Raw genomic sequence first — 62,213 nt, 5'->3', positions numbered from 1 at the left:
GGGGGACACACTTGTTCTGTAGCCCAGTCTGAATCTTGGTACAGTCCACATAAGCATGTGATCGGTGATGCCCTGATCTTCCTTCCAACAGAACATTTCCATCCGGAGTGTGGAAGGAGAGGTGTACTGTGCCAAGTCAGGCAGGAAATTCGCCGGCCAAATCCAGGAGAAGTTCATCATCTCAGACTGGAGGTTCGTCCTAGCTGGATCCTACAGGTGAGCACTGGGTCCATCCCCTGAGGCTGAGGCCTCCTGGAGGCCAAGGGCTGGGAGGTGTCAAGCAGCCCCCAGCTGCTCACACGCACCGCAGCAGCTCCCGGGCGCCCCTCCTCTGCCCGGAGCTGGCGCTCACCACATAGACGGGGCAGGTAGAAAATCAGGCCCTTTCAGGGTACAAAGCTATTTCCAAGTGCCTGTATTTCCCCAGATATTGCAATAGTATATAGAATATTTTCCCCTTTTCAGATCTTTCTGCATTATTATAAAATGATATTTATTTTGTTATATTTGTGCATGCTACAGTTTTTCTCTTTTTTTGTACTGGGGGTTGAACCCAGAGGCATTCTACCTCCAAGCTACACCTCCAGCTTGATTTTTTTTCTTGTTTCGAAACAGGGTCTCACTAGGTTGCTGAGAGCCTTGCTAAGTTGCCGAGGCTGGCTTTGAAACCTGTGATCCTCCTGTCTCAACCTTTCAAGTATTGGGACTACAAGTCTCAGTTTTCCACTTCATTTTCTATATTTATTATTATTATTAATTATTATTTTGGTACTGGAATTGAACTCAGGGACATTCTTTCCCTAAGCTACAGCCCCAGCCCTTTTTATTTTTATTTATTTGTTTATTTATTTAGTACTGGGGGTAGAACCCAGGGGCATTTTATCTCCAAGCTAAATCTCCAGCCCCCCCCCCCCACCTTTTTTTAAAAATGGGTCTCACTAAGTTGCTGAGGCTTGCTTCAAAGCTGCGATCTTCCTGTCTCTACCTTCCAAGTACTGGGTTTAAAGGTGTGCGCCACTACATCCGGGTTGTTTTTTATTTATTTATTATTTATTTATTTATTTATTTTTATTGCAGTACTGGGCATGGAACCCGGGGCATTCTACTTCTGAGCTACACCCTCAGCCCTATTTTTTATTCTTTATTTTGAAACAGGTTCTCACTGAGTTGCAAAGGGCCTCATTAAGTAGAAGCTGAGGCTGTCCTCGAACTGTGATCCTCCTGTCTCAGCCTCTCAAATGCTGGGATTACAAGCGTGAGTCACCATGCCTGGCTTTTTTTTTTTTTTTAAGCAGAGTCTCTAGGTTGCTGAGAGTCTTACTACATTGCTGAGGCTGTCCTTGAACCTGAAATTCTCCTGTCTCAGCCTCCCAAGTACTGGGGTTACAGGCATGTACCACCATGCTTGGCCATTTCTTATTTTTTTTTTTCTTATTTTCTTTTGTGGTACTTGGGGGTGGAACCCAGAGGCTTTCAACCTCTAGGCTATACTCTAAGACCTATTTAATACTTTATTTGAAAACAAGGTCTCACTAAGTTGCTGAGAGCCTCACTGAGTAGCTGAGGCTGGCTTCGAACCTGTGCGATCCTCTTGTCTCAGCCTCCCAAGTGCGGGGATTACAAGCGTGCGCCACCACGCCCGGCTACTGCAATCAATTTTAAAACATTATCATCACCCCAGTAAGAAAGCCCATGTCCATTAGCAGTCGCTGCCCATTTCTCTCCCAGCACAATCAGTGATTCACTAGGCAAACACGAATCTACCTGCTGCCTAGATGGGTTTTCCTCCCCTGTACATGACAGTGGCCTTCTCGACTGACTTCTTCACGTAGCATAATGTTTTCTAGATTTCTGTGGTTGTGTGGACATACCACATTTTATGTGTTCATTATCAGTTGATGGACATTTGCATAGATTATACTTTTTGGCATCTATTAACAATACTGCTAGCCTGGCGTGGTGGCGCACGCTTGTAATCCCAGCATTCGGGAGGCTGAGACCTGGAGGATCGTGGTTTGTGGACAGCCTCAGCTACTTAGTGAGGCCCTCTGCAACTCAGTGAGACCCGGTTTCAAAATAAAGAATAAAAAATAGGGCAGGGGGTGTAGCTCGGAGGTTGAATGCCCCTGGGTTCCACCCCCAGACCCGCAAAAAAAACAAAAAACAAAAAAAAAAAAATAATACTGCTAAGAATATTGGTGCACAACTTTTTGTGTGGCCTTAAGTTTTTAATTCTCTCTAGTGTATACTCCTCCAAGGAATCTCTAGGTAATACAGTAATTCTAGATTTAGCTTTTGAGGAACAGAAAGACTTGTATTCCGATGTGGCTGCACCATTTACTTTCCTACCAGCAATGTGTGAGGGTTTCGCTGTCTCTGATCCTAGACAATGCTTGTTACAGGTTGTCTTTTTTGTCGGAGCTATTCTGGAGCTGCTTCTGTGAAATGATATTTCTTTATGGGTTTGATTTACATCTTGCATATCTTCTCCGGAGAAGTGTCTGTTCAGAGTCTATGTATTTTGTTTTGTTTTGCAGTATTACCTTCGATCTACACCCCCAGTCCTATTTTAAATTCTTTATTTTGAAACAGGGTTTCACTAAGCTGCAGAGGGCCTCACTAAGTAACTGAGGCTGTTCACAACCCATGATCTTCCTGTCTCAGCCTCCCAAATGTATGCACCACCACGCCCGGCTTGTCTAGGTGTTTTAAAACACTCACCTGAAGACTTGCATCCCAAAGTCTGGCTATCCACTTGTTGATGCTGCCTTGCTTGAGGCCCTCCTTGAGACTTCCTTCAGATCCTAGGCGATGTTCTGTTACATGTCCCCAGTGGCGGTCTTGGGGAGGTGAATTTGGCAGTGATGGGGAAAGGGGAGAGGGAGGAAAAGTCTAAGCTCATTCCAGAGCACTCGGTAGGGAGAGTAAGGAGCCTGCAGAGGTGATGACAAATCAGGGCAGAAAGACAACACGGGGAATGGCCCGGTGGGCTGGAGGGGCAGGGCCTGGTGTGACGTCCCGGCCCTCTGTCCTCAGGGGCAAGAGCCTGAGATGTCATTGTACAGCCAGGGGAGGCAGCTGCACACTCTGAAGCCAGCAATGGAGGAGCATAAACAGGACAAGGAGAAGAAAGAAAAACCCCTTACATCTGCGTTATTGTCCTTTAGCTTATTAATGACTGTAGGCTTAAATCCTATTTTTTTTTTTATGGTACTGGGGTTCCTGGAAGCCCTTCTACCTCTGGGCTACACTCCCAGACCTATTTTTACACTTTTATTTGGAAACAGGGTCTCCTAAGCCAGCGCATGGCCGGCTTCCAACCTGCGCGATCCTCCTGTCTCTGCCTCCCAAGCGCGGGGATTACAAGCGTGCGCCACCACGCCCGGCTGTTTACTTGTATTTTTTTATTTTTTTTATTGGTGCATTATATTCATACATCATATTGGGGTAAAGAACTTGTGTATACATACATGTACACATCACCGATTTCTGTTTACTTATATTTGTACAATGTCTTAGTCCACTTGGGCAACTGTAACAAAATACCATAAATTGGTTAGCTTATAAACAACAAAAAAAATTTTTTTGTGGTACTCAGGAATGAACCCAGGGGCATTCTACCTCTAAGCAACACCCTCAGCCCTATTTTTATTTTATTTATTTTATCTTATTTTATTTTTTGGTGGTAACGGGATGGAACCCAGGGACTTTCTACCACTAGGATATACTCCCAGACCTATTTTATATTTTATTTGGAAAGAGGGTCTCACTAAGTTGCTGAGAACCTCACTCAGTAGCTGAGGCTGGCTTCAAACCTGTGCAATCCTCCTGTCTCAGCCTCCCAAGCACGGGGATTATAAACCTGCGCCACCATGCCTGGCTTATTTTTATTTTATTTTGAAACATTGTCTCACTAAATTGCAGAGGGCTTGCTAAGTAGCTGAGGCTGGCTAGGAACCTCAATCCTGGTCTCAGCCTCCTGAGTATTGGGATTACAAGCTTGTTCCACCACACCCAGCAGGCATTTTTCTTTTCTTTTTTTTTTTTTCAAAAAAGAACAAAGCTAGAAGATATATATTTTCTAATTTCAAACCATATAAAGCTACAATAATTGAAACTGTGTAGTACTGTTCTAAAGGCAGATATATAAACCATTAGAGTTAAATGAAAGCCTAGAGATGCATTCTTCCATATATTGTCAAGTTATTTTTGACAAGGTTTCCATGAACATTTGGTGGAGGAAATAATAATCTTTTAACTAAATATTGTTGAAAAATAATAATTACATGAAAAAGAATAAAATTGGACCCTTACCTAATCCCATATACAAATATTAACTCAAAATAGATAAAAGACCTAAATATAAATCTTAATACTATAAACTTTTAGAAGAAAATCTGGGTCATAACACCTCACAACATTGAAATTGGCAGTGATTTCTTGGATATAATTTCAATGGCACAGGCAACAAAAGGGTATACAAACTCCCTAAAAAATAAAATATTGTATATCCAAAGACAATGTAAACAGAGTTAAAAGTTACTGGTAGAATGGGATAAAATATTTCCAAATGCTATATCTGAAGGTATATTGATATTCCAACTAGAAATCCTAAAAATTAACAACAATAAAAGCAAACAATACAATTTAGAGATAGGTATAAGACTAACATAAATAATGAATCTCCACAGATAACTAATCTTAGTTGTCTAATTGGATGGAAAATCTTGTTTCTCTGGTTCTGGTGTGTGTTACCTATTTCTTCTTTGTAGTTAATCTCTTTGAGTATTTTCTCTAGTGCTGGTTTTGAAGACATAAATTCCTTCAGTTTCTGTTTGTCATGGAAGCTTCTTATTTCTCCATCTAATTTGATAGAAAGTTTTGCTGGGTAGGAAATTTTTGGCTGGAAGTTGTTTTCTTTCAGAGTTTGGAATATGTTACTCCAAGCCCTTCTGGCTCTCATAACTTGGTTTGGGAAGTCTGGAGTGATTCTAATTGGTTTGCCTCTGAATGTCACTTGGCCCTTTGCTTTTGTTGCCTTTAAGATTCTCTGCTTGGCTTCCACATTGGTCATTTTGACAATTATGTGGCGTGGGGATCCTCTTCTCCGATCCTGTCTAAAGGGAGTTCTATAAGTTTCCTGGACCTGTGTATCGACCTCTTGCTCTATGTTTGGAAAATTTTCTGCTATTACTTCCTTGAAGAGATTGTTGATCCCTTTGGTTTCACCTTCTTTTCCCTCCTCTATTCCAATTATTCTTAGGTTAGCTCTCTTAAAATGGGCCCATATTTCTTCAATGTCAGATTCCTGCTGTCAGATATTTTTTTCTAGATTAGAAAGTATGCGTTCATTTTTGGATTGCTCATCTAAGAGCGAGATTCTATTCTCCATGTGGTCTAATCGGTTGTTTGTACTTTGAATTGAGGCCTTTACCTCATTAATTGCATCCTTTATCTCTTTTTGGCTCTCTCTGAATTCTTTTCAAACCACCTCTATTATTTCTACAGTTATTTTCCTGATTTGATCTTCTAGAAATCTCTGAATTTCTGTTTTATCGGGTTCTGATGTTGTGAGATTGTGGGCATTCATTGCTCCATTGTTATTCCTCTTTCCCATGATTTCGGGAGTTTGTGCCTTCTCTGGGTTCTTCCCTTGGGTCACTATGACTTCACTTAAGGTGCTCTGGATCTCAAGTCAGTAGTATCTCAGACCCCACTACTCCTTTACTGGGTTATATCACAGAGTCTCAGACCCAGGGAGTCAATCGAGGCTGCTTTAGACCATGGGGGGTGCCAGGTTGCGCGTTCTCCTATGGTGTGATATCTCTGCCACCGCCACTCCCCCACTGGGTCAAGTCCCTGGGAGTCAGTACTGGGATTTCTCCTCTGGGGCCCACAATTTGACTCACTGTTGTTGAGTACGCAGATGGAGCTTTCGTGGAGTCGGTGAATTTGCTGCTGCTGCCGCTGGTGGCAATATGGCGCTGCTGTCACGCCCTCGGCCGTGAGGCTGGCGTATTTTTCTCTGGTTTTGAGCTGCGCTCTGAGTCCCTGCAGGGTGTGCTGAGCCCAGCCACTGGGAGCTTTAGATGCTCCCTGTGCCGAGAAATCTGCCGAATCCCGCCGGACTGTTCCACAGCGGCTCACCTCGGCTCGCTGTCCGCCGCTCCTCTCTGGAGCCTGGTGGGCTGTTGAGCTCACTGCTGTCGCCGGCAGTAAGGCGCTGCTGCTGCGTCCTCAGCCATGAGGCTGGCGTATCTCCTCTGTGGCTCTGAGCTCTGTTATGAGACCCCCTCCTCTCTGGGGCTGGTGATTTTTTTGTTTCTCTGGTGATGGTGTTTTCTGGCTCTGAAAGGCACTGATTTTGTGGTAATAGAGATTGGTTGTTAGCAGGGCTCTTAAGCCCCGCTTTTCTCGGTCGCCATCTTCCTGGAAGTTGCATTTTACTTTTTTTCACAGTTCTGGAGGTCAGGAAGTCAAAGGTTAAGGTGGTGGCAAATTTGGTGTCTGGCAAGATCCTACTTCTTGACTCATAGACTCCTGTCTTTTTTCTATGTCTTCATGATAGACGTGTCTTCATCCACCCATAGCAGAAGGGGTGAGGAGCTCTCTGGGGTTATCTGTCATAAGGACCCATCCAGGAGGCCTCTCTTTTATAACCTAATCACTATCCAAAGTTCCCACCCACTAATACTATCTCACCGGGGATTATGGCTTTTAACATAGGAACTCTGGGAAGACATAAACATTGAATCTATAATACAAAATATATCTTTTTATCCCATAGCATTTGCATCAGTCAGCGTTGTGTTACTATAACAAAATACTGGAGACAACTAAACTTATAAAAAGAAAGCTTTCATTTGGCTCATAGTTTTGGAGTTTTCATATAAGATCAGGCAGCCCCATGGGTTTTGCCTCTGGTAGGAAGGCACAGCATGGCAGAGAGCATGTAAGGGCATAATGGTGACATGTCAAATCACAGCAGAGAAAAAGAGAAAGGCAGGGTGCCACCATCTCTTTTCAGGGCAAACCTAAGGGCACACCTAAGGACCTCTCCCTAACCCCACCTCCCGAGGTTGGACCACCTTCCAATAGCACCACTCTGGGAATCAAGCCTTTAACATATGGACTTTGGTGTCACTACCCTATTTAAGCCACTGCACTATTATTTTCACACTTTCTCTTGGATTTTGGCAGTTGCCCCTGATCCAAGAAGCCAAGATGGAGTCAGGAGTCCGTAGCTGAGGATTTCTCTTTCTCTTATAGTTGATGATGATGACAGTGAAATTCAAATAACACACATTGAACCATTTTAAAATGTACAATTTCATGGCATCTAGTACACGCATAATGTTGTACAACCATCACCATCATCTAGTTCTGAAATATTTTCATCACCTCCAAAAGAAAACCCAAATCTACCAAATAATCATTTTCTGTCCCCCTCTTTCCCTAATCCTTAGCAAACATCGATCTGCATTTCCTATGGGTTTACTTCTTCTAGGTGTTTCATATAAATGGAACCATAGGATGTGTGGCATTTTGTGGCTGGCTCCTTTCAGTTGATGCAGTGTTTGGGAGGTTTTCCCAGGCTGTCGTGTGTGCATTGGTACCTAAGTCCTTTTATCACTGAACAATCTCCCATCGCATGGATGAACCACAACTTGTTCATTTATTCATCCATCCACAGACATTAGGGTAGTCTCCCCTTTAGGGGGATTGTGACTAGTGCTGAGGAATTCTTGCTGAGTTCGGAGCCCACTCCTCGGCACTTTGTCCTGTGGGCCTCAGGCTCAGGCCGCAGGGAGATCGGGCCAATGGCAGGAGAGCTGAGAATCACTGGTGTTTGGAAAAGAAATCAGAGTGGGTGCCATCTGTGATCTCCATCCCTGCAACAGACCCAGTACAGCCCACTTTAAAATGATCTAAATTAGCCGGACGTGGTGGCACACATTTGTAATCCCAGTACTTGGGAAGCTGAGGCCGGAGGATCTGGGTTCTTGGCCAGCCTCAGCTACTTAGTGAGGCCCTCGACAATTTAGTGAGACCCTGTTTCAAAATAAAGAATAAAAAATGGGGCTGGGGGGTGTAGCTCGTAAGTAGAATGCCCCTGGGTTCAATCCTGAGCGACACACACACACACACACACACACACACACACACACTGATCTGTATTTTAACCAATCAAAATTTGAATGTAGCTGGGCATGGTGGCGCAAGCTAGTAATCCCCGCTCTTGGGAGGCGGAGACAGGAGGATCACGCAGGTTCGAAGCCAGCTGTGCTGGCTTAAGAGGCCCTGTTTCCACAAAAAAAAAAGTATAAAATAGGTCTGGGAGTGTAGCCCGGAGGTAGAAGGGCTTCCAGGAACCCCAGTACCACCAAAAAAAAAAAAAAAAAAAAAAAAAAAATTAATGTATTTTTAAAAAGATCTTGCTGAGGAACTCTTCTGTATAAAGCCTTCCCCTAAATTTAAATACTCAGCTGCTACTTTGGGGCCATTTTGCACCTCCCAGAATGCACCACTGCATTCTGCATGACATTGGGCTGTTTATCTCTATGCCTAGGAGGAGTGAGGGCCTGGGAACACTGTTGTTTGGAAACATGCTAAAGCGATGGATGGGAAGATAAAATGCAGAGAAACAGGTTCCTATTGTCTGTGTACATGATGGAAATGCACGAAGGAGCTTAAGGGACTGCGATTGGAGAAGTAAAGTTGCATTTCAGAGAGCTCAGACCAGGCCTGCCCGGGAGGCAGCTTCCTCCTGGTAAATTTCTTCAGCTACACCCCAGCCCCATTTTTTTTGGTGTGTGTGTGTGTGTGTGTGGTACTGAGGGTAGAACCCAGGGGTTTTTCTACCTCCAGGCTATACTCCCAGACCTATTTTATACTTTATTTGGAAACAGGGTCTCACTAAGTTGCTGAGAGCCTCACTAAGTAGCTGAGGCTGGCTTTGAACCTGCGCGATCCTCCTGTCTCAGCCTCCCAAGCGCTGGGATTACAAGCGCGCGCCACCACGCCTGTCTAAATGACCAGGGCTTCCCTTCCTGCCCTGAGGGGTCTGCAACTTCCAGATGAGTCCTGCCATTCGCCCAGCTTCCCATCCTCTCTCTCCTCCTGCCCTGCAGCTTCTCCTGGCTCTGCGGACACGTCCACCGGAACATCCTCTCCAAGTTCACCGGCCAGGCGGTAGAGCTGTTTGACGAGGAGTTCCGCCATCTCTACGCCTCCTCCAAGCCCCTGATGGGCCTGAAGTCCCCCAGACTGGCCCCGCTCCATCCCAGAGCAGCCCCCAACCCCGACAGCCGCCTCAGCGGCAGCAGCTGCTCAACCAACGACCGTACCTCTTCCAACCCCTTCAGCAGCCCGTCCACCGGCAGCAATCCACACAACCAGAGCGTGTCCATGTCCTCAGGGCCTGGAAGTCCCCAGGCCCCAAACCCACCTCCAGCGCCCAGGTTCCAGGCCCACCACAGCCCCTGGGGAGCCCACGCCCTCTTCTCCCCCAGGCCCCTCAATGGCCTGTCCCCTCCCTACAGCAACCTCAACGCCTACCGGCCCACACGGCTGCAGCTCGAGCAGCTTGGCCTGGTGCCCAGGGCCTCCCCCATCTGGAAACCCTTTCTGAAGTGCCCCCTGTGGGCACCATGAGGTCTGGCCTGAGGAAAATGTGAACGAAGGGACCTTAGAAAGGCGTAAAAGAGAGAGAAATGCACCTCAACCCTTGCCCTGCCCTGAGGTGACCTGGTCACTGGCCCGCCAACCAGCAGCAAACACAACTACTCCTGTACCCAACCCCTTTTTGCCCCGTAAAAAGCCCCTAGTCACTGGGCATGGTGGCGCACGCTTGTAATCCCCGCGCTTGGGAGGCGGAGACAGGAGGATCGCGCAGGTTAGAAGCCAGCCCGCTGGCTTAAGAGACTCTGTCTCCAAATAAAAATATAAAATAGGTCTGGGAGTATAGCCCGGAGGTAGAAGGGTTTCCAGAAACCCCAGTACCACTAAATAAATAAATAAATAAATAAATAAATAAATAAATGCCCCTAGTCTGCAAGGAAAAGGCTCCTGACTCTCGTGGACTCTCTCAGAGTCAGGCTCCCTCCCAGGCTTTACCCCAAATAAAGCCTGTTCTAGTCAAGCTATGTTTCCCTTGTCTCAATATTTTCCAACACCACCCCCCTTCACCCCACGACCCGGGCCAGGCAGGTCCCGACATTCTTCCTGGGTTTGCAGGCTCAAACCTTGAACCTGATTCCTTTGGCCCAAAGGCACTCAGACAAACTCATTGCTGTGTCTGAAGGTTCTCAGGCCTGAGGCCACTCCCTCGCCAGCCCCACCAGGCCCTGGTTCGGCCTCTGCAGCCCCTTCCAGAGGAGTCGAGGAAGGTGGGAGGTGGGTAGAGAACTAACTCTTGATAACAGAGCCCCGTGTTCCAAAGGTCAGCCAGAGCCTCAGTACGAATGGTCCCCACATCTCCATAATGGAAGAAGTGCACATGGGATTTGGGACTGGGAACTTAGACTCCATGACAACAGAAAGGATTTAAGTGGTCACAGAAGTACAGAGTTACAGATGAAGCCTTTTCTGGGGCCTCCACTTGGATAGGGAGAAACGGCTTCAAGAAGAAAGTGTCAGGTTGGCTTTCTGGAACAACAAAGCTTGCTTTATTTTCTGCTTGCAGGACTGGGCTGGGCTTAGGAACCTTGCCCTGGTGAGTTAATGAGAGGCCCCTGGCTCAAAAGACACAGCCGGTGCTGTGTGAGGGGCATCAATGGGGCACTCGTGGACTCTGACAATAAACTGTGAATGTGAGTTAAGGTGAGACTTTTTTTTTTTTTTTTTTTTGGTCCTGGGGATGAAACCCAGGGACTTTCTACCTCTGGGCTATCCTCCCAGACCTATTTTTTATTTGTTTGTGAAAGAATGAAAACAGAGTTAGGGAGTTCAGGAGGGAGGTAAAAACACCACCCGAGTTATCAGAGACCGCTGCTTTATTCGGACCCAACCGGTCACCCTCCGGAGAGTCAGCCAGCCGTGGGGGAAGGGACCGGGCCACGGGTCTGGAGAGTTGCGCACAGTCCTGATCGGCCGGCTGAGTCACGTGGCCGATCGGAGGCACCGATGTTTTATAGGCATGCCGATTCTCTCGTGCTATCTGGAGTCTCCCAATCTCAAGTATGTCTCACAGCACCTGGAGTCTCAGGATATCTCTGCTTCCAGGGTTCCGCCTCCTGTCCCTGCTGCGAGATCATGTGGGGGAGGGGAGGGACCCAATTTATCAGTTTGGAAACAGGGTCTCACTAAGTTGCTGAGAGCCTCACTAAGTAGTGAAGAGTTCAAGACAAGCCCACCTACCCAAATAACAAAGGACACTTTAGAGACGCAAGAGACAGCGAGGTTTATTGTGCTGCAGCTCTTTCCCGGCAAGCCAGGGGTCAAAACCCAGACGTCACTCACCAGTCACCTCACAGGGGATTATAGGCTTCCAGAGAGTGGCCCTGGCCCAGCCGCAGCCCCTTTAATAGGCAAGGGAGTTCAGTCGAAGGTCGACCCCGAGCTCACTGAAAGCTCTGAATTTATAGCCCAAAGAGGGGGTGGTCGCACACATCAGAGCCCGCCAAAGGCATATCCAATCATATAAACTTGTAAACAAGTACAACCAATAATTTTAAAAGCAAGCATACTCATACTTAATGCACAGCAAATGATTTTGCAGAGCTGTCTTCCTACGTCATTGCGCCAAGGGCCAGCTTATCTCCCTTATGCTGGGCTTGCTAGTGCCACCTCTGACCTGCAGATGGTCTAGTAGATAGCAAAAACTTAAGCAGATTAAGATGAAAAACAGGAACTTGTCAGTACCCACCAGCCTATCTAAGATAACACAAACCTTCCGTACATTCTCCCATTTTACAGAAGCAATAATTTAAGCAGATCAGGATGGAAAACAGGAACTTGTCAGTTAACTGCTTGTCAATTAAGTACAATCCCACTAGTTGCTGCATTCAATATCTTTACATTTCTCACATCACTCTTAACATTATTCTATCTTAAGTAACTTATAGAGCTATCTTTGCTAAACTTTCATGCTGTGGGGAGGAACCTCTGCTCACATATTCCCAAAGAGGTTAGTTCGTGGTTACAAGCTTCCTGGAACAGAGAACTTGTAAAATGCTTTCAACTTTCTTTAGCCTTCCTATTCCAAAAGCATATTTCAAAAGGAAAGCATACTTCTAAACTTTTCAAAATTCATTTCTTTACAGGCTTTTTATCTCTTTTTAAACCTAGGCCACATCTTCGCGTAAGCAGAGTACAGGAGCTAAAGTTCAAGCAATTCATAAAAGACACTTACACCCACACATTTCTCAAGAAAAACTATCCTACGACTTTTACTCAAAAATACTATCAAAACACTTATTTATTTTTCTATTCCAAAGTCATTCTTTTCTTCACACTTATTACTATCCTATTTTCCTATTTCTTATCCTTTTAATCTCACCTAATCTCACCTTATATTCTAAGTCCTAATTCCTATTACACACCTCATACTATCCTATATTAATCTAAATCTTCATGGGGCTGGGGTCTTTTCTAACCCCCTAGTCCCTCACAGTAGCTGAGGCTGGCTTCGAACCTGCGCGATCCTCCTGTCTCAGCCTCCCAAGCGCGGGGATTACAAGCGTGCGCCACCACGCCCGGCTAAGGTAAGACCTTCTGATGGCTGTCAGGTGATGAGCCAAGGTCCAGGAGTGCGTTTGTCCTTTACTCCTACCATGCCAGATGCACCTCAAGCTTTACAAATGGGTAAACTGAGGCAATGAGAGGCAAATGACAGGTGCTTCTGTTTCCCTGTGCTTAAGAGTGGTCCACTGCCACAGAGATTCCGAAAAGAAAGATTTAGGAGAGGGTGTAAAAGTATCCTAGACGTTTCTCAAAGTCAGGTAAAGCTAACACTGGGGTGTCCCTGGGCCCCGTGAATTAAGGATGAGGCCCCCAAACCTGCATCTGTGAGTCACTAAGACCGCGTGGAGCTGCAGCCAGGGGCGACTGGGCTGTAAGGAGTGGGGGCAGGGCTGTCTGGGGCGCGGAGGGCAGTTTAGTAAACCCCCGGCTCCTGCTTCAGGATACACCGGTGCTGAGTGAGGGGCGTCAGTGAGCTGCACTGGACTCTGACAAACTGAGTTACGATGAGACTTTTGGTGTGTGTGGTACTAGGAATAGAACCCAGGGGCATTCTACCTCCGAGCTACACCCCAGCCCTATTTGTTATTCTTTCTTTTGAAACAGGGTCTCACTGAGTTGCAAAAGGCCTCACAGACTAGTAGCTGAAGTGCCTGCGGACCGCGATCCTCCTGTCTGAGCCTCCAAATGCTAGGATTCCAAGCGTGTGCCACCACTCGGCTAAAGTGAGACCTTTTCACGGCTGCCAGGTTATGATCCAAGGCCCAGGAGCGCGTTGCCCTTTATTCCTACCATGTCGGATGCAGCTCAAGTTTTACAAATGGCTAAACCGAGCACTAAGATCCAGATAACAGAGCCTTGGGCTGGACCAAGAGGCTTGAATTGCCAGGGTCTGGGAATAGCCCTGCACCCCCTCCCACCCTGACTGCTGAGCCAGGTGCCTCGACCTGGCCTGTAGACCCCCTAAGGGATGAATGTGAGACCCTCACAAGCCTCATCATTCATTCATCCCCGGAAAAGGCACTAGTGCGCCGGGCTCGAGGGGCAGCAATCCAGGCTGCCTCCAGCGAGGGGCAGCGGAACAGGCACTAGGTGCCCCCCACCACCACCTTCCAGCTCCACGGCCTCTCCCGCTGCCCACGACACATCAGCACACGTCTTCTCTGCACCTCGTTTTGGCTCAGAAGCTTTTGCTGTGGAGAGCCTTTCTCCCGCACATGTGACCATGTGACATCCCTGTCCCGCGCGCTCTGCAAAGACGCTTGGCCTCAGCCGGTCCACGCCCCTGCTCCTGTGTGTTCAGTACTCCTGAGAGTAGGAGCATCTTGGCTTTGGGTTCTTGGCTCCTTGTAAATTCTATTTCTAGCTTTGCTTTACATTTTGCTTTTCTTAGTTCCTGAAAGTTTAAAAAACAAAAACCAAGCCAGGAATGGTGGCACATTCTTGTAATCCCAGCAATCAGGAGGCCGAGACAGGAGGATCACAGTTCGCGGACAGCCTCAGCTACTACTTAGTAAGGCCCATTGCAGCTCAGTGAGGCTCTGTTTCAAACTAAAGAATGAAAAATAGGGCTGAGGGTGTAGCTCGGAGGTAGAATGTCCCTGGGTTCCATTCCCAGTACCACGAAAAGGAAATATTTTTTAAAATAAAAAACAAAAAACAAAAAACAAAAAACAAGCTGGGCGTAGCGGCGCGCGCTTGTAATCCCAGCATTCAGGAGGCTGAGACAGGAGGATCGCGGTTCACAGAAAGCCTCAGCTACTACTTAGTGAGGCCCTTTGCAACTCAGTGAGAACCTGTTCCCAAATAAAGAATAAAAAATAGAGCTGGGCATGGTGACACACACTTGTAATCCCCACTCTTGGGAAACGGAGAAAGGAGAATAGCACAGGTTCAAAGCCAGCCTCACTGGCTTAAGAGACCCTGTTTCCAAATAAAAAAATATATTTATATATAAAATAGATCTGGGAGTATAGCCTGGAGGTAGAAGGGCTTCCAGGAACCCAGTACCACCAAAAAAAAAAAAAAAAAAAAAAAAAAAAAAGGACCGTGGTGCAACTCAGAGGCAGAATGCCCCTGGGTTCCATCCTCAGTACTGCAAAAAAAAAGTTATGACTTTTTCTGGGATCTTCTCCTCCAGGCAAAGGGAACCCTGACAAAAGGTGAAACTCTCATGGATTTAATCACCTCAGGAATTTCTGATGTAGAGCCAGCCCATTATGATTTAAAAGTATGAGCTTGGCTTTTTAAAGAATAACCAAGCTCTGTTAAAACAAAAACTAAGGATTCTGAGCCGGGCGTGGTGGCTCAGATTAAGCTTGTAATCCCCACGCTTGGGAGGCGGAGACAGGAGGATTGTGTAGGTTCAAAGCCAGCCTTAGATGGCTTAAGAGACCCTGTTTCCAAATAAAAATATAAAATAGGTCTGAGAGTGTAGCCTGGAGGTAGAAGGCCCCTGGGTTCCACCCCCAGTACCACCAAAAAAAACCAACCAAACAAACAAAAACTAATGATTCTGAAGTGTTTTCAGGGTTTTTTGGTTTTTTTGTTTTTTGTTGTTTTGCAGTACTGGGGATAGAGCCCAGGGGCATTGTACCTCCAAGCTACACCCTCAGCCCTATTTTTTAGTCTTTTTATTTTTGAAACAGGGTCTCACTGAGTTGCGAAGGGCCTCCTTAAGTAGACGAGGCTGTCCATAAAACATGATCCTCTGGTCTCTGCCTCCTGAATGCTGGGATTACAAGCGTGCGCCACCACACCCAGCAGTTTTTTCAGATTATAAAACTATATATATTTTTTCCTTCCCAATTTGTCTCCTTTCTACCTAAAATTTGATTTCTTTGTTCTACCTCAATCTCATCTCTAATTCGGCTCCAGGTCTAGTTGCCCTGCACCTCCCTTAGCAGGGCCTGCTTGCTGGAGACCACTGCTCCTTAAACACATAGTCTTAATACAGCGTGAGATTCAACAATTGCACCTGAGCACCAGCCATGGGGCAGACACCGCGTCAACTTCAAGCCATACATCTCTCCAAAGAACTCCACGTCAGCGCGCATTTTGTAACCCCAGTACTTGGGAGGCTGAGACAGGAGGACTACAGGTTCAAGGACAGCTTCAGCAAGTAGTGAGATTCTCATCAACCTAGCGAGAACCTGTTTCAACATAAAATAAAGTGAAGTGTAGCTGATAGGTAGAATGCCCTGAAGAGTTCAAGATTTGCCCACCTTCCCAAATAACGGAGAATACACAAGGGATGTAATTCCAAGCAGGGTTTATTGCTGCAGCGTGTTCCTTGCCAGCAAGGGGCCTTCCCGGATTGATGGCACTCACCCGTGGGGAGGGGGAGTCAGTCGCGGTCAGGCGGCCCCTAGCCTCCGGTTCCCTCTAACTTTATAGCCGGAGTAGGGGGTGGGCACACACACCAGAGCCCGCCAAAGAGAAGCCCGCGAAAGATACATCCAATCAATTAAACTGGTAAACAGGTACAACCACTAAGTTTAAAGCAATCACACATCCATTTGAATTACAGCAAATGGTTTAACAGAGCTGCCTCCCTATGTCATTGCCCGCCAAGGGTCTCCTTTGTCTTCCCTAGGGGGGGATGTGCGCCTGTGCTTCAGGAGCCGCCCCTAGCTGGCAAATGTTTCCCGTCAGATAACTTTTATGGCTTCCAACATTCCTTCTGTATCACCCCTGTCTGAAACAAATGGCTATCTCCTCTGCTTGGACAAACGGCTATCTCTTGACACTTATCTCCGGTACCTCAGCCAGGGTCTTAAGCAGGTTATAACAGAAGTAAGAAGTTTGCCCATTTATTCAATTCATTGCTTACACAAACTGCTACCTTCTTATCCTAACCTTATATAATATTCCCTTAACTCTAATATTGGCAAGGGCTTCCTTAACTAAATCCTCAGGCTGGGGAAGACTTTTCTTCCTGCATTCCTACAGCCCCTGGGTTCAATCCCTAGACACACACACACACACACACACACACACACACACACACACATCACACACACACACATCACACATACACAAGAACCGAGTCAGTTAGAAGTGACTCACAGCACATGAAAACCACCAGAAAGAACACAAGAGAAGCCGAGCGTGGTGGTGCACTGCACGATTGTAATCCCTGCGCTTAGGAGGCTGAGACAGGAGGATCGCACAGGTTCGAAGACAGCCTCAGCTACTTAGTGAGACCCTGTTTCCAAATAAAGTATAAAATAGGTCTGGGAGTATAAAATAGCCCAGAAGTAGAAAGCCTTTGGGTTCCACCCACAGTACCACACCCCCCCCCAGAAAAAGAATACGAGAGAATTAAATAAATGATAGGAATGCTGTGTCCTGGGGTGGGGGCAGTGGAGGGGTGCTTCACCCCTGGCCAAATGCATCCAAGGTTTGGGGGTCATAGACCCTCCCTAAGCCCCACGGGCCAGCAGTAACTGGAAGTGCTGGCTGCTAATGACCGAGGTGAAAGGTTTGAGCCGCTGCCTCGCAGGGGGTGGGGCCGGAAGCTAGGAGGCGGAGCCCTGTGATTCCCAGAGGAGACCACGCCCCTCGGTTTAAGAGAAGCCCCATAGAGACAGAGAGGTGCCCCCCCCCCCCGCGGGCTTGCGGGGGGGGGGGGCCGCTGGCGGTCGACTCTCCTCGAATAAAGGCATGCATATCATCTTATATCGGTGTCCTGCGTGTATCTGTGCGCCAATGGGACCTGCCACATCTTTATTTATTAATCACGAGGCTGCTCACAGAGTCCCTCTCTCCTGGATATTGTTTCATTCATTGACCTTCATGGGACACTGACCATGTGTCTCTCCACCCCTGGAAGAGCCCAGGAGCCAGCAGTCCATGGGCCTAGGAGGCAGCGGCAGTGCCAGGGCTGGTCCACCTCGCAACCAAGGCTCCTCCATTGGGCAGTGGCTAGGGGCTCCACTCCTGTGAGAGGGACCCAGCCCTGGGTGACCTCAGCATGGCAGGTGGCTGCCCCACCCTCGCTTGGGTTTCCCGCTGGCTGGTCAGGAACGTGCCCAAGCAGCTTCTTCCAATGCTCTGGATTTGATCCAGAAAGCTGTTGGACCTGGAAACACTGCCACTCACTTTCTCAGCTTCCTCTTGAAGCGCGTGTGTCAGAAAAACTGTCATTGGAAAGTAAATATTGCAGACACCCACGGACATGTGCAGACACGGCCTCCTGTTTGTTGCCCTATGGTGGATTCTGAGGCAGACGTGCCACCTCGCAGGCGCCTGTCCCTCTCGCCTCTGCCAGGGGTGGAGAAGGAGGGCGTGTAAATGGCGGGCAGTGTGCTGGTGCAGCGGCCCAGGCCCATGGCCACCGTGTGATGCACACAGACCAAGGCTGCCTCCCCCACTGGCTGCTGCCCAGGCAGGCCAGGGTGCCCGGTAGAGACTCACAGAAGATCCCGGGCTGGGATTCCTGGCTGGAGACAGATCTCGAGACCCTTGCACTGAAATGGGTGCTGGTGAAAACCCCCAAGCTCTTTGAGCCCCATCTTCCCTGTGTCAAAAAATACCCGCCAGGCCCATGGCTTGACTTTTCAGAAACACGGAGAAATAAATAAGCAAGACAGACCCTGGAGGAGGCAGGTGCTGTAGACTGAGTAAGGAGGGCAGCCCAGGAAAGGGCAGGGGTGAGCCATCCGCACGGAGACCACATGCTGCCAGAGCCACGGGGGTGTAAATACCACAGACAGGACAGCTTACAGAATAAGGATTTAGCTGGGCGTGGTGGCACACACTTGTAATCCCCACGCTTGGGAGGTGGAGACAGGAGGATCGCGCAGGTTCGAAGCCAGCTGTGCTGGCTTAAAAGACCCTGTTTCCAAATAAAAAAATATAAAATAGGTCTGGGAGTATAGCCCTAAAGTAGAAGGGCTTCCAGGAACCCCAGTACCACCAAAGAAAAGAATCGGGATTTATTCTTTCCCCGTTCTGGAGGTTGAAGCCCAAAGATTAAGATGCAGCAGGTGGCTCCCGGGTGGAATCTCTCCTCGGCTTCCAGATGGCCGCCCTCCTGTTGGCTCTTCCTAGACGTGTGTCCAGTCTCTTCTTATGAAGACACTGGTCCATTTGGATTAAGAGTTTCAGGAGCTGTGTATAGGTTCTGGGTTGACAAGGGCGGGCTGATGGCTAATTGTATGTGTTGACTGGACTGGGCTGTGGGCTGCCCAAATATTTGGTCAGACATTACTCTGGGTGTCTCTGGACGACATTAACATTGACTCCTAGAAAGCAGATGGCCCTTCCCAGTGTTAGGGGGCCTCTTCCAGGCTCCTGAAGGCCTAACTTCCCGTGCGGAAGAGAGGTCTTCCTGCCTGATGGCCTTCAACTGGGACGCCGGGGTTTGATATCGTCTTTAGACCTGAGCTGAAGCATCAGCTCTTCCGGCCTCTGGCCTTCAGCAAGGGACTGTGCCGTGGGCCCTGCTGAGTCTCCAGCTTACCAGTTCCCCCTGCAGATCTCAAGACTTGGAGTCATGTGAGCCAATTCTGTACTATCGTCCATTTCAACCGCTCTTTTTCTCTGAAGAACTGACTTAGTGCAGACTTTTGGTGCTGGGGGTTAAAGGCCAGAGCTCCAGATACAGTCCCATTCTGAGGGACTAGGTTAGGGCTTCACCATATGAATTTGGGGGACACACTGTCAGACCCTAGTAGGGTGTGACCCCGCCGCTGGCCCTCCTTCCCCACAGCATCTGATCTGACGCAGATCCTCCTCTCTGGCCCCGCATGGGGACAGCTAAGCACTGAGTCACCTCCGCTAGGCCTCCTGGGGATGCCTGGCCTGATTCAACATGTGTGTCTGAGCCGACAGAGTCTGGGACTTACTCCTGGTGGCTGCTGGGGGCATGGAGGGGTTCCAGGTAAAGGCCACGGTGGACGTAAGGCAGTGGATGGTGAACAATGGAGCTCCAGGCAGCCAAGCTCATCAGGAAGGGCCTGGAGAGCTGCGGTATTTACTCCCCAGCCTGAGGGTGATCTACAACCAGACCAGGAAACACCGCCTGGAGTCGGCCAACCCCCAAGGCCAAGCCCTCCGCCTATAACCAAATGCGTTCACTGGTTCTGGCAATCGGAACATGGCATCATTGTGGGGCGCATTATTCTGCCTGCCCATTTTGGGGTTCTCATGAAGGCCTCGGGCAGGCCCTAGATGCCAGGAAAGGCCTGGAATCAGGAAGTAACAGAGCACACCACTGTCCCTCTGCCCCTTTTTGGGCATGGCCTGCATCCTTTTTCTCTGCAGACCTCTGCTTCCTGCTCCTCGGTCAGCCCAGCAGAGCACAGCCCTTCCCAGCTCTTGAGCCCGTTAGAGTCAGACATAGGAGGCGAGCCTTTCCATTTCTCAACCCCAGGACAGAATCAGACTGGCCCAGCTTGGGTCAGGTAACTCCTCTGTTTGCAGTCGTGAAGGCGGCTGAGCACCAATTCAGCGCCAGGTTCTCACCACCGCCACCATGGGCCAGAGGACAGTCCCCAGTGAAGCCCGGCAGCGTGGTCACTGGATGAAAAGCCGAGCACACAACGGCGCTTCAGGGGCTGAAGCCGCCCTGTGCCAAGGAGACAAGGAGGAGGAGGGTGCCTGTCCTCCCTCTCCCTCCGCTTCAGGAAGTCTGCCAGTGGCTACGCTTTGGGAAGACAGAATCGGGGCTGCCACCGTCTGCGCGGTGGTGTCACTGGCGTGGGGATCATTCACGTCAGCTTTGCTAGGTTCGAAACACTAACCTAAGGCCTGGGCTAGCTGGGGGGTGGGCCAGGCACAGGGCGGCAAGAGTGAGCTCGACTGTGCTCAACCTTACGGCACACGCCGCCACACCAGTAGAGCCCGGGATTCTTTGGTACATTTCTTCACTGTTCAATGGCTTGCTTTATTATCTTTTTAAGTCCCTGAAAAGTAAAGCATAAACTACTTTTATTGTGTGTTTTGTTTTTGTTTTGGGTAGTAAAGATTGAACCAGGAATATTCTACCACCAAGCTACACCCCCAGCCCTTTTTGTGTTTCAAAACAGAGTCTTGCTAGGTTGTTGAGAGTCTCACTAAGTTGTTGAGGCTGGTATTGAACCTGTGATCCTCCTGTCTCAGCCTCCCAATAATGGGAATACGGGTATGTGCCACCACACCCAGACTTTTAATTTATTTTTTGTATGTGGTACTGGGGATTGAACCCAGAAGTATTTTACCTTCAACCTATACCCCAGCCCTATTTTTATTTTTATTTTTTTATTTTGAAACAGGGTCACACTAAATTGCTGAGGGCCTTGCTAGATCCCTAAGGTCGGTCTCCAATCCCAAATGCTGGGGTTACAGGCCTGTGCCACCATGCACCATGCCTGGCTCTATTTTTAAATTATTTATTTTTTGTGGATCTGGGGATGGAACCCAGGGGCATTCGACCTCCGAGTTACACCCCTGCCCTGTTATTATTATTATTATTCTTTATTTTGAAACAGGGTCTCACTGAGTCGCAGAGGGCCTCACTATATAGCTGAGGCTGTCGGCGAACCGCAATCCTCCGGTCTCAGCCTCCCGAATGCTGGGATTACAAGTGCGTCACCACGCCCGGCTTTATTTTTAAAATTTGAAACAGAGTCTGAGCAGCAGGGACACGGAAGGGCAGTCCTATGCCACTGCACCTGGCTTGCAAACTGCTTCAGTGCTACCACAGAGGTTCCGATGGAGGATTCCCCTGACGGAGGCAGGTGTCTGAACAGACGCCCCAGAGGACTTCCTTCGGCACACTCGCTGCCCAGCTATGTGCCCCGTCACCACTGGAAGTGGCCCTGATGACTTCTGTGTGACAAAGCCCAGAGGAGCCGGGACTTCCTGGGCCTCCCCACCCTTCTCGGCAGCGGAGGCATCAGACACCAGGAGGCTGGCTCTCACATGAGCACACCACTGCCAGGAAGGCGAGGCGGGGCGGGAGCCAGGTGTGGGCAGGACCCGTGAGCCCCACTGAGCCCTCAGAGGTGTGGAAAAAGGGCAGGGGAGGGAAGCCGGAGAGCTAAAAGCTCAATGCACCAGCCAGTTGGCAAGGGGGAGAGTGGAGAGCCGCGGGGACGGTGGACATGAGGGGCGGTTTCTAGGAAGCCTAGATGGTCAGGGGAAAGGCTTAGCTACAAATGAGCAGGGTGCTGAGGCTGCCCTGCATACATCAGATGTGTGGGGTCTAGTTGTTGGGAATTACAGGGACACAGGGGGACACGGCTCGACAGCAAGGAACAGGCTTTATTCAGGGATAAAACCTGGGAGGGAACCTCTGACCAGGGGTTAAAAAACCCCACAAGAGTCAGAAGCCCGCTTCTTTGTAGACTTGGGGCTTTTTATGTGGGGTTAGGAGGGGGGGAGAGCTAAGCCGTCGTCCTGTATTTCTCTGGTTAGTGGGCTTGACACTGGGCCAGGTTTGGTCAAATTCATGGGCTGGGGGCAGGGGATGGTTAGGAGCATTTCCCTTTAATTCTGCACTTTTTTAGGAGCCCTTTGTTTTCGGCTTCCTCTGGCAAAACTGCACAGTACCCATGTACTAACCTTTTGCACAAATCAAGGGAGGTACCAGCTAATTAATTCCGCAACTCTTTTTTCTTTTAAGGGGGTGCTGAGGATTGAATCCAGCGGTATTCTGCCTCTGAGCTACACCTTCAGCCCTATTTTATTTTTTTCTTTGGAAACAGGGTCTTGCTAAATTGTTGAGGGCCTCACTAAGTTGCAGGAAACTGGCCTTGAACCTGTGATCCTCCTGTCTCAGCCTCCCAAGTATTGGGATTACAGGCATGTGCTACCATGCGCAGCTCAGCAATTCTCTTCAACAAATATTTAGTGAGATGTCAAGTATTCTAACCTGGGGGATACAAATAAATGTAAACAAAACAGTCACAGTCCCTGATTTTACAGAATAAACTCTATCATGGAAAACAAGTAGGCCAAAGTGAGAGCTGTATCAATAGTTTGGGGGCTAATGGAGGAACTCCAAAATGGGAAAACTAAGACAACCAGGAGTCAGAAAGACTTCTGAGAAGCTAAACCACGGACAGGGAGACCTGAGAGATGAATGTGAATCACAAAATCACAGTGAAATGCGAGTGGGGAGGGGCTCCGGGTGAAGCCACCCTGGACAAAGGCAAGGTGGCACTCCAGGCAGCCAGGCGGGCCGCGAAGGGCCTGGGAGCCACGAAGGAGCCCGAACGGCTTACACCCCTCCACGCTGACGGCCTGTGTTTCCACAGCTCTGCACTAGGAGCTCAATAAATGATGGCTAATGGCTGAGCGAATGGAGCGAGGATGGGTGTCGAGGGATTTTCATAATCTTTTTTTTTTTTCTCTTGGTACTGAGGATGGAACTGAGGGGCATTCTACCTTTGAGCTACACCCCCAGCCCTATTTTTTATTCTTTATTTTGAAACAGGATCTCACTGAGTTGCAAAGGGCCTCACCAGTAGCTGAGGCTGGCCGCAAACCGCAGTCCTCCTGTCTCAGCCTCCCGAATGCTGGGATTACAAGTGTGTGTCACCATGCCCGGCCTACTTTTTGTAATCTTTAATGGTCCCTAACGTTGAAATATCTGTTAATTATAGAATCGTTTGCTTCATGTTTGAGGTAAGACACTAAAGCTGCAATGGCTGGTTATGCTGACAAGCTTACCAAGAGTAGTCGGGTTAGAAACAAAGCCAGCCCCTGCCAGGTTTGGGAAGGATAGCAAGTCTGGGGAGTGGGAGGAGCCTTTGCCCAGGGCTGGAACCTCTTCCTTCTGCTGAGAACTAGTGGGTGGATAAAAGCTCTGCGGGACATTTGGTAAGGTTTGGGTTTACTATTACATCCCACTCAGAGCCAGGCATGGTGGTGTGCGCTTGTAATCCCAGCAATTGGAAGGCTGAGCCAGAATCCCCAGTACTTGAGAGGCTGAGACAGGAGGATCGCAGTTTGAGGACAGCGTCAGCAAATAGTGAGACTCTCATCAACCCAGCAAGATCCTACTTCAAAATAACATAGTCGCCGGGCCTGGTGGTGCAGGCTTGTAATCCCAGTGTTTGGGAGCTGAGATAGGAGGATCCCACAGGTTCGAAGTCAGCCTCAGCTACTTAGTGAGACCCTATTTCCAAATAAAGTATAAAAATACATCTGGAAATATAGCCCAGAGGTAGAAAAGCCCCTGGGTTCCACCCCCCCCAGTAACACATACACACAAAAATAATAAATAAAATAAAATAGGGTTGGAGCTGGGCATGGTGGCACATGCTTGTAATCCTAGCATTTGGGAGGCTGAGACAAGAGGATTGAGGTTCGAGGACAACCTCAGCTACTACTTAGTGAGGCCCTTTGCAACTCAGTGAGATTCTGTTTCAAAATAAATAATAAAAAATAGGGCTGGGGATGTAGCTCGGAGGTAGAATGCTCCTGGGTTCGATCCCCAGTGACAATCAATCAATCAGTCAATCAATAATTCCATTCATTTTTTTTATTTTATATTTTATTCGGAAACAGGGTCTCACTAAGTTGCTGAGAGCCTCACTAAGTAGCTGATGCTGGCTTCGAACCTGTGCGCTCCTCCCGTCTCAGCCTCCCAAGCTCAGGGCTTACGAGCGTGCGCCACCGCGCCCGGCCAATAATTCCATTTATAAGGGAATCCTTCCATCCCAGATTATTTACTGAGCAAGGTAATGGCTTTTTGTATCTGAAGATGAAGTTGTAGACTGTGATGTGTTTGTGGCTGAAAGGATGGGACCCGCGTGCTGTGACGGCTCGTGCATCTCTCCTATATCTCAGGCGCGATGCTCTGAATGCCGTTATGAAGTATCCTTCCAGGATGTTTGGTAGCAAACAGCCTTGAAAGGGAGACCGTCTCCCTCAGGAGCCAGCAGCGAGCGTGCTTACGGCCCATAACAGACTGGGTTCCCCAAACTCAGGGCTCCTCCTGTAACGCGTGCCACCCTGTGCGTACAGGAGGCATTAGTGTGCCCGCGCGCCAGCCCCTTAGGACCCGGAGCCTAGAGGAGCCGGTGAGGATATGCCGAAGCTTATGCTGCGTGCTGGGCCCGAGTGACGGAATCCTGTCTCCAACCTAGGCGTCTCCTGTCCCCTGCCAGCATCCAGGAAGCTGTGGCAGGCAAACCCTGCGTTTCTTGACACTCTTCTTAGGAACAGTTTGTCCTCACAGTTCAACGTGTTTGATCATGATTTACCTGAAAAAGTGTACACCACTGGTTATGCGCCAATAACTGTTTTTCAGAGACCACAGATTGAAAAATCTTCCTTTATTACGTCCCAATAGATACTCTGTAGGCCTAAGAACAGTATGGAGGAAAGCAGAAACGGAGAAAGAAAACAAAAAATGAGACTGAACGCAGTAGAAATAACCTGGGAGAAAAGCCATTCTTATGAAATATACATAATCGCTTTATTTTTAAAATTTTCCCATCACATTAAGATCACCCAAGCAAGTATAAGATACAAGTGTTTGAGCCACTTTCTTTGGTGATTGTCTACCACAGGTTAAACATCCTAATTTTTTTAAGTCTCATGTACTGGAAGCCAAAGTCGTTATCTTCTAATTATGTAGACCTCACATGGCATCCATATGGCAGCCTTTATGGCGTCAAAAAGCAAGCACGGAGGAGTGATCCTTTCCTTCCTATGGGCTTGGTATTTTGGAGCCAAAAGTGCACACATGGAATGACCTTCACAGCAACTTCACCATCCGAGCCACCAACACAAAGTCTACTTCGTTCTGCTGTTGGGCCATCACGTTCTACCACTGTCAGGAGCCAGGCGCCATGGCACATGCCTGTAAACCTCAGAACTTGGAAGGCTGAGATAGGAGGAGTGCGGGTTTGAGGCCAGTCTGAGCGACTTAAGGAGGCCCTCAACAACGTAAGGGCTGTACGGAGCTGGGCACAGCCACTCAGGTGTCCTGCAGATCCAGAACTTGGGAGAGGGGAGAGCACTCGAGCCTGGGAGCTCGAGACCAGCCTGGGCAACAGTCAGATCCCATCACCCCCCCAAAAAGACTTCGTGGAGTTGGGTGTAACACAGGCCTGTCATCCCAGTAGCCGGGAGGCTGAGACAGGAGGATCACAGGCTTAAAGCCAGTCTTAGCAACCTAGCAAGACCCTTTCTCCATATGAAAAATAAAATAGGGCTGGGGGTGTAGCTCAGAGGTAGAATGTCCCGGGGTTCGATCCCCAGCACCACAAAAGAAAAAAACAAAAAAAGACTGTCAGATCTCTGGGTTATGAGCTGTGATGCTACTGTAAGGGCCAGGTCCAGGAATCCTTGAGACAGCAAGCATACTCTGAAAACGGAATTATCTAGAGATCTGCACATGGAAAAGTCACTCTCAGATGTAGGCAATAAACGGTCATTTTCAATTCACTATTTCCATGATTAGCTGTACATACTGTCTAGAGTAAACAAGGAGCAGCTGACCCAACACAAGATGCTTTTCTCAATGGACCTCTACACCAAGACCCGTATCTCCGTGTGGGGCTGCTTCTCAAAGGCAGACGCGGTCTTTGATTCTTCTGAACCACTTGTCTTCAAACTCTCCCGAGGACGCGGTCACCAGGGCGGTCAGGGCTGCGGAGCCGATGCTCTTCACCTCCGACTGAACTTCTTCTCGTAGTTTTTCTGGGACTATATCTTCTCCCATTACCTGCAGCAGGAGGAAAAAAAAATCCGTCCCATTAAAAGACGCAGCAGACAGAATGGAAGATTAAGTTATTTTTATTTTATCAACCGTAGAGGCTTTCATACAAAAATAGAAAATAATTTAGCAAACAGGGCGTGGTGACACATGCCTGTAATGCCAGTACTAAGGAGACTGAGACAGGAGGATCATAGGTTCAAGACCAGCCTCAGCAACTTAGCAAGACCCCCCAGCCATCCAGTGAGACCGTTTCCAAATAAAGAGAGAGTGCTGGGGGTGTAGCTTGGAGGTAGAGTGCCTCTGGGTGCAAGAGAGGGAGGGAAAAGGAGGAGGAGGTAGAAGAGGAGAGGAAGGAAGGGAGGGAAGGAGGAAAGGAGCTTTAGCAGCCAGGACACATTTCCAACATACTGAAGATACCTGTTCAGAAGCTATCACTCAAGGATCATGTGTGTGAACTGTCCCCGTATTTCCACCCATAGAACCTGAGTCCCCACACGGCGGCAGCACCCTCGGGCCTCCCAGGAGCACCGAGTCAGCACTGAGACATCAAAGACACACACATCCTCGGTGAGCCAGCAACCGCAAGGGATCCGCCCTCCGTCAATAGCTGGGCAGATGACTGCAGGGGTGTGTGTGTGTGTTCCCCAAGGGATCCGCCCTCCGTCAATAGCTGGGCAGATGACTGCAGGGTGTGTGTGTGTGTGTGTGTGTGTGTGTGTGTGTGTGTGTGTGTGTTCCCCAAGATGTCAAAGGTGGCGAGTGGCTGGGCCTGCCCTTCCTGAGCACAGGGACCGAGGGCCTCCAGCTCCAAGCACTGTTTGGGGTGAACAAGACATTTACTCCACCAAGGCACAACACTGCTCCCTGTTGGTCAGAATCCGGCACATGAACACAGGGTCTGTTCCCGGGTTCTGAAGCAGCGTCTTGGACAGCACGTCACAAAGTCAGCTTCTGGAAAGCTCGTACCTGAACCCAACAAGGGATTCGCTCCACCTTGGGTAACGACAGCGAGCTAAAAATAAGTTCCAAACATTTCATACCATTTGGTACAAAAGGTGATGGAGCCATCTAGCAGGGATGCGGAGGGACTTGAAGTGACATGGACTTGGCCTCGATGTTTCCATGGTTCCTGCGAAGCTGGATATCCAATGTATTCATGAAAACTCTAACTACAAGCACAACCAAAGAATAGCTTCCACTGGGTTTGAATCTTCACAGGTTATATTTATTTTTAAAAAGACTGCCCAAAAATGCAGAGCATTTAATAGGGCATGGTATTTCCTCAGTTGTGAGATTTTTTGTTTTTCTTTTTGTATTTCAACATCGCTGAAATCAAGGTGCCCCTTATAACCACTGGCACGTCACAGTGTAAGCAGCATCGTATTTTTCTTTAAGTGGCCCATCAAATGACATCAAATGATGTATATAGCTGTGTGCGGTGGCATCTGCCTGTAATCCCAGTACGTGGGAGGCTGAGACAAGAGGATCATAAGTTCAAGGCCAACTTGAGGTAACTTAGTGAGACCCCATTTCAAAATAAATTAAAAGGACTGGGGTTGTAGCTCAGAGGCAGAGAGCCCCTTGGTTCAGTCTCCAGTAACACACACACACACACACACACACACACACACACACACACACAACATGTCCTACAGTTTATGATTTTTTAATTCAATATAATATCTGGGCTACCTTTCTTTAAAAATAAGAGAATTTAATAATAGTAATTCAAAATAAAAGAAATTCCAAGAGGGACAAGCAAATGCAATATTCACAGGTGTCAAAGTCTGCCAAGCGGGGGGTGGGGGGCACCAAGAACTGTGTGAACGCATGCTACCTTCAATGTGATCCACATAAAAGAAGTCAGCCAAGGCTTGAAGGTGGCTCAGTGGTAGAGCACTTCCCTAGCGCACGCGAGACCCTGCGTTCCATCTGCTAAAACATTTGGACATATAAATATTTAAAACTTCTAGTGTTAAAAAAATTATAAACTCGCCGGGCATGGTGGCGCACGCTTGTAATCCCCGCGCTTGGGAGGCGGAGACAGGAGGATCGCGCAGGTTCGAAGCCAGCTGCATGCGCTGGCTTAGGAGACCGTTTCCAAATAAAAATGTAAAAATAGGTCTGGGAGTGTAGCCTGGAGGTAGAAGGGCTTCCAGGAACCCCAGTACCACCAAAAAAAAAAAAAAAAAAAAAAAAATTATAAACTCAAACTTCGAAGCCAGCCTCAGCAACTTAGTGAGCCCGTTTCAAAACAAAATATAAAAAGGGTTGGTTGGGTGTATAGCTCTGAGGTAGAATACTCCTGGGTTCAATCTCCAGTACCAAATTAAATCATCATAAACCTGAGAATCTTGCAATATAAATAAAGAAAATCTAACATAGAGAGTGGTCTTAAAATTTGCTAAGAAGCCGGGCATGGTGGCGCACACTTGTAATCCCAGTACTTAGAATTCTGAGACAAGAGGATCGTGGTTCATGGCCAGCCTCAGCTACCTAGAGAGGCCTTCTGAAACTTAGTGAGACCTGTCTCAAAGGATAAAAAACAGGCCTGAGGGGTGTAGGTTGGAGGTAGAATGCCTCTGGGTTCAATCCCCAGTAATGCCACAAAAAATATATATATATATATATTACTAAGAAAAACAAACAAGTAGACTAAAAAGAAGCTTGACAGCATGACTAGGCATTTTACAAAATACAAACGGCCAAAAACAAAAATCAATCATCTTGCCGGGCGTGGTGGCGCACGCTTGTAATCCCCGCGCTTGGGAGGCAGAGACAGGAGGATTGCGCAGGTTCGAAGCCAGCTGTGCTGACTTAAGAGACCCTGTTTCCAAATAAAAAAAAGTATAAAAATAGGTCTGGGAGTGTAGCCTGGAGGTAGAAGGGTTTCCGGGAACCCCAGTACCACCAAAAAAAAAAAAAAAAAAAAAAAAAAAATCATCATCATCATCATCTTAACAAAAATAAAAATAAACATTAATACTAAAAATATAAACTTGTTGCCTTCCAAACTGCCAATGTCGGCCCTATATAATATTAAGTTGGATTATATAAAATTGTTGTTTTGTAAATCAAAAGAAAAAACAACTAAATATAGACAGTCTCAAATGGTTCCATCTAATATCTGGGACTGGGGTAAAAAAATCAGTGTTCCCATATACCGCTGGAAAATATGCAAAGTGAGCCAGTCTTTTGAACGATAATCTAGAAATGTGCTTTACATCTTTAAAATGTTCATCTTTATTTTGAAACAGGGTCTCAATGAGTTTCAAAGGGCCTCACTAAGTAGCTGAGACTGTCTGCGAACCATGATCCTCCTGTCTCAGCCTCCCAAATACTAGGATTACAAGCATGTGCCACGCCCAGTTCAAAATGTTCATATATTCTTTTTTTTTTTTTTTTTTTGGTGGTACTGGGGTTCCTGGAAGCCCTTCTACCTCCGGGCTACACTCCCAGACCTATTTTTACATTTTTATTTGGAAACAGGGTCTCCTAAACCAGCACGTGCGGCTGGCTTCGAACCTGCGCGATCCTCCTGTCTCTGCCTCCCAAGCGCGGGGATTACAAGCGTGCGCCACCACGCCCGGCAAAATGTTCATATATTCTAACCCAATGATTCTACTCCTAGTAATCTAAAAGGTACCAACATATATAAAGATATATTTTTGCAAAGATTTATGAAAATATGTCTAGAAAATAAGTCCAAGGAAGTAAGCTCTAGGTATTTGTTAAATGTTCAACACAGGGGAATAAGTAAATAAGTTATAATTCACTGGAAAACTGAATGGAGCTGGGTGTGGTGGCGCACGCTTGTAATCCCAGCATTTGGGAGGCTGAGACCGGAGGATCGTGGTTCGCAGACAGCCTCAGCTACTTAGTGAGGCCCTCTGCAACTCAGTGAGACCCTGTTTCAAAATAAAGAATAAAAAATAGGGTTGGGGGTGTAGCTCTGAGATAGAATGTCCCTGGGTTCAATTCCCAGTACTGCCAAAAAAAAAAAAAAAAAAAAAAAAGCAGCATTATTCACAATATCCATAAGATAGAAACAACCCAAGTGTCCATCAACAGATGAATGGATAAATAAAATATGGCATATACATATAAAATTTCCATATGAATATTATTTATCACGCATGTGTGTGTGTGTTACCGGGGATTGAACCCAGAGGCGTTTTACCTCTGAGCTACACCCCAACCCTATTTTATTTTGAAACAAGGTCTCACTAAGTTACTGCACAATGGCCTCAAACCTGCAGTTCTCAGCTATAAAAATTAAGTTTTTAAAATTTTCTTTTTCTTGTGTGCGCGCGTGTATGTGTACACATGCGTATACTACTGGGAATTGAACCCAGGGCCTCACACATGCAAGGAAAGTATTCTACCACTGGCTTACATCCCAGGCCCCTTTTATTTGGAGACAGGGTCTCACTACATCATCCACTCTGGTCTAGAACTTGCCCTCCTCCTGCCCTTGGTCTCCCAGAGTAGCTGGGATTACAGGCATGTGCCAGCATGCCAGCTAAGAAATGAAGTTTTGATATATGCTATCATATGGCTGAACCTTGAAAACAATATACTAAGTGATATAAGCCAAACATACAGGGACAAATATTGTACGGTTCCTCTTCTGTGAAATATCAAAAACAGGTAAGTTGATAGAGTCACAAGGGAGATTAGAGGACTTTACGGGTAGGGGAGAGGCCGGGGAAGTACTGCTTAATGGCTATGGGGTTCCTGTTAGGGGTCATGAAAACATGTTGGAAGGAAGAGCAGCGATGGTGGGACGATATTGTGAATGTACTCAGTGTCAATATTGTACACGTAAAAATGACAGACGGCAAGTATTACATTATATATTTTATTACAGTTAAAAAAGGGGGAAGTTGAATAAAAGACATATAAGGGATGAGAAAACCAAGGACATTATATAGACCTTACCCTAATTCAAATAAAATAAGAAAAAATGCAATCAAAGAATATTTAAGGCCGGGCGTGGTGGCACATGCTTGTAATCCCCGCGCTTGGGAGGCAGAGACAGGAGGATCGCGCAGGCTCGAAGCCAGCCGCGCGCGCTGGCTTAGAAGACCCTATTTCCAAATAAAAATGTAAAAATAGGTCTGGGAGTATAGCCTGGAGGTAGAAGGGCTTCCAGGAACCCCAGTACCACCAAAAAAAAAAAAAAAAAAAAGAATATTTAAGGATATAAGGTCATGTTCATATCATAAATTAAGTAAAATGAAGAGAGTAGAAATGAAATATACCTCATAATCCCAATGAGGGCCTAGATATTTATCTTTCTCATGCACGCACGCGCGCGAGTGTGTGTGTGTGTGTGTGTGTGTGTGTGTGTGTGTAGTACTAAGGATTAAATCCAGGGGCTTTCTACCTCTAAGCTACACCGCCAGCCCTGTTTTATTATGAAACAAGTCTTACTAAATTACTGCACAATTATGGCCTTAAATCTGCAATTCTCCTATCTCAGCCTCCCAAGTACTGGGATTACAGGCATGCACCACCAGGCCTGGCCATTTATCACTTTTCAAAAGCTCCACGGATTCGGGCGTGGTGGCACATGCTTGTAATCCCAGTACTTGAGAAGCTGAGCCAAGAGGATCGCAGGTTTGAGGACAGCCTCAGACCCTGTTTCAGAATAAAAATAAAATAGGGCTGGAGGTATAGCTCAGAGGCAGAGTGGCCCTGGCTCCAAGCGCTGGCTCTTCCCAATGCCTCTGCTTCCTGTCAGCAGATATCTAGTGATGCCACGTCGGGCACCACAGCGTCCTTGGAGCTCAGGGGAACAGCAAGGCTGACTCCAAGTGCCTTGATGAGTAGTTTTGTTTTATACATTTTATACTTGAAGTGACAGCAGAATAGAATAATTAATAAATACCTCATACTACAGGAGGAATTAACCTGAGACAGTGTTCCAGATATGAGAGTAGACTGAGAGTAATCAAGCCAGAGGTGAAGACGGAAGCCATGGGGCTGGTGAGGATGTCGGCTGGGGAGGAAGGTAGAGAGGACAGAGCCAGAGCGAAGCCTAAGCTGGTGGAGGGCCAGGAGGCAGAGGAACGGCAAGACGCAGCAGAGCAGGGCGTGGTGGGACGGTGTACGGTCCCAACTACTCAGGATGCTGAGACAGGGATCGCGCGGCCAGGAGCGCAAGACCAGCCTGGGTGACACAGTGACCAGCCACCTCAAAAAAGAAAGAAAGAAAGACAGGAAAAAAAGGGAGTCGTGTAGCCTCTCAGAAGCAAAGGGAAGTGGAATTTAAAATGAGCGATCCGTACTTACGAATGCTATGGAAAAACAAAGGAAAACAAAGACTAGGGAAGCACCATGGTGCACTTCAGAGACAGGCGCCGGGTGCGTGCTGCGGGCTCACGGCAAAAGCCAACGGGAAGCGAGAATAGAAAAGGTCAAAGGAGCTGGGCGTGGTGGCGCACGCTTGTAATCCCCGCACTTGGGAGGCGGAGACAGAAGGATCGCGCTGGTTCCAAATAAACAGGAGACCCTGTTTCCAAATAAAAAAATATAAAATAGGTCTGGGAGTGTAGCCCGGAGGTAGAAGGACTTCCAGGAACCCCAGTACAACCAAAAAAAAAAAAAAAAAAAAAAAAAGAAAGAAACAGGGTCTCACTGAGTTGCAAAGAGCCTCCCTAAGCAGCTGAGGCTGTCCTTGAACGGAGATCCTCCTGTCTCAGCCTCCTGAATGCTGGGATTACAAGTGTGCGCCACCACGCCCGGCTGGCCCTGAGGAGTTTTAGAACAGCTCTACTGGGGCGAATCTGACCCTGGCAAGTCACCACCTCTGTGGTCCTCAAGTCCTCAAGTTCCACCTCGCTCCCCTGGCTATTACCAAGATGAATGGAGGGAAAGTATCTAAAACTACTGCACCAACGTGGCCATGTGCCTCTTAGTTTCCTCAGCACTGAAACACACAAGCGGGGCATTTAGGATGCTTAAGCAGGCAGGTGCTCACAAGCACTGACAAGCACAAGGAAAACAGCCCGCGGTCCAGCACGCCTCGGGAGAAGACGGAGAGGCCGCTCTGGCAGCTGCGCTATCAGAGGCACACAGAGGAGGGAGGCGGAGGTTCTCTGGTGGTGAGATTTGGCCCTGCTGAAAATGGTACTGAAGCCAGGAAAAATGGTACTGATGCCTTTCTCCACACAAACCTGGACACACTCACCTCGGCAATCCACAGCAAAGTGTCTTCTTTGAAACCGAACCCTTTCATTTGATCTTCAATTTCCTGCTGAGTCCTTAAGTTCCTCTCCAAAGCAAATGATGTTTGCTGAGATTGGGTGAGCTGGAGCAGAAGCCTGAAAAGCCAAAGAGCTGCACTGTGCAGGCCCCACTCCAGGACAGCAGCGCCCCGTGCCACAGCCCCAGCAGGCTGTGCGCCCTGGAGGGGGGCAAGGCTCCGCCTCACTGGGACTCTCACTCGAATCCCTACAGTTTCTAGGTCTGAAAAACCACCCGCTTTTATGCTAGAGAGTCATCATTTCTCAAGTTAATAGACCCAAACTTCTCAAGGACAGCTTTATCAAGTAACACCTCAAAAGAGCACGCCGCGGAAGGCAAGTGACTGAGCACCGATGAGTCAGAGTGAGAGGACAAGCCCCGTCGGACTCCTTGCAGACAGGCTTCTGGACTGTGCCTCTGAAGCCAGGGTGCTACGACTCTACCAGTCCCTGACCCCACAGCCGCCGGCCCTCAGGACTAATTAGCTACCCGAGGCAGGGCCCAACCGTGGACCTGCTGAGGACCACTTTGCATTCACCTTACCACGAATGTCCCCACCAAACCCCCACCTGGCCCGGCCCGCCTTCCCCTCCTGTCCCCCTCACTGGCCCCTCCTCACCACGGAGGGTGTGCAGTGGTCAGGCCGCATGGTCCCTACACCCGGAAACGCTCAGTTCCCGGTCACTCATTTCACATGACGAGGGATGTGCCAGACACTCCAGGCACAGGGAGACTGGCAAGTAAGGCAGACAGGTGGCTGCCCCGTGGAGTGGAAGGAGAGAGACCGTAGAAGAGTCATTAACTCCCATAAAAAAAGAACTCAACAAGCCGGGCACACGCTCGTAATCCCAGTACCGGAGAGGCTGAGACAGGAGGATCCGGGTTCGCGAACAACCTCAGCTACTTAGTGAGGCCCTTGGCAACTCAGTGAGACCCTGTTTCGAGATAAAAGAATAAAAAATAGGGCCAAGGGTGTAGCTCAGAGGTAGAATGCCCCTGGGTTCCATCCCAGTTCTGCAAAAAACAAAAAAACAAAAACCCTCAACAGAGTGTGGCTTTGGGGTCTCCCTGGGAGGGGCAGCACAGGAGGGTCTCCCCAAGACACAACTCAAGTTGAGCTGGGACAGTGTCTGAGCAAAGGGCCCACTGGGGGGAAGGGGACCCAGGCACAAGAACTAGCTGGAGGTGTGTGCCCACATCACAAAGATCACTGCTGTGGCCAGAGCACAGCCAGGGAGAAAAAACTTCAGTAAATGAGGCTGAAAAAAAAAGGCAGGGCCAACTCAAGGGAGCCCTTGCCAGCCATGCAAAGAAATATGGCCACGGACTGAGTGTCCGCTCCACACGCCTGTGGAAAGTCAATGCCGCTGTGATGTGCTGATAGACTGTCAGAGTTAAGAGCGTGAATGACCTAAAGCATTTACCTCAGGAGGGGGTTCCTGAGAGAGGCTGAGCTTGGCCCACTTCCTCTCCAGTATTCTTTCTCTCTCTCTTTGTCCCTCTCTGTAACCTTGAAGAACCACCTCCAATCCTGGCCCCATGCTTCAGAGCTGTATCATTTTAAGAATGATTTTAATAGCTTCCTATTCTTTTTTTTTTTTGGTGGTGCTGGGGTTCCTGGAAACCCTTCTACCTCCAGGCTACACTCCCAGACCTATTTTATATTTTATTTGGAAACAGGGTCTCTTAAGCCAGCACGGCTGGCTTCGAACCTGCGCGATCCTCCTGTCTCCGCCTCCCAAGCGTGGGGATTACAAGCGTGCGCCACCACGCCCAGCGGTAGTTTCCTATCCTATAAAGTGGGATTCCAATATGCACCCAAGAGAGTAATGAGGATTAAAATGGACTAATATAAACAAAGCGTTTAGTACTCAGTGTTCGACTGATGAGCATTTCTACCTGGGAACACTGAGTAGAAGCGCTATCCTCCAGAAAGGCTTGGAAGCTTCATCCTCCCTGCCGCGCCGACGGCTCCCTGTTAGGGCCCCGTGGGATTCTGCTCACATTACAGACATACTATTTGGCATCTGTGCACCAGTTACTGCCCTTATACAGCAAATAATATATGGAAAGAGATTGACTATTTTATAGTTTTTGGTAGAGGGGATTAAACCCATGGACATTCTACCTCTGAGCTAGGCCCCCCAACCCCCTTTTATTTATTTTGAATGAGGTTTTACTATATTGTCGAGGATCTTGCTAAGTTGCTAAGCCTGGCTTCAACCTCAACCTTCCTGTTTCATGAAGCCTCCCAGTACTAGGACAGGCATGTGTCCCTGTGTCTGGCCACAAATTGTATTCTTGAGCAAATATGGTAGTTTCTAAATCTTTAAAGGGCTCTGTTCAGATCATAGAAAATATTCAAATCATTTACCAAGTGCCTAGAACTTTTTGAAGCTTAAAATTAGAAAAATAAGGCTGGGCACAGTGGCATATGCCTTTGATCCCAGTTCTTGGGAAGCTGACATAGGAGGATCACAGGTTTGAGGCCAAAATATGGTAACTTAGTGAGACCTTGTTTCAAAATAAAAAATAAACCAGGCATGCTGGTGCATGCTTGTAATCCCAGCATTTGGGAGGCTGAGACAGGAAGATTGCAGTTCGAGGACAGCCTCAGCTACTTAGTAAGGTCCTTTGCAACTCAGGGAGACCTTGTTTCAAAATAAAGAATAAAAAATAGGGCTGGGGGTGTAGCTCAGAGGTAAAATGCCCCTGGGTTCAATCCCCAGTACCACAAAAACAAAAAAAAAAAAAAAAAAAAAAATAAAAGCCTGGTATAGTGGCACACACCTGTAATCCCAGTACCTGGGAGGCTGAAATGAGAGGATTCCTGGTTCGAGGATAGCCTTAGCAACTTAGCGAGATTCTTGGCAACCTAAATGAGAACCTGTCTCAAAACAAAAATTAAAAAGGATTGGGGGTGTAGCTCAGAGGTAGAGTGTCCCAGGGTTTAATCTCTAGAGCCAAAGAATAAGGTCTGTAGACAGAGCTCAGTGGTAGGATGCCCCTGGGTTCACTCTAAGTACAAAGGCAGGGAGGGAGAGAGGGAGGGCAGGCGGAGAGGCAGAGAGCGCTCTTCCCTGCGCTAATTCTCTGTGCCGTCATATCCACTCTTGGCTTACCTGGTTCGAATCAAAGCGGCGCAGGCCTTTATCTGAGTCTCTGCCGACTCTGCTTCCCTCCTTTCCACCACACAGTTCTGAATATCGTGAAGCACTTTCTCAGTTTTCCGGCCATCACTGGCACTTGCTTCTTTGGAAAACACAGAGCTCTGCGGTACAATTTCAGAGAAACACAAAATACGGTCTCTTCCTGAGTGTGGAAAGGAGGCACTGACAGTCCTGCTGCTCGAGGTGAGGCCGTTCTGGCTCTCAGAGGACTCGGAGGACGCAGAAGGAGCTGGCCCCAGACTCAAGTAAGCCTCCGCCAATTTGCCCCAGCTCCAAGGATTAAAAGGATGCAAAGAAATCAGTTTCTGCAGGCAGAAAATTGTTTTCTCCAAGTTCTGCAAACTTGACCAAATAGCAAACTGGAGGTAGAGCACGGTGGTTAAATGGTCCGTGTTAGTCGCTTTATTTTCCTAAGGAGAGAAGAAAAAAGAAAAAAACCTTAAACTGTTAAGTGTTTTCCATATAAAAACCAAGAATCTTTCATGTAGATACAAGTTGAGTAAACTAAACAAACTTCAATAGCTCTCATGTTTGAAACTCTAAGCCTAAGAAATACATACAACTTAACAAAATAGTCCCCAGCCATTCTCGGACAGCCCGTCATAGGAATGTACCAATTCATGTGACAGTGCCTGGCACAGTTCAGCACCAAAAATATAAATGTCAGTTTATTTTAATGTTTACCATTATCCTTGATGTCTTTAGCCAGATATCTAAAAAGATCTTAGCCAATTTTCTTACGCCCTGGATCTTAAAGTGAATGGTATCACTTTAATATCCAAGGCTTTCTAAACACCCCAAAGGCAATCCCCTTGAGGAAGTGAACAGACCCCATGTGCACATCTTACTTGGCTTGACATCTTAAACAAGACAAGCTCCTGGGTGCGACGTCGTCACTGAGTCCAAATGCCCTCCCTGCTAACTCTTACCAAGGCCAACTACTTTTGGCCAGAGGAAGTTGCTTGGTTTTCTTCTGATTAGAAAACTCTTTTCAAGTCTCCCTAACTAGATCGCTACCTCTTGCTTAACCTACTGTACAACAAACACCCTCTGAGTGATAAGAAACAGGCCTGCTTTTTCTAAATCCACAGAAAGCAGAAGGCAGAGTAAAATTACCTTCGAGCCAATGTGAATTCTAAGGGAAGCCTGGCCTGCGAGCGTCCACAGCAAGTTCCTGCGTAGAACTACACTGCAGGAGCCGAGCCTCCCAGCAGCAGCCAGACAAGCTGCAGCTCAGGAAGCAGAGGCCAGTGGGGGCTCAGAATCCACCCCTGAGTGAAAAGATGGGAAACGGAGCCACATGACCCATTTAGTGAAGCCCGACCTCCCCAAAGGCAGAATACACCTTGTTTTATTAGTACTGCTATTTAGTGTCTATCCTTCTAGCAGAATCTGTCTCAAAATAAAATACTAAGAATCTGTCTCAAAATAAAATACCAAGCCAGGCATGGTGGCGCATGCTTGTAATCCCCGCGCTTGGGAGGTGGAGACAAGAGGATCGCGCAGATTCGAAGCCAGCCACGCTGGCTTACGAGACCGTGTTTCCAAATAAAAAGTATAAAATAGGTTTGGGAGTGTAGCCCGGAGGCAGAAGGGCTTCCAGGAACCCCAGTACCACCAAAAAAAAAAAACCAAAAAACTAAGAATCTATTAGAATCTGTCTCAAAATAAAACACTAAGGGCTGAGAGTATAGCTCAGTGGTAGACAAGTTGCATAGTTAGCACCGCGCTCTGGGTTGCATCCCCAGTATCAAGGGGGAGAAAAATTAACCAGCAATTAGTAGAGAGAGGGAAAGAAAGAACAAAGCATAGCTGTTTTCTCTGTTCTTGAGGCAATTTCAGCCAAGGTTTCCTCGCACTTCGAGAGGCTGAGGTCCTGTGCAGTAACCCCGGGGTTAGCAAAGATTAATGCAAACACTTCTCACTGACCCTGGGTCAGTGGTACCCACGGGGATCAAGTTCCTGCCACAGTGCCTCATTAACTCCCTTGAAGAAGGAGGACGGTCATAATATACTAGGATTGGTCAATTTAGACCAAGTCCCAAATAAAATTTACACAAAAATCCACAGAAGTAAACCATAAATGTCTTAACCTGAAAACAAAAACAGAATCTAGATTTACAAAGCACCGTCTTTATTCCTTAAAAAACTCTGCAAAAACTGTTTGTAATCCCCGCACTTGGGAGGCTGAGACAGGAGGATCACATGGATTCAAAGCCAGCCTCAGCTACTTAGTGAGGCTCTCAGCAACTTAGTGAGACCCTGTTTCCAAATAAAATATAAAATAGGTCTGAGAGTGTAGCCCAGAAATAGAAAGCCCCTGGGTTCCATCCCAGTACCAGAAAAAAAAAAAAAAAAAAACCCTGTTTAAAAATTTATTTATTTATTTTATTTATTTATTTTTTTTAAGTGGTACTGGGGGTGGAACCCAGAGGGTTTCTACCTCTGGGCTATACTCCCAGACCTTTTTTATATTTTATTTGGAAACAGGGCCTCACTACGTTGCTGAGAGCCTCACTAAGTAGCTGAGGCTGGCTTCGAATCCATGTGATCCTCCTGTCTCAGCCTCCCAAGCGCAGGGATTACAAGTGTGCGCCACCACACCCGGCCTCTGTTTAAAAATTTAAAAGCCTATTAAGTTTGACTGGGTATGAGAAGTCAGGTTGTTTTTTAACTTTTTCTACTGACAAAAGTAAAATATGACTCATTGCAGAAATTTTTGAAAATAAACTAAAAAAAAATCTAAAAAGGAAAACAGATCACTGATAATCTTTCTGCCCTACATATTTATTCTTCCCAGGAATAAAATCTCTGTAAATGAGATCTCCAGAAAACAAAGATCAAGCTAAGCACAGGACAAACATTACAAGAAAACGATTGCAGCGAGAGCTCCAAATTGTGCGTCATGATAAAGCTCTTACACTACTGGTGAGTTTCTTATGCCTCTCCAAACCCACCCATTTTGCTGCCAGCAAGAAGTCTGGTTTTCAAGCCGGGCGTGGTGGCGCACGCTTGTAGTCCCCGCACTTGGGAAGCGGAGACAGGAGGATCGCGCAGGTTTGAAGCCAGCCGTGCTGGCTTAAGACACCCTGTTTTCCAAATTTAAAAAGTATAAGAGTATGTCAGGAAATAAACGATTCAAGTGTCCTGGGTATAGGAACGTGTGTGAAAACAAGCGATAAGACCACTCACCAAGTTTGCAGCGATCGCCAGCGCCTCGGCGTGCCTTCCCAGCTGAGCCAGACACCGAGCCCGGCCTTCTTGGACATCCCTCTTCATGGCAAAATTGGTAGATGGCAATTTTTCAGAGATACTGGAATACTCCTGCAGTGCTTTCTGATCATTAGTTGTTTAAAAAAGGGAGAAGGGAGGAGAGGAGAGGGGATTTGGTATCAGGATGATTTTTTTCCTAGGTGGAAGGTAATATAATTGACCCTACAGTGAACCAAGGGAGAGCTGAGTGTTGTAGTCAGTACTATTTTGCTAAAACACAGACAGAATCCCTGGAGGACACAATGACTGCTATCATGGAAAGGACCACTGCATTGCTGGCAGAGAATTCTGGAGCCAGAGAAACCAGGCTTCACATCCTAGTTTTGCTGCTACCTTGATTTGCTTTGCTCTTGTTGTACTGGGGATTGAACCTAGGGGCATTCTACCTCTAAACTACACCCCCAGCCTTTTTATTTTTCATTTTGAAGCAGGGTCTCACTAAGTTTCTGAGGCTAGCCTCAAACCCATCCTCCCGTCTCAGCCCTGCTATTATATTATAACCTTTCATCAATATTCTCCTGAAGGCCAGGCGTGGTGGCACACGCCTGTAATCCCAGCATTCAGGAGGCTGAGACAGGAGGATAGCGGTTCACAGCCAGCTTCAGCTACTTAGTAAGGTCCTTTGCAACTCAGTGAGACCCTGTTTCAAAAATAAAAAGACTAAAGCCAGGTTTGGTGGCACATGCTTGTAATCCCAGTGCTTGGGAGGCTGAGACAGGAAGATCGCAAAGGTTCAAAGCCAACCTCAGCTACTTAGTGAGGCTCTCAGCAACTTAGTGAGACCCTGTTTCCAAGTACAATATAAAAAATAGGTCTGGGAGTATAGCCCAGAGGTAGAAAGCCTCTGGGTTCCACCCCCAGTACCACCAAAATAAATAAATAAATAAATAAAATAAAAAGACTAAAAACTAAGACTGAGGGTATAGCTCAGAGGAGAATACCTGGGTTCCATCCCCAGTACTACAAAATAAATAAGTAAATAAGTAAATAAATAAATATAAAAAGACTAAAAACTAGGGCCGGGGTGTAGCTTGGAGGTACAGTGTCCCTGGATTCTATCCCCAATACTGCAAAAAATAAAAATTAAAAAAAAAAATATATATATATATATATATCCTCCTGGAGATGTAAATACATAAAGTAAAACTGACTCCTACTTGTTTGTTCTTCCTTTCTCTTGCACATTTTGGGGTGCTTTGTTCCCATGACACTATGAAGAATCTGCAGGGATCCCCAAAAGATTCTTTTATTGAAGTTATATGAAACAAACCTTATAGAGCCATAGAGAAAAAAAAATATGGGGGTCTAAGATTATAAACATGCATTGTAAAAATTCACCTTCAAAAACAACGTGCTCATAACTTAGCACACTGTTACTTACATATAGTGTAGCTGATTAAACAAAAGCCCACTTCAAGTACCACGGTGTCACGCTGCGTCCTACCTGGTACTCCCGTCGTCTGTAGGCCAAGTCGCCCTTGAATTTCCTGACAGTTAGAACTTCAACATCATCGCTGCTCTCTGTTTCTTCATAAAACCACTAGAAATCGTAAAAATAACACATTATAGAGAAGAAAGCTATGCTTTTCCACCTCGTCTTCAGAAGCAATTGCCCATAATCTAACCAATTAAACCTCAAAAAAGACATACATCCTCAAGGTAACTTGGGGAAAACATTTGATAAAGAATGCCAATTTTAATGATGACTCATTTTCATTATAATTATCCTAAGCAATAAATATGCCAATAATATATCTTCTCAAAAAACCAGCACAGGAGTATATGGCTTTATCTACGGCATTTTTCCCCCTTCGGTGCTAGGGAGTGAACCCAGGGGCATTCTACCTCCAGCCCCATTTTATTATTTATTTATGTATTTATTTTGCTGTTCAGGGGATGGAAGCCAGGGGCACTGTACCTCCAAGCTACACCCCCAGCCCAATTTTTTATTCCTTATTTTGAAACAAGGTCTCACTAAGCTGCAGAGAGCTTTGCTACATGGCTGAGGCTGGCTGCAAACTTGCCATCCTCCTGTCTCAGGCTCCCAAGTACTGAGATTACAAGTGTGCGCCACCACACCCAGCCCCATTTTATTTTTATTTTGAAACAGGTTCTCATTAGTTGCAAAACTGGTGAGACTGACTATGAACTTCTGATACTCTTGTCTCAGCCTTCCAAGTGTGTGCAACCATGCCTGACTAACTACACAAGTTTGGAGTGGAGGGGTCTGGGGATGGAACCCAGGGGCATTCAACCTCCGAGCTACACCCCCTGCCCTATTTCTTATTCTATCTTGAGACAGGATCTCACTAAGTTGCGGAGGGTCTCACTACATTATGGAGGACCTCGCTAAGTAGCTGAGGCTGTCGGCGAACCGTGATCCTCTGGTTTCAGCCTCCCAAATGCTGGGATTACAAGCATGCGCCACCATGCCCAGCTCTATCTATAGCATTTTTGATGTGCAGTGTGGTACCTGGGAATCTACATTTATCTTACACAGTTCACAATGGTTTTTTTTTATTATTATTATTATTTTTTTTTTTTTTGGTGGTACTGGGGGTGGAATCCAGAGGCTTTCTACCTCCGGGCTATACTCCCAGACCTATTTTATATTTTATTTGGAAACAGGGTCTCACTAAGTTGCTAAGAGCCTCACTAAGTAGCTGAGGCTGGCTTCGAACCAGTGCGATCCTCCTGTCTCAGCCTCCCAAGCGCAGGGATTACAAGCGTGCGCCACCACGCCCGGCTCACAATGGTTTTTTAAAGTAAGATATGGCCGGGCATGGTGGCTCATGCTTGCAATCCCAGCATTTGGGAGGCTGAGACGGGAGGATCACAGGTTTGCAGCCAGCCTCAGCTACTTAGTGAGGCCCTCCGCAACTCAGTGAGACCCTGTTTCAAAATAAAGAATAAAAAATAGGGCTGGGAGTGTAGCTCAAAGGTAGAAATCCCCTAGGTGCCATCACCAGTACTGCAAAATAAATAAATAAATAAATAAATAAAGTAAGATATGTTTTCCTGTAGAACAATTTTAGAGTGGATGCACTAGAGGCTGACTGCTCTTTATGCAAAGAACATAGAGGACAGAATTATGGTTGTGGCACTATTATAAAAATGTTGTAAAGGCATAAAAGGAGAATCTAAGCAAAAGATAGAAACTAAGGCTGAAAAGACACTGCAATACAACCAAATATGAAAGGCCTGTAGGAGAAAAGTCAGAGGAAATGCCCACCTGGGATACGTTATTTGCTTTGACTGAGATTTCTTGACTTTCACATAAAAGAACATCTGAGGAAAAGCACTCTGTGCCGGTTCTTCCAGCTCAACCTCCCTCTTACAGTAAGACACGCTGAGCGGAAGAAAGCCCAGCCGGTTAAACACTGTTAATTTGAACATAACTACCTTAGTGATGGTTTCGCAATCACACTCTAATTGCATGCCACTATTTCTAAAAGAGCCACTTGAGGAGCAAGGCCCCCCTGCTATCTTAGTGAAGTGAGTCCTCTCCTCCGCCTGATCCTCAAAGTAGAGGACGCCAGGAGCCCACTCTCGGTTCTGTCTCAAGCAAGTCACTCAACAGTAGTCTGTACTGAGCCAGGTCCAGTAACCTCGGTCTGTAATCCCAGCACTTGAGAGGCTGAGACAGAAGGATCACAGGTTCAAGGCCAGCCTCAGAAACTTAGAAAGACGCTCAGCAACTTAGCAAGAAAAACACTGTTCTGAAATTTAAAAAAAAAAATTTTTTTTAAAGGGCTGAGACTAGCTGGGCGTGGGGGCGCACACGTGTAATCCCCGTGCTTGGGAGGTGGAGACAGGAAGATTGCGCCGGTCCGAAGCCAGCCGTGCTGGCTTAAGAATCCCTGTTTCCAAATAAAATGTATAAAATAGGTCTGGGAATGTAGCCCGGAGGCAGAAGGGCTTCCAGGAACCCCAGTACCACCAAAAAAAAAAAAAAAAGGCTGAGACTAGCTAGGCATGGTGGTACACACGTGTAATCCCAGCTAGTTGGGAGGCTGAGACCAATACCACAATAAATAAATAAATAAATAAATAAATAAATAAATAAATAAGTAAGTAAGTAAGTAAAATAAAAGGGTTAGCTGGGCGTGGTGGAGCACACTTGTAATCCCAGTGATTGAGAGGCTGAGACAGGAGGATCGCACAGGTTCGAAGCCAGCCTCAACTACTGAGTGAGGCTCTCAGCAACTTGGTGAGACCCTGTTTCCAAATAAAGTATAAAATAGGGTCTGGGAGTATAGCCTGGAGGTAGAAAGCTCCTGGGTTCCACCCCCAGTACCACAAAATAAATAAATAAATAAATATATAAATAAATAAGTGGGCTGAGGATACCTCTGGGTTCAATTCCCAGTACCAAAAAAGTCTGTTCTGGACCCACTGTTTCCCTTTGTACTCTACGGCTCTCTAGCTATGGTTTCAAGAGCCAGTCTCAACTTCCTGACCAATAACCTGTGAAGCTCCATCCAATTTCTATTATCCTACTGGGAAATGACACAGCAAAGTTGGTTTTCAAATGATTATGTGTATTCCACCACATAACCTGCAGGTCACAAGAATCCAGACAGAAGATGCCTTCAAATACCGCTCTCAAGGGTGGGATTTCACGAACAAGGCTTAACATGTGGTCTGAACAGAATCTGAGGAGGCTGGGACAACAGAGACTGTCTAACCCAAACTCCTACGTTTACACCACAGAAAACTAGCATGCCTTGAAAGAGGCCTCTTTATTTGTGAGGAGCATATTTTCTTAGTCACAGAGCAAACCCATTCTAAAGTGAAGAGACTTTGGGGTTTTACTTTATATGTAAGTAGACAGCACACCACGCCTGGCAATATTCTTTCCTTTCACTCCCACAATAACTCTGTAAGCCAGGAAGTATCTTTCTCAAAAGAGAGATAAGGAACTGCTAGCTACTACCATGGGGTTCAAGGGCTGTATGTCACAACCTGAACTTTTTTTACACTCCACTTGACCACCAGAGCCCATTCTGTTTTCAGTTTTACACAACAGAGTACTGAAGGTAACTTCAGATGGTAAGAGAAAATGTACTGGAAACAAAACAAAAATACAACCCGGGAATTCCTGAGGGCCTGGCATCTCTATACAACTACCCCGGAACCTGCGTTCCTCCTGTCTGAGCCTCCCAAGTCCTAGGATGACAGGGTGAGCCTCCATGCCAGGCTTCATCCATGCAGTTATAAAACAAAAGACACAGAAATTTACAAACAAAGGCGACATCCACGAAGGAGCCCAGCAGGGTGCCTGGGCCAGGGTTTCACAAACTATGCCTGCGGAGATGTGATTCACACTCCCCACACAAGACACAGAAACAGTAATTTCAGCACAAGCACCTGTTCTTATTTTGAACTGGCAGGCCCGCAGAGGGTGCAAGTTAGGAGGTGTGCTGAGACAGGAGGATCGCGGTTCGTGGACAGCCTCAGCTACTTGGTGAGGCCTCTGCAACTCAGTGAGACCCTGTTTCAAAATAAAGAATAAAAAATAGGGCAGGGGGTGTAGCTTGGAGGTAGAATGCCCATGGGTTCCACCCCCAGAACCACACACAAAAAATTTTTTTTAATTTAAAAAATAAAAATGAAAAGACTAAAAAATAGGGTGGGGTGTAGCTAGGAAGTACAATGCCCCTGGGTTCCATCCCCGGTACCGAAAAAAAAAAAAAAATTACATAATAGAGCCGAGTGTGGTGTCGCACCCGTGTAATCCCAGCATTCGGGAGGCTGAGGCAGGAGGATCGTGGTTCGCGGACAGCCTCAGCTACTTAGTGAGGCCCTTTGAGATTCAGTGAGACCCTGTTTCAAAATAAAGAATAAAAAATAGGGCTGGGGGTGTAGCTCGGAGTGGGAATGCTCCTGCGTTCCATCCCCAGTACCGCAATAAATAAATAAATAAATAAACACCAAAAAAACCTGTGTTGGAACAAAACTATTTCATTTCTGGAGGAGGAATCAGAAGACTTCCTGGCGAGGGCGACACTGTCCGGCCCCCGCCCGGGTTCGCAGCGGGCGGGGCCGGTCACCATGGCAACCGGCGTCCCGAGCCCGCGGGCCGGCGGCCGGGTGGGCTGGGGGCCCAGGCCCAGGCCCAGCCCCGCGCCGGCGAGCGAGGCACCCGGGCCCTCACCTGCGGCTCGCAGCGCTTGGCGCGGTAGGGCGCGGGCGGTCCGGGCCGCCTCTCGGGCCCGTCCTCGAACACCGAGTCCTCGAACTCGCCGCCGATCCACCAGCACCCCGGCTCCATCGCGCGCCCACCGCCGGCCACCGAGAGCGGCGGCGCCTAGAGCGGCCCGGCGGGCGACCGGAAGCGGCGCGCGGCATGCCGGGACGGGTAGTCTCCGAGGACCACGCGCGACGCGGTCGGCGGAGGACTGGCGCTGTAGTCGCCCGGTCCCGACCCCCGGGGCGGAGCGCTGGACTTCTCGGTGTCTGGAGGTGGGCAAAGGGAGCCTTATATTCGCGCGTCAAAAAGCGCTGACTCCAAAGTCGTTTAAAACCACTTTAAAAGTCGGGCGTGATGGCGCACGCCTGTCATCTCAGCACCTGGGTGGCTGAGACTGAAGGATCACAGGTTCGAGGCCAGCCTCGCAATTTAGTGAAACTCTCAAAATAAATAATTGAGCTGAGAATGTAGCTCAGAGGTAGAATGCCCCTGGATTCAATCTCCACTACCATAAAAATAAATAAATCTCCTCTAAATACCTTTTTGACCTCTGACCGTATCCCTTCACTGTGCCAAGTACTTTATTTTTGCATTTTTTGTCTTTAAACAATCTTAGGAAAGGTGCAGTGATTTTTATTTTGCAAGTGAAGATACTGGGGTGCGAAGAGGTTACATTACTTGCTTAGAATATTATTCCATGTCTACAGAGCTTGGAAATTCAGAAAGTCCCCATGTCTCTGGAGAAGCAGCACACCACCAGTAACAGACCAGAATTATCCATGCATCTATAAAACAGAAGACACAGAAATTGACTAGGGATTTGATTAGGGAGCATCCATTCTGCGTGGAGAAAAACATCAATTCCCAGAATTCTAAGACTAACACTTATTCAAACTTTTATATTTTCAAGATGTTTCTTGACTCTGAAAAGACTGGTGCAAGATACTGGCACAAAACATTGCGGTGACGATATTTTGGTGACAAAATATTGCACACCACCACATTACTGCACTCTATTACACAGAAGGTAATAAACAGTATTTCTAATTTCTGTTTTCTTTTTCCTATTTTTTCAGTGTTCTTTCTTTTTTTTTTTTTTTTTTTTTCTTTTGGTGGTACTGGGGTTCCTGGAAGCCCTTCTACCTCTGGGCTACACTCCCAGACAGAATATATATAATTTTTTTTTTTTTTTTTTTTTTGGTGGTGCTGGGGGCGGAACCCAGGGATTTTCTACCTCCAGGCTATACTCCCAGACCTATTTTCTATTTTATTTGGAAACAGGGTCTCACTAAGTTGCTGAGAGCCTCACTAAGTAGCTGAGGCTGGCTTCAAACCCATGTGATCCTCCTGTCTCAGCCTCCCAAGCGCGGGGATTACAAGCTTGCGCCACCACGCCCGGCTTCAGTGTTCTTTCTTTAACCCAATTTCCTACTCTACAAATTCACCCAGGAACCTAATCTAATGGCCTCAGTTTTCAATATCATCCCTCTGCTGATTACTCCCCAAATCTAGAACCAACCCAATTATCCAGCCGGTTTGGGTGGAAGGCTCACTGACTCACCCCCATGCATCCACTACTGACAAACTCATCCAGAGAACACCCATTTAAAAAAAAGGAATACACCCAATTAAAAAAGGAAGGGGGCGGTTTGTTTTTCCATCAGAAATGTAATATTCTATATTAGGAAAAATAGAATATAGAAAAATAGAAGATAAAAGGTAATGCATAATATCATTACCTAGAAGTAATGAGGCCCATAAAAGGTAGCAATATTTGCCCTGATGTTAATATGCCCATCTTATCAGGAGAGGCCACACAGCGAGTGTCTGTGGACATCAAGTGCCTGGTTTATGTGGGTTAATGATCCTTTGCAGTTATTCACTGATTGCAACCCAATTTGTAAAATGAATATTGATTTAAATCGATATTCAGCTAGGCGTGGTGGTACCCACTTGTAATCCCAGCATTTGGGAGGCTGAGACAGGAGGATCACAGTTCATGGACAGCCTCAGCTACTTAGTGAGGCCCTTTGTAACTCAGTGATACCCTGTTTCAAAATAAAGAATAAAATAGGTCTGGGAGTATAGCCCGGAGGTAGAAAGCCCCTGAGTCCTACCCCCAGTGCCACCAAAAAAAAAAAAAAAAAAGAATAAAAAATAGGGCTGGGGGTGTAGCTCAGAGGTAGAATACCCCTGGGTTCAACCCCCAGTAAAACACACAAACAAAAAAAGAAAGTAAAAATACAACCAATACAACGAGAAAAATACAACTAATTCCCACTAGCCATACACTCTACAAAGAACCTGTGAACATGGATCCTATATTTAATATAGAACAAATGGTCCTGGGTCAGGATCCTGGGAGCCTCTGGTCACAATATTTTCATCAATCAATTTTCAACTTTATGAGTTTCCCTTTAGAAACACCTGACACATACAGTTGACGCGTTAACTTTGAACCCATGGCTGATGCACTGTAACTGCTGTATGAAGCCCATCAAAATTCTTTCTCCATAGGACAACAGCCAGACTTTTTGTCTTTAGAAATGCTAGACAGCACTTTAGCACTAGACATGGAGGCTATTTTAAAGAGTGAAATCACCAGTAAACACACACACACACACACACACACACACACACACACACACACACCCCACACAGAGGAAACACGGCACTATAGACTACTAAAAGGATGCTTCTTTGCATTGAGAAATACGGCAGGGCACTGCCCGGTGGACCTCAGCTGGGATGCGCACACGAAGCAACTCGAATTTCTTGCCATTCTATGCCTGTACAGGAATGACCAAGAAAATGCCATCTGTATTTATTTTGGGGTTACCAATAAATTTTACTGAGTAGGAAAATGTGTGTGTGCAGAAACCATGAAGAATGAGGACTGACTATATTTGCAGATCATGCTATTTGATAAGGCCGTGCCATCCAGAATATATGGCACTCCTAAAAACCAACAACAAAGAAGCCACCCAGTCAAAACATTGGGAAAAGGACTTGAACAGACATTTGTCCAAAAAAGATAAACAAATGGTCAATGACAGTATTAGGGCGGTACAAACCCAAACCTCAGTGAGATAGCACTTCATGCGGAAGATTACTGTGATTTTTTTTTTCTAGCTCCAAGTTTACTACACTGTGTAATAATTTTTTAAAAACTGAAAATGTACATTCTGTACATTGCTGGTGAAATGTAAGATGTAGAGATGCTGTGGAAAATATATTGGCAATATGGAAGAGCTGGGTTATTCCTCCAAAAGTTAAGCACAGAATTACCATACAGCTCGGGAATTCCACTCTTAGATATACAGCCAAAAGAACGGAAGCAGGGACTCTCACAAATGCTGCGTGCCAGTGCTCACTGCAACACTATTCACAAGACTCAAGAGGTGGAAACAACCCAAGGTCTGTCAACACGAGTGGTTAACCAGTATGCGTGATGTGTATACACATGTGTGTAATATACACACATATATAATGTGTGTGTACCTGTGTGTACATATATAACGGAATATAATTCAGTCAGAGAGAGGAACAAAATTCTGATATATGCCACATGAATAAATGGACTTGGAAGCATCATGCTAAGCGAAATAAGATGGGCACAAAAGGACAAACACTATATGGCTCCACTTATTTGAAATATCAAGAATAGGCAAATTCAGAGAGACAGAATCGATCAAGGAGGATGAAGAGTTGCTGCTAGTGGTAACAAGTTTCTGTTGGGGTAATGAAAATTTTTGGAAATAAGTGGTGATGATTGCACAACCATGTCAATATAATTTAATGCCACTGAAGTGTACACGTTAAATGGGTGTAAGGGCAAAATATATGTTCTGTATATTTTACCACAATTTTTTTAAACTGACTTAATTAATAAAAAAATCACTGAAAACTACCAATTACTACTAACTTTTATTTGTATTCAAGGACACAATCAACCAGGAGAGAAGGGTTCTTTTGCTCTGTCAAATAAATATTTTCAAAAGCTAGCAAACATCAGAGCAGAATTTTATCAGGCCTATAAAAGAGATGAGAAATTTTATTAATAGTTATTTACAACTATACAGAATTAACATATTGCAAGGGAAACATAAATATATTCAAAGGCTTCATTTCCAATACTTGACATTTCAAATTCTGAAAACATTAAATTACTGTCAAACAAAACTCAGACCACATTAGCAATGGTTTAAAAAAGGGAGGAATTTAATCATTACAATCCAGAGTGCTTTAAGAAGTTTTTAAACGTGTAAAAGAAAAAAAACAGTTTAGTGCATTCAATTGTTACAGTTTTTACATTGCTTCTTTTTTAAAAAAGTTAACAGTAGTATGAAAAAAGCCACCCACAAAGCCAACTGTCTGAGTGAAGGAATCGGCTAAATTGCAGCATTTTGGAATTTTCCTAATAAAGCTATAGTTAAAAAATAAAAGTTTATAAAAATGAAAGCAGCATGCATATTCAAGGCTTTTTCATAACATTTTCATTAGCTGACAAACATTGAACCAAGAGCTTAATATTTAGTATTCATTAATTTAGAAAAACTGGCCAACCTCACTACATGTGATCATTCAGAAAAACATCTTAAAATCCAAAGCTAATTCAACTGAACATTTCTTCTACAGAGAAAGCACGTTTTGAGAAAATGGTCCTATGGTCACAAAAGAAAAGGTCCTCAACATGAATGAACAGCACCGATCTTTACAACGTTTTGAGTTAGTGTTAACTTTCGGTCTCCCGATACCTCAAGAGTTAACAGTTAACATTTCTGTGATTCCTAAGTGAAAAGCTAACGTTAACTCATTCGGATCAGTTCAGAATTTTTTCTCTGTTCACTTTGAAATCATGACACATGGTAGAATTTCACCGAAATATAATTCTTGAAAATTCTGATCTGATACCTGTATGAACATTTCTCATTTCCACACAATTGTAAGAAAACACTAAGTATATATTTACTACATGATTCTTTTTCACATTTTTGGTACAACTTTTATTTTAGAGTCTCACCCTATTCAACTTTTTGTCACTTTCTTTTCCTTCTTTAGTATTATTTTCCACTTAATAAAAAGCAAATCAGCTTCGAATGAAAAAAGTAACAAAAGCATCACAAGTAGAAATAGTGGTATCCATGAGTGTGTTTAATGAAAGATCCAATCATTAAGGGCCAGTGACACCACGGAATCCTACTGTTCTCAACAGGTGTAAATAAGCTACATTTACACTTGAAATTGTGTAAGTCCAGGCACAACTTTCAATCTTGGTGCAGGGCCTGATGAATAAGACACAAAATAAATCAGGGTTTGGTTTTTTTGTTTTCCCATTTCTGACAATTTTTGCTCTGTAAAATGTTTGGTCACTCAAAGCTATAAGCTTAATCACATATCAAGAATATAGGCAATACAGCCCAACTTACTAGACACACAGTAGTAAACTGGACTAAACATGAGGACAAGTTCTAGTGGTCAATAACCCCCTCAGAAAGTCTAAGATTCAGAATGTCTCCATCGTATCAGAATAAAATTGTACTGAATTAAAATTCAAATTTTTACAAGATTTTTTAAACTAGTGTTCTATTTACATTGCAGAACTTCCGCCAACTGCAGTAGTTTAACTTTGGCACAACATTAAGTTCCATTTCTTTTGGATATTGGATCCTGTTTTTTGAGAGAGTATACGCCCCCAAACATTTTCAGTGTCATCAAAGATTGGGCCCATTCACAGTAAATCAGACATCTTGAGTTGAAAATAGATTCTCCTTCAACATTTTGAAGCAGCTATAAAAGAAAAAAAAAATCACAAAAAACTGAAACTTGAAAAAAGCCATATTTTAATTTTTAACACTTTTAGAACAAAAATTATCAATTCGCCATGAAACACATCCTCTGATTTTCCTAATAATACTGAGACCACTTACCATATACATCTCATATAATGCACCATACTTCATGTGAAATTCATACATGTATATGCCCCTCCACTCCAGGCTTGCTTATGGACTTCCATCAACTTTCTCTAATCACTTACTTTAAAATTATTAGTAGGAAGAATATATTCATTGTCAGGATTTATAATAAATTATGAAATCTAAAGACCTGTATTTTTCTGTTTTTATACAAGTTAAATATGTACTTTATTTCCTACAAAAACTATTTCTAGAAGGCTTGAGTATTTTTTTTTCAACTGGGAATTGAGCCCAGAAATTATATCTGAAGTACGCCTGAGCTCTATCCTGAGCCTAATTTATTAATTTATTTATTTTATTTATTTTTAGTGGTACTGAGGATGGAACCCAGGGGCTTTTCTACCTCCGGGCTATACTCCCAGACCTATTTTATATTTTATTTGGAAACAGGGTCTAAGTTGCTGAGAGCCTCACTGAGTAGCTGAGGCTGGCTTCGAACCTGTGCAATCCTCCTGTCTCAGCCCCCCAAGCGCGGGGATTACAAGCGTGCACCACGATGCCCAGCACCTTTTTATTTTGAAACAAGGTCTTGCTAGGTTGCCAAGGCTGACTTCAAACTTGAAGTCCTCCTGCTTCAGCCTCCTAAGTGGCTGAGAATACAGGCATATGTGATTGTGCCCAAGTAAGAAATAACTTAGAGGAAATTTATGGCAAATCCTCTAATTAGTGAAAAATTACTTTATTATAAATCAATGACAACTGCTAACTAATGTTTTATAATTTTAGGCTTGTGTGTGTGTGTGTGTGTGTGTGTGGTACTGGGGATGGAACCCAGGGGCCTTCTACCTCTGGGGTACAGCCCCAGATGTATTTTATATTTTATTTGGAAACATTTTCTCACTAAGTAGCTCAGAGCCTCACTAAGCTGCTGAAGATGCCTTGAAAGTTACCTTCTGTCTCAGCCTCCCAAGTACTGAGATTACAAGCATGAGCGACCACACCCGGCTTTTTTGTATATTTTAAATGCAAGTCTTATACAATTCTATGTATAGCATAAAACCAATAATACTTGTAATGCAAATCTCTGAGAGCTATGGTGTTTTGTTTTGTTTTGTTTTGCGGGTATGGGGATGGAACCCAGGAGCATTTGACCTCCGAGCTATACCCCCAGCCCAATTTTTATTCTTTATTTTGAAACCGGGTCTCACTGAGTTGCAGAGGGCCGCACTAAGTAGCTAAGGCTGTCCGCGAACCGTGATCCTTCGGTCTCAGCCTCCCGAATGCTGGGATTACAAGCGTGCGCCACCACTCCCAGCTGAGAGCTGTAGTTTTATGTGAATTTTTTTAACCATAATTAGAATCTATAATAGTGTTAATATATAATATAATAATTATCCACACCAATTTAAAGTATGGTCAAAGTAAATCACACAGAAAAATTCATGTTATTTTTAGGTCACAACTCCCAAAATATCACTGCAAAGTCTGAAACAACAATTCACTGCAGCAACAAATTTGTTGATTTAATGTTGGCTGAGTGCACATTCTTGTGTTTAGCAATAAAAAAAAAATGCCTGTTAAAAATATTTTATGCATCTGGGTCAGAACAAAGCCTTTCCTGAAGGCTTTCGGACATGAGGAAGTAGGGGGCTAATAGGGCTGCACAAAACTGGTTAGCTTCTTGTAACTTAACAATGCTTATATTATGCCCAAAACCTGGAATGAGATTTATATTGCTTTTAAAAATAGGTACATTTTAACTCATCTGTTTTTCTACCTTAAAAAATGTTAATGAGAAGAAAACCTGAAAAGGGATTGCTAAGAAATGACTAGAGTCTGGCACATGTTAGAATCTCTATAAATAATTGTTAAAATAAATAAGCCAGGGAGAAAACATGGGGGAATTAAGGAAATACTACGGAATAAGAGATCATAAAAATAAGGGATGAGTTAAGGTTGTAAAAGCCAAGCAAGTAAGCAAGTATGCTCGTTTGCAAAATAACCACCAGGGTCCAGGCCTCACTTCGTCCCTTCCTGCTTGAAAACACCGCAGTGATTTCTGATATCAAGAGGCTATTTGGACTATGGACAGACATACTCAGACATGTCATGACAACTACATTGTTTTCAAAACAGGAACAGAAAAGAACAAAACCGTGTTGCTGAATTCCAGAAGTATTAAGAATTAAAATCTTAACTCCAAGTCAGGTAACTGATTTGCAACTACAGTAAACGTTTAATTACTTTAATCTAGAAAAGAATTATCATTTTAAAAACATGTCAAAACCTTTCAAACTTAAACCATATTTGTTTGCACTTTTAAAACTACAGAGATTTACTTTTTTTTTTTTTTTTTTGGTGGTACTGGGGTTCCTGGAAGCCCTTCTACCTCCGGGCTACACTCCCAGTCCTATTTTTATATTTTTATTTGGAAACAGGGTCTCCTAAGCCAGCGCGCGCGTTTGGCTTCGAACCTGTGCGATCCTCCTGTCTCTGCCTCCCAAGCGCGGGGATTACAAGCGTGTGCCACCACGCCCGGCCAGAGATTTACTTTTTAACCAAATACAGTAAATTTATTTTTTAACCAAACACGGTACTTGTGCTGGAGCAGATTTTATATCAAAGATTGAAAAGATTTTTAGGTAACTGAGTTAGTTTAATATCAAATATAGCTGGGCATGGTGGCGCACGCTTGTAATCCCAGCATTCGGGAGGCTGAGACTGGAGGATCACGGACAGCCTCAGCTACTTAGTGAGGCCCTCTGCAACTTAGTGAGACCTTGTTTCAAAATAAAGAATAAAAAATAGGGCAGGGAAGTATAGCTTAGAGGTCAAATGCCTCTGGGTTCCATCCCCAAACCCACACACACACAAAAATAATAGTATCAAATATAAGCAGGGCGTGGTGGCACACGCTTGTAATCCCAGCATCCGGGAGACTGAGACTGGAGGATCGTCGTTCGCGGACAGCCTCAGCTACTTAGTGAGGACCTCTGCAACTTAGTGAGACCCTGTTTCAAAATAAAGAATAAAAAATAGGGCCAGGTGTAGCTCGGAGGTAGAATGCCCCTGGGTTCCATCTCCAGTACCACACACACACACACACACACACACACACACACACACACACACACACATCAAATATATTATTTGCCTTTTGATTTTCTAATACAGAAATAATTTATATTATGATTAAAAAAGACAGATGCTACCTGGGCAAACATAAATTTATATAGGGCCTAAAACAAACCTTTGGATTTTAATAGAAAAAATACTGAATAATTTAATACAAAAGCATTTTAAACTCAAGTTAAAAATCTAGTAAAGTTTTGAGGGCAATATGATGAAGAATAGAGATACCTTATTTTTACCATGTTTCCTAAAACTGTTCTGAACAATTCTCACCCCTTTGGTATACTTTTCTTCTTTAGTTTTTGCTTTTGAATTAGTTCTTTAAATGAAAATGAAGCACTAGTGAAGGGAGGGTTGCAAGGAAGACATTTGCAGGTTAAAAACTTACATTTCAGTCATCCGATTTGGAAAGCTTCCGTTTCACATGCCGCGGGGGTTCCCAAGTGTCACTATCATCTGTTTCTTCTTCATCTTCTTCCTGGTCATCAATAACTTCATCTTCCTCCTCATTTTCCTCAAATAATTCTATCCCTAACTCAGATCTTCTCTGTCTTTCTGCAAACCATTCTCTGACCTGCTCATAGCCCATATGTGATCTGTTGACAAGTTCATCCAGGTCTTGCTCATTGAGAAATTTGTGTTTCAGGTAATAATCCTTAAGTATTGCAGTTCCAGTTTTAAATTTAATGAGCGAAGGTGCCCTGTCCCAGTTGTTCATTCTTTTTCCCCCTCTGGGCCGCCCACGGGGCCTCCCCCTTCCCCGTCCCTTGGGTCTCCCTCTCCCTCTTTTCCTATGGGAAGAGAGACCATTCATGCTGCTCGAGTTGGAGCTTTGATAGTAGTAGTACCATTTCAAGTTTCCATTCTTCCAGGCATAGCGGGTGTCCCCAAACCAGCTAACTATGTCTGTCCTGGCAAGCCCGCTTTCTTCAGCCAGTTTGTCATACTCTTCTGGTGATGGCCACTGTGTTCGGACAAATGCGCTCTTAAGCATGTGTAGCTGCTCGGGTGTTTTTTTACATACTTTGCCTGCACTCCCGGATTTAGGTGGGACAGATTCATCTCCAGGAGAAGTTTCTCCAGCTTCTTCTTTGGAACTACCTGCATTGCTTTCATCTACTTCTATTTTTTCTTCCTTTAAAGCTTTTGATTTGTTCTTTTCTGTAAACCAAGCATCGATTTCCCTCCTGGTAAGTTTGGTTTGCGCTCGTAACCTATTTAACTCTTCATCTGTAAGTACAGAGTTGTTGAGAAAACTTGCCTGAAGGACACGAAGCTGCTCTGCAGTTTTCTCTTTGAACTTCTGAGGAGTGAAGTCGGGCAAAGTGTTCCAGGACTGCTTAGGCTGCGAAGTGGCTACAGTTGGGGATTCTGTGGTTTCGTCGCTGGAGTCTATAATAATGGTGGCGGAGGGATCACTGTTGAGATGTAAGCACTGATTACTCTTCGAGTTTCTCTGGTTGTACCTGGTGTCACTAAACCACTTTTTAATCTCGCCCTTTGTCAGGCCAGTTATTTTCATGAGTCTGATGATTTCTGAGTCATGAGGAAACTGATTTTTAAGGTAGCTAACTTTTAATTCTGCCAGCTGCTCTTTAGTCTTTTTTGCCCGAATGCCAAATGAATCAGGGTTGACCAGTGCAGTTTCATGTTTGACATTCTGAGAAGATGGAACAGCTGCTGTGGCTGGCTTTGTTTCTGCACTAGGCTGCGCGGCAGGTACCTGGCTTTTCTGTACATTTGTTTGATTTGGAACCCCTGCCACGGTCAAGGCTATAGGTGCTGTCACTGGCAAGGTGTTTGTTCCAGCTACTTGGGTAAGAACCAGACCCGGCTGGCCAACTATTTGGCATGTCTGTAAAATAGATGGTAAACCATTACTCCCCGTGGAAATGTGTGTCGGAATGACAGTGATCGTCTGAGGTACGGTATGTACTGTCCCATTGAACTGTTTTCTTCTTGCCTCCTCTACTTCCTCAGGAGTCCAACTAACGCCATGCTTTAGACGTTGGGCTGAAAACCATATCTTGATCTGCTCCTCTGTATATTTTGCTTGAGCAGAAAGAACTGTAATTTCTGACATTGTCGGGTAAGGGAATTTGTTGTAGGTATTCAGTAAAAGGGGGTTGTTATCCAATGCAGCATTGTAGGTAGGAATGCTATTAACAGGGATTAAGACTTTGGGAATCAAGTTAGAGTTCTGCTGAGCGGATACCGCAGTTATCACCTGTGCTAGTCCAGGAAGAACCGCTGCAGGGGTCACTACTGTGCTGGCAGCACTTGGATGTATTCTGTTCACAATGGAAGTACTTGTACTGGATTCTGAAGCTGAAGAACTTGCATTTTCTACATTTTCTTCGCGAACTGGCTTGCTTTCATTCTCTTTCTCTTCAGAAGCATCCTCGGCGGAGTTATGATGAACTGTAATTCGTTTGTTTTCTACTTTGTTTTTCATCATTTTCATAATAGGAGTTTTACTGATAGAGATTCCTGAAGAAACGTCTATGGATTCTGCTTGCTCTGCATTCTCCTCTTTAACAAAACTACCATCAAAAGTCAGATCATTTATTGTTTGCTCAAAGATTGTCTGGTTATTACGTTTCACCATAGTCAACTTGAAATTCTCTTCTCCTGGGTGATGTTTTAGGTTATGCTCAGAAAGTGCATCATACCTTTTGGTAAGAAAATTGCATTCAACACAAACATAGGATGAATTTAGCACTACATTGGGATGTTCTGAATCCACATGGAAAGTAAACATATTTAGATCTGGAGTTTGAAAAGTACAATATTTACATTCATAGCCACCTTCAACTTTTTTATTTTGCTGATTGTCAGAATCCACAGATTCGTGGACTTCATCATCACTTGAGACACTCTCTGCTCTGCTGTCATCTACGGGCGTAAGGACAGGAGGACCCTCGTCCACATCTGATATCAGCTCAATGTCTGGATCCTGGTCACTGGCAAGGACCATGCAAGGTGTTGTTGATTTTCTCCTGCTTGCCATCCTGACGTTATGGGGGATCTCAGTGGTGACTAGAAAGCATCGAAGCTTAAGACTTCATTGGAAACAATGGCTTTGGGCTCTTCAAGTCCACTTCTGTGCTCAAGTCTCACTAGCAGCTTTTTCATGGTGCAATCAAGTAAAGAGCTTATTGTTGGCAGATAAAATACTGCTGAACTGTTGAAATTTTTGAAGCACAACTCCAATCACCTATATTAAAATAAATTAAAAATGAACAACTATGATCTTTTAAACAAACTATAGTTGTTTCACTTAATAAGTTTCTGAGTAGCTCAATTGTAAAGATCTAGAATAAGATAAGAATCAGGAAAAAAAAAGTCCTCTAAGGATCAAAATAGATGTCTCCAAGCCAACTCATTTATGGTCATGTACTGTACACATAAGGCAGATAAAAGTTTTTTAATTCGAATCTTTTAGTCAGTTAGATGTTGGAGGTAAAGAGGAATGAGCCTGCTTTGGCAACCATACTATTATTAGTGTATAATGACAATTTATTGATAAGGTAAGAAGTGTGTGTGTGTGTGTGTGTGTGTGTGTGTGTGTGTGACTCAAGATTAAACCCAGGAGCATTCTGAGTTACACTCCCTGCTCTTTTTATTTTTTGTTTTGAAACAGGGTCTTACTAGGTTACTGAGAGTCTTGCTGAGTTGCTGGTGCTAGTTTTGAATCTGCTTTCCTCTGATCTCAGCATCTCAAGTACTGGGATTACAGGCATGTGCTATCACAGCTGGCTTATAAGGTAGGAAGTTTAAAACTATAAAAATGGAGCTAGGGCGTAGCTTAACAGTAGAGCATTTGCCTAGCCCGCTAAAGCCCTGGGTTCTATTCCAGTACTATAAATACATGTGTTAGCACTCACACACAGACACACATAAGATAAAAAGTAGTCACAGAAGCCAAGCATGGTGGTGCACGCTCGTAATCCTAGCACTTGGGAAGCTGAGACAGGTGAATCACAGGTTCAAGGACAGCCTCAGCAAGTAGTGAGACTCTAATCAACCTAGCAAGATCCTGTTTCCAAATAAGAAATAAAATTGGTCTGAGGGTACAATTCAGAGGTAGAATGTCCCTGGGTTCAATTCTCAGTACTACCAAGAAAAAAAAAGTAGTCACAGGCTAGAAATGGTGGTGCATGCCTATAATCCAAGACTTGGGAAGCAGAGACAGGAGGATCTCAAGTTCAAAGCCAGCCTCAGTAATTTAGTAGGACCCTGTTTGAAATAAAAAAAAATAAAAAGGGCTAGGGAGTTCAATCCCTAGTACCACCACCAAAAAAAAAAAAAAATCAATCTATCAGCTATGCCTTTTTTCTCCTGTCTCAACCCAAAAGCAAGCTCAAGAACAGCAAAATGAATGATCAAAATTTCAGAAATGTTATTCTTAATCATTCTTTATAATGCTATCGGAATTTAGAAAATATATCTAATCTAATCTAATCACATTAGATATATCAGATGTCTGATTAGATCTAGCTGATATCTAATTAGGCATATTAGATATATGTCCCTAAATTCAATCCCGAGAACCAAAAAAGAAATGTTTATTAAATTAAGCTAGCATAAATAGAAAAATATTCCTATAAAACTCAATAAAGATCTAGTGTGGTGGTACAGGCCTGTAATCCTAGTATTTGGGATACTGAGACTGTAGGATTGTAGGTTTGAGGCCAGTCTCAGCAATTTATGAGGCTCTCAGCAACTTTGAGAATACCTGGTGCAAGTAAAAAAATAAAATAGGGCTGGGAGTGTAGAACACCCCTGGGTTCAATCCCCAATACCACACACACAAAAAAAATGTTGTCATCAAAATATTTAAATAAGCTAGGTGTAGTAGCACATGCCCGCAATCCTAGTACTTGAGAGGCTGAGACAGTAGGATTGCGGGTTGTAGGACAGTCTTGGCAAGTAATGCTACTCTCAGCAATCTAGCAAGATCCTCTTTCAAAGCAAAACATTAAATTGGCTTAGGGGTGTAGCTTGGAGGTGGAGTGCCCCTGGGTTCAATCCCAAGTACCACAAAAAAAATTTTTTTTGGTGGTACTGGGGTTCCTGGAAGCCCTTCTACCTCTGGGCTACACTCACAGACCTATTTTTACATTTTTATTTGGAAACAGGGTCTAAGCCAGCGCACGCGGCTGGCTTCGAACCTGCGCGATCCTCCTGTCTCTGCCTCCCAAGCGCGGGGATTACAAGCGTGCACCACCATGCCTGGCCAGAAATGTAAAACTCTTTAACTTAATGTTATAAAAGAAGCTAATGTCATCTCTAAATAAAATAGGGGTCATAACTATTTCTCCAAGTATCAACACAGGTGTTTGATGAAGATGATGATGATTTGTCATCAGAAACGGAATTCCCAGGACATGAGGGTGTAGCTTAGTGGTAGAGGAGAGGCCCCAGGTTCGATCCCCAATACCACACAAAAAGTGTGGGGAGAGAAAATCCCCAAAATATCTCTAGATAAGTAGAAGAGTAATAAATGAGCAGCATTCACAGCAGTAAAGAAGAAGAGCTAAAAGGCAGGAGCATAAACTACTGTGTGACTAGTATTCTCCTGGAACCAGAGAGACACTATATTTATCTGAGGTATACTAATAGCTAAATCTCAAGAGATAGAGGGTTTTTTCCTCAAACTACCTGAAACTTTTTTTTTTTTGGGTGGTACTGGGGTTCCTGGAAACCCTTCTACTTCCAGGCTACACTCCCAGACCTATTTTATATTTTTTATTTGGAAACAAGGGTGTCTTAAGCCAGAGCGCTGGCTTCGAACCTGCACGATCCTCCTGTCTCTGCCTCCCAAGCGCGGGGATTACAAGCGTGTGCCACCACACCTGGCCACTTGAAACTTTAAAAAAATTTTTTTTTTAGCTGGGCGTGGTGGCACATGCTTGTAATCCCAGCATTCAGGAGGCTGAGACGGGAGGATCCTGGTTCTCGGCCAGCCTCAGCTACTTAGTGAGGCCCTCCACAATTTAGTGAGACCCCATTTCAAAATAAAGAATAAAAAATAGGACAGCAGGTGCAGCTCAGAGATAGAATGCCCCTGGGTTCTATCCCCAGACCCGAAAAAAAAAATGTTTTAAACAGGGGTGCCCTTCAAACAAAATACTATGAGAAGTCCCATTGTAAAACAGAAAAAGGAGCGGCTATGTGGTCAGAGGAGTTCAAGAATAAACCACTCCCTGGCCCAGTCCCATGGACCCCACTATCCACACTTCCATCTCTGAGGGGTTCCAGGATGTGCTGGAAAGACTTTGCCTTAAAAATGTAAACACTTCCAAGTTCAGTCAAAATCCTCTCACCTTGCCACTGCTAAAACTTCCAGTGAAATCTGAAAACTAATCTAGAGTGAACTGAGTGTGTCCTTTCAGTTTTCTTCACTGGAGAAGGCAGGCCAGGGCACCCCGGGGAGCAGCCAAACAGCCTGCGGTAAGAAAAGACGCCAGAGAGAAGCTGAGCTCTCAGGCTTAAACATCTTTTTTATTAATATACCTTAAATAGGAGTATGCTACCAAATTATTACTTTTATTTCTCTTTCTACTAGCTCACTAATTCAGAATGGTCAGTTGTAAGAATTTAGGCTGAGTGGCCAGGCGTGGTGGTGCGCGCTTGTAATCCCAGCATTCGGGAGGCTGAGACTGGAGGATTACGGTTCGCGGACAGCCTCAGCTACTTAGTGAGGCCCTCCGCAACTTAGTGGGACCCTGTTTGAAAATAAATAAGAAAAAAATAGGGCAGAGGGTGTAGCTCGGAGGTCGAATGTCCCTGGGTTCCATCTCCAGACCCGCAAAAAAAAGAAAGAAAAAAAAGAAAAGAAAAGAAAAGAAAACAAAGAAGGAAGGAAGGAAGGAAGGAAGGCAGGCAGGCAGGCAGGCAGGCAGGCAGGCAGGCAGACTAAAAAACAGGGC

General features: G+C 45.5%; 3 protein-coding genes across 3 annotated transcripts in view; 1 reads left to right on the top strand and 2 right to left on the bottom strand.

The window, feature by feature from the left end:
• FAM83A (family with sequence similarity 83 member A) overlaps positions 1 to 220 on the top strand; it is a gene marked incomplete at both ends in the record, with an annotated part of 10,517 nt that extends 10,297 nt beyond the window's left edge. Inside the window, one exon of the mRNA XM_080693745.1 lies at positions 92 to 220. Within this exon, the coding sequence (XP_080549871.1) occupies positions 92 to 220 (129 nt within the window). The remainder of the gene's footprint in view (positions 1 to 91) is intronic.
• A 25,968-nt stretch (positions 221 to 26,188) lies between these two features.
• On the bottom strand, positions 26,189 to 46,309 carry LOC308261539 (uncharacterized protein C8orf76-like; the record flags this gene model as incomplete). Its single annotated transcript, XM_080693527.1, has 6 exons — positions 26,189 to 26,347; positions 33,537 to 33,669; positions 36,715 to 37,172; positions 39,955 to 40,098; positions 41,480 to 41,575; positions 46,193 to 46,309. The coding sequence occupies 6 exons, from the start codon at positions 46,307 to 46,309 to the stop codon at positions 26,189 to 26,191; spliced, it is 1,107 nt and encodes a 368-aa protein (XP_080549653.1).
• A 9,360-nt stretch (positions 46,310 to 55,669) lies between these two features.
• ZHX1 (zinc fingers and homeoboxes 1) lies at positions 55,670 to 58,288 on the bottom strand (the record flags this gene model as incomplete). Its single annotated transcript, XM_080693853.1, has 1 exon — positions 55,670 to 58,288. The coding sequence occupies one exon, from the start codon at positions 58,286 to 58,288 to the stop codon at positions 55,670 to 55,672; it is 2,619 nt and encodes an 872-aa protein (XP_080549979.1).
• Positions 58,289 to 62,213: the final 3,925 nt, after the last annotated feature.

Source organism: Muscardinus avellanarius (genome assembly GCF_963383645.1).
Source record: "Muscardinus avellanarius genome assembly, chromosome: 4".
In the NCBI taxonomy this organism is placed as follows: domain Eukaryota; kingdom Metazoa; phylum Chordata; class Mammalia; order Rodentia; family Gliridae; genus Muscardinus; species Muscardinus avellanarius.
This window is presented reverse-complemented; position numbering and strand designations above follow the sequence as displayed.